The sequence below is a fragment of the Patagioenas fasciata genome, chromosome 1 (genome assembly GCF_037038585.1).
Source record: "Patagioenas fasciata isolate bPatFas1 chromosome 1, bPatFas1.hap1, whole genome shotgun sequence".
Lineage (NCBI taxonomy): Eukaryota > Metazoa > Chordata > Aves > Columbiformes > Columbidae > Patagioenas > Patagioenas fasciata.
The window spans coordinates 63,031,886-63,103,974 of record NC_092520.1 but is presented as its reverse complement, the minus strand read 5'-3'; the positions used below and the strand labels follow the sequence as shown (position 1 = coordinate 63,103,974).

The 72,089-nt window shown below is 39.6% G+C and overlaps 1 protein-coding gene across 2 annotated transcripts; it reads left to right on the top strand.

The window, feature by feature from the left end:
* The first annotated feature begins 17,421 nt into the window (after positions 1 to 17,421).
* Positions 17,422 to 55,286, top strand: ANKRD10 (ankyrin repeat domain 10). Of its 2 annotated transcripts, XM_071807335.1 has the most exons (7): positions 17,422 to 17,825; positions 24,066 to 24,218; positions 30,715 to 30,846; positions 32,356 to 32,447; positions 46,518 to 46,753; positions 50,578 to 50,673; positions 53,585 to 55,286. In XM_071807335.1, exons 1-7 carry the CDS (start codon positions 17,625 to 17,627, stop codon positions 54,052 to 54,054), a joined length of 1,380 nt encoding a protein of 459 aa, XP_071663436.1. In that variant the 5' UTR covers positions 17,422 to 17,624; the 3' UTR covers positions 54,055 to 55,286. The 2 variants fall into 2 exon arrangements, with proteins under 2 accessions (XP_071663436.1, XP_065685712.1); XM_065829640.2 differs by lacking the exon at positions 30,715 to 30,846 and having other exon boundaries at positions 17,423 to 17,825.
* Positions 55,287 to 72,089: the final 16,803 nt, after the last annotated feature.

The window sequence follows — 72,089 nt, the reverse complement described above, 5'->3', positions numbered from 1 at the left end:
CCAGGAGAGAGTGATGAACAAGGGATGGTGAAGAAATCATGGCAGAGGCACAGCCAGGAAACAAGCCCACGTGACGGCAGGACTTCAGGGTGCGTGGCAAATCGCCAACAGGCTCTTGTACAGAAAAAATTAACAGGAACTGGCGTTGGCTTCCATTTTCCCATTCATACCCCGTGCAGGGCTCCATCAGAATAGCAAGCACAATGCCTCAGCTCTAAACCAGTACACAATAGCCCCACGCCAGGCTTGTCGATCTCAGAGAGCCTTTAGCTTCTGCAGTCTCTTGATGAGGTCCTTGATTAAGCCTTTTTCACAGTGCTAACACAAAGCCAAGTTAGGCTATGTCCACCCCTTCCTTACACCCTCAGCATGTGCTCTATATATTATAAAGGTATGGAGCTTTAAGGCACTTCTGAAGCAAGCAACATAACACAACGCTTTCATTATTTAAATAAAATACTATTAATAAGTAAATCTCACATTGCTCATGAGATTGTGCATCAACTTGTATTTAGTCAACGCCATTTTTAGCTGGGCTAAAAGAGAATAGGAAACAGGCCGGTAAATAACAGAAAGCTGCTATTGAGTTCACAGCGCACTTCACCCTAGAACAATACAGAAAGAACTGACAAAAACTATGCTTTTATCCACCAGTTACCGAGGAGTGCTACTGAATGCACACTGCTAGTGAGCTCCCTCAGTGATTGACTTTATAATCATCATCAACTGCAGAACCACGTGTATACAGACAAAGAACACATCTAAGGAGAACCAAGTTACAAAAAAAAATCAGGGCACATGATTTTGATCACTCTGAAAAATGACAATTTAAAATACTTGGGAACTCTAGTGAAAAGTATAAGGGGAATTGATGTGAAAGCAGGATGGAATTGGATCAAAAAAGTATAGGTGAATGACAATGCAATATACGACTTTTCAGCCCTCAGTCACCAAAACAGTCTTGGTAGTGAGGGAAAATTATTACCTGATAGCTGTTTATTACGATTTGTAAGTGAAACATCCCAACAGTCTCTAGCCAAGCCTCCATAGGAAGGTGCATACACTACCAAATTATTGTTGCATTTGGTAGTGTTTCTGCTTGATTTTTAAGTTTAGATGGGTAAGAATTCAACTGATATGAACAAAGGCAGATCATGTGTAAATTACAGACCGTACATTAGGGAGCATTTCTAGCTGTAGGAAAATGTAGGGTAAAAGTCTTGACCTAATTACATATATATCCCTGTTGCAATAAACATTTCCTTGCCCAGCTACACAAGCATCAATCAGCGTGTTTCCCATACAAACCTACTAAGAACTAGTCAGGTTCCTAAGCATGACTACAAAAAGCCACACAAACTGTTCTCATTCATCCATGTGGTAACTTCTGTATTTTGTGAGACGGTTTTGTGACAATAAAAATGTCTCTCATTCTTACAGTTGTTGGCAAATATGACAAAGCCATAGGAAAACAAGTCCAGTTTTCTACTAAAACACACGTGAAATTCTGTTCTAAGGCTACATATGTTTATCTAAGCAACTGTACTGCAGATTTCTCCAACTTGCTGAACTAATTTTGTGAAATTCAGCTGACCCAGAACTGTGGTTTTGGTATCTTATTAAATATTCCCAATAGAAAGAAATAAAAAATGAGGTGACTCTTTTAATATGCTGATTACTTCAGTATCTCCCTCTCCCCAACCCTCCCATAACTATCAGCCGCTCTAAACACCAAAGCAGCCATATGTTGATGCAGAATGCTCCTTTATTAAAAAGCTGTGCTTTGCTTTAGATTGACTGCAGGCACAGAAGTTCAGCCTTGAAAAGCTCGTTCAACATTAGTGTCTAGACATACACTCTCCAACATATTCCACGTCCATAGATGGGCTTTTGGCTCTCTGTGCTTCTGACCATCTGTTGGGAGGGCAGGATGCCCACTGATAAGTTAGTTACCCAGAATCTGTGTCAGTTGCCAAGGGAAGGGGATATATTGTCCTGCAAGTGACATCTGTTTCACCAGAAGCCCTTTTCTCTCTGAACAATGTTTCTGTTTAATCTCAGCCACATTTGTTAAGAATAATGCTTAAAAGACAAACTAATGAAAAATCCTGGAAAGTATTGGAAGGGAAACATAATGATGGCCAGCATAAGTGTACATTTCACAGACCTATGGAGAATCCTTTTAGTTTTAAAATGATGGGAATATTGGAAGAAAATTGTAGGTGCTATGGCTTTACAGGCAATCTCACAGCAGATGAAGTCAACAAGGGATAAAGTGAACCACAGAGACTCACTGTAACTTAGGCTGAGACAACAGCTGTGTTCTTCAAGAGAAGACTGGAGGGAAAGACACAACTGAATGATGAATAAGATAATGCCTTTTCACATGAGTGAAAGATAGGAAAAAAGAGCAAACCTTTATATACTCTTATTGATTCAGTGAGATGATTAACAGTTTGTGTATGGGAGGAAGGACACCAAATTATGCTGGTTGCCTGTCTTCTGCTTATAGTCTAAGTGTCTTGAGCTAAACCAGCACATCTAGAAGTTGAGTCCATAACATAGAGCAAAAACTATTCAGTCCACTAATATTAATGAGATTCCTGCAAGAAAACATGAAGTCTCTGACAGTTACATCCCAAACAGACTCGAGAAGTATTACCAACAAATGGGAAAGAGAATTAACAACAAAGAAAAGAGGCAGAGATCATCAAGCAGTCATTAGTACTTGCAGAAATAGAGATGAGTGTGATTCACTGACTGTTATGCCTGGCACAGTCAATGAAAGGAGAGGGTATAATCCAACAAGATACAAAATTGGTCTCAAAGCACCATTCACTCTGTTCACTGAAACTTTTGCACATTAGGCATATACTTCACATGTAGAAATCTACACTGTAGACATCTAAATTTAGCTCTGAATCTGGAGCTGACTCCCACTCTAAGAGTTCTGACTCACCATCAGAGGTGACTTGTCCTGGATGTGTGTTTCATCTGAACCTGTAGCTAGGTTAAGCTAGAGCATGTACTCACACCGAAGAGCCTAGAAATGCTCCTGAGCTTCTCAGCACAGAATACAATATGATTTTTTTCCCATCCAACATCTTGACCCTTTTGGGCCATTGATAAAAGTCCTGTCTCCCTTTCCCAGAGATTTTTTGTTCTGTTGCAACCATATCTCAATTGGAGAACAGCTGCTGAAATACTACAGTTGGCAGATCAATGTTTTAAGGTAAGCCAAAAATGATTTGGGGTTACCTTAATATGCCTGGCTGCAAATTATAGACATTCAGCAACTGCTACATATGCAGCTGAACCATCTCTGCACTGAGGGTGGAAAACTGCATGTCATGGGGTGGAAAGGACAGCTGGGAGCAGGAATTGGCACAGCCATCACTAGGTAGGCATCACCACTTGTGAGTCAGCAGGCTCAGTGCTCCTATTCTTGACATACGGCTCTTATAAATACATAGTTTGGAGCGACGGGGTTTCCCATTTACATTTCCAGCAGTACATCATCTGTATAACAGTAACTCTAAAGTCCAGGTAATATTATAACACATATATTGTGCAAGAATTATATCAGTATTGCATGAAAAAAATCATAAAGTGTTATACAAACTCTTAACAGTCATGGGTTCTTTCCCATAATATAAGACACGGGGGAAAACTGAGTTACTCTCATTTAAACTGCCTGGCAGTAAAACCATGGAAATCCTGAATAAAACTGAGCTAACACTTCTAGGTAATAGTTAAGTATGTCCCAAATCTAGACTGCTGAATTAAACTTGAATAATGGAACTTATTACACAAGACCTGCCTTGGCAGAGCTCTTTAGAATTTGGCCAGAACAGTCCAAGAGGTGGCAAGAGGTGAGAAGCATAAAGTTAGGCTCAAACAATCACCATTTCCTTCCTGATTCTCATTCCCAGGAGACATTCCTTTCATTTGAGACTCTAGCACTGTGCCCCTTCCCAAACTGTTGGCTAGCTACATCTCCCTTCAGAAGCTCTGCTCCAAAATTCACTATAGGCTTGATCCCTGATTATCGTTACAATTCCTCAGTGAATTTCTGAATTCATACTCCTGTTTTAGCTAATATTTTTCCCCAAACTGAAAAGTTTATATATGCTCTCTTTTCATCCCAAACTCTATACATTTTGGAAAGCATGCACATTCCCAGACAAGGTTCCAAATACAGATGGTACATGCATAACTTTAACTTCTGAGGTCACACACCTCAACACATTTAAGTCTAGAATATTTTAAAACATCAACAGTGCCAGGCATCCTTTTTTCTCCTAGCATTTTTAATGAAAACTGAAGGTTGAACAGACATTGACAATGAACCATAAATATTTTAGCTTTTGGTCACGGCTGAGAGAGACTGGCAGGGCAGTGATTCTCAACACTCTTTTCCTGCTGCTGACTTTGCCATTTCTGTTGCTGTGCAAGGGATGAACTTGATTCCTCAGTCTGGTACCATCAAAAACCTTACACATCAGTTCTACAAACTTATTTGGGGGAGCACTATAACATCTAACCTTGAATGTTTTTAAACCCAAACAGGTACCTTGGCTGCTATACAGTGTAGTTTGGAGTGGAGGGCAAGCCTAAGTCAGAGTGAGCAGTTTAAAACAGCGGATTTTCTCCTCGCCCTCCCCCAAGAGTGGAAATGGACCCACTTGATGCATGGTAGCAGCAGCTGGACAAGATCAAGCTGGATGTAGACCAGAAGAGTGCCACAGTGTAAATCTGTTTAGATTGGAATTCAAAACAGACGGTATGCAGAATTTGGACTGCCTGACCTAGCCAGTAGTGATGCTGGGGGGAAAGAGCATCACATATCTTTACGTCATACCTATGTCTGAAATTGATGGGCCTTAATCTGAGCTCCAATGAGCTGAGTGCTAGTAACTAGTCACCTACATCCTTCCTTCCCTTCAAAAGGCAGCAGAAATACTTTTATAAGAGAAGAAAATGTGACAGTGCCATTTTTCCTTTGGAAAATAGCTGTTACCTGGTGAGAAAGCAGGAATCCACAAGTTCAAGGTCACACATTTAAAAAAAAAAAAAAACATAAATATGATTTTTTAAAGCGAAAAATATTTCTGCTTGATTCTGACAAACATGTGAACAAGTATTAATAATTGTTTAGGTTATGATTTATAAACTTGAATATAAATCATAATTTGCATGAAGCTAAGAAAACCTGTTAATAAATGTTACTTCATATTGCCAAAATTTCACAAAGTGAGTGTTACATTTTTGGAAAGCAAAGAACTATTGTTTTGTATAACTGTATGTATCACAACTGCCTGGAATTCTTTGAATAACACTTTGCTTCTAGTGTCAAATTTTAGGATTCTTTGAGGCAAATGGCTCTTGTCCACACACAATAAATATGGACTTAGGCGCAGACCCACAAAAGTTTTTAAGAAAATAACTACTATTTGAAGTGGGTTTCAGCTGCTAGGAGCTGCTAGGAGCAAGAAGCCTTTGTGGATCTGGACCAGTATGCCTTACCCAGGATAACGTAAGAAATCTGTAACAGAAGATGAACCAAACCTGCTCTACCATTATGCGGGCTGGTATCCCAACTACTTGAATATTCCTCAGCTTCCCAAATGCTTGAAAGTCAAGGCTGATTTGCAAGTTGGGTCATCCATTTCATTACTGTGATAAGCAATTAGTCCCCATGTAGGGAGAAAATTATGTTTCATAAAAGATAACACATTTTAGACATAGTACTATCTGTCATTTTAAAACTTCACATGGCTAAAGATTTCAGCATTAACTTTCATGCCAACATGTGCTATCAGACAGTCTCTCATGTCCTGTCTGATTTCTTAAAATAACATGTTGCCATTCCTTTGGGGTTACTCAATTACTTTATGTTGATATAAATAATGGCTGTGGTTTAAGCTTCCTTGTAAGATGCTTCATAAAACTTGCTAAGTCTAATTTCACAAACTTTTTCAGAACAGATCTTCTTTTCTCCCTAAAATGTCTGTGTATCTGTTAGAGAAAGTCTGCTCAATAAAAAGAACATTTGCATATTAGGATACTAGATTTTCACACAAGAATGTTGCTACTACATCTACTTGAATAAAAAATACTACATGGAGATGTTTCCAGGTTAACATGCTGGTTTGCACTGCCTAGAGCTTTTGCTTTCAGGCCAGCATTTACTCTTGGTACTTTCTGCTCAAAACTGTGTAATTTCAGAAAATATTCTAATATGTATTCTAATAGAGCCACCAAGATGATCAGAGGGCTGGAACAGCTCTCCTGTGAGGACAGGCTGAGAGAGTTGGGGTTGTTCAGCCTGGAGAAGGCTCTGGGGAGACCTCATTGTGGCCTTTCAGTATTTAAAAGGGGCCTTAAAGAAAGATAGCGACAAACTTTTTAGCAGGGCCTGTTGAGACAGGACAAGGGGTAATGGTTTTAAACTAAAAGAGGGGAGATTCATGCTAGACATGAGGAAGAAATTTTTTACAATGAGGCTGGTGAAACACTGGCCCAGGTTGCCCAGAGAGGTGGGAGATGCCCCGTCCCTGGAGACATTCCAGGCCAGGCTGGACGGGGCTCTGAGCAACCTGATCTAGTTGCAGATGTCCCTGCTCATTGCAGGGGCTTGGACTAGGTGACCTTTGAAGGTCCCTTCCAACCCAAACTATTCTATGATTCTATGTCTAGCAGACAAAGAAAACTGTATTGTAGTTGTACATAAGGCAAGGTCTTCACAGTAACAGACTACAGAGCCGAATTTGGGCTGTAACCATTTCTTCAGTCCAAGCATTTGCACAGATTTATCTAGTAAAATTACCCATGTAATTAGCAAAGTTAGTATTTTTTTGTTAAAGCTGTTCTGCTTATTTTGGAGAAGTCGGTGAAAAGTCACCTCATTCCAATTAGATCAGAACTGGACTTAGATAAGTGCAGAAGAGATGGCACTGGTGAGGGACAAGCTGGTGTCTGCAAGAACCGAGGGTGTTCAATAGGCTTTTAGCAGTGTTTAGCTGGTTTAAATGATATCGAGCATCTACTGGACATGGTAAAAAATATGCTATGCTTCTCAAAATTAAATTTAAAGTTCTATAAAAAGGGAACAAGTATTCACTTGTTATACTACCAATGTGAAAGACAAAGAGAGACAGCACTCATCTGGAGGTGAATTCACAGGAAATATCACTGGTTATACCACAATTTTACACTGTCTATTCAGAACCATGCGTATGACATCTCAGCTTTTCAGGATATGAATAGAACTCATATTCCTGCACAGATGCATGAAAAATCTCTGTATTTGTAGCAAACCAGTAGTTTACTATTGAAGCAAAAGGTTTCAATCAAGCAAATTAGACATTCATTCAATATGTTAAAGTGGAAGAAGAAGCAGGGAGACAAAAAGTTTATTGTTTAGCTGAACTTCCAGATGATAGCATTACAACATTCTCTTTGATATTCTGCCATTTAACTATTTCACAATTCAGTTTAAAAATTCTTTCCTTACTATTTGAATAAAACAATTTCTGATTGCAAAGTCAGTGTAATCCTAGTTAATAGAAACAAAAAAAATCTATTAAAAATACAAAGGTACCTTTAAGGTTGTCCTGCTATCAGCTTCCATAAACAGTAGACAGTAGTGATTTATACCTAGGGACAATGTTACCCTAGTTCTTGTTTATTAATATGGAAGTGCTGAGCTAGGTAAAAAAAAAAAAAAAATGGATCTATGACTACAAATTTACCTAACAACAAGAAATTTCTGGAAGTTGAATCCTGGTAATTCTAATAAACTCAGTTCAGTTCCGCTAAGTGATGATACACTGATACTTTTCAACAGTGTTATTAGAGTTTAAACATTAGAGATAATGTAATACTTTAAAAATGTACTCTCTTCCAAGCAGTCAAAAAGTTGGAATTTTCTCAAATTAATTGGTATTTTCTGATTGAAAATTCCAGCAGGTCCAATTCTAGTCCAGTGGCTCAAATAGTTCCCCAAAATAATTTTTTACATTGTGTTCCCAAAACAGTTGTAGTAAAAACTACTACTAATCCTGTCTCTCCTTTTCTTAAAGCCTACCTCCCATTCCAGTACAAATACTTTCACCTCAAACAGCAATTCCAGATTTGCATTTTCCTAGAACAGTCTTTTCTTCAGCTCCAAGGAATACAATAAACCTCAAATGGTACATTCTGAAGTAGGATTTTGCTTATCTGTTAGTCGCAATATGTGACTGAATTTACCAAAAACTATAGATTTTATACACTTTTGCCTTCAATCAATAATCTAGACAGCAATCAAATCAAATGTGCAACATTTTTCTACATTTTCAGTAAATTATGGTGATCCTTGGCCTTGATGTTATATTTAAGTACTATTTTAACAGCTCTAGTAGTTAGATGACTATCCAAGTTGAATCATACATAACCTTATTCATTATTATTAAGGAGATAGCACTAAAAATTAGGACTGAGGCTTGTGTTTATACATAACTTTTCGGTTAACTAAGGCTGGTTTCTTTGTTTTTCAATATACTTAATTAAATTGATAAAAGCATCAGTGAGCTAATCTATGTAAGACAAATTTGCTGACATCTACTCAGGATTGTGTGGGTTAATCAAACCCTAAAACTGCTAAGTGTTCTTGTGTATTAGCAAAGAAGTGAAGAAATCAGACTGATGTATCATCTGAAAGTTATCTCTTCAGTTCAAGTTTGAAGTCCAGAAGCAAAGGATGAGGATGCTTCAGTTTTGTGTCTGGAATGCACAGAGTTCCAAGGGATCATATTTTAATGAAGATTATACTAAAAAAAAAAAAATTTAGCATTCATTTAGAAAGCAGTTCCACTAAGAGTCACATTTCAGAAGACATGCTGTCACAGTTTAAAGCAAAATTTAGAGTGCAGATTAGAGTTCTGAGCAAGAGCTCAGAGGACTAGAAAATATTAGGGTAGACTAAGTAGTAGGGGACACAGACTGTACATACCCAGTTTAATCCTGTATCAATAGAGAGATGTGGTATTTTAACTCTGAAGATTTGGTAGAATCAGTAATCTGATAGGATAAAAAATTTCTCTGAGTGAAAACATGTATAAGGTCAAGTTTTGGTAACACCTCTAAACAAGTAGGAGAAAAATTATCACAGAAGTATAGACATATCTTTAACCTTAGCTTTTCAAAGCCATATTACAGCAACATTTTATTTGCAAAAGAGACAACCACAAGATGGCTCCTTTCATATGAGGCTAGCTAAAATTGAAACCTATTCTGATAACACAGGCTGCTTTTCACTCCCTTTCACAAACAACTGGAACACCAGTGGCTATCCTCTTTGACAAAAATATGGTGCTACAATTGCTTTACTAAATCATGGCTTGGGGACAAGCATGCTCTTTCTCAAATGAGTAAGGACTAACCTCCTCAAATACAAGCATCTCATCTCACTGAACAGTGTGCAGGTTTCAAGAGCACTTGCCAGGCTCAGACAGACATTTCCCACTCTTCACCTTTCTGAAGATTTCTGTTTGTTCTCTTCGTAAGAAGACATGGCATTTTCCCCTTTATTAAATATTTTTCCATGGAAAGATTTCCAGATTTTTGAACTGTAAAATTACTACATGATTCATTAACTCCACATCCATGTAGATGCAATCAAGCTACTGATTTGGCTGCAGTTTCATTTAACATTTGAATAAATATTGCACAAATGTACCACTTCCAAGCTTCCACCCCAGTGCAAAACAAAATAGTATGCAGAGTAATTATAGGTAATACGGTTCTTAGGTCTGGTGTGAAAGGTTTGTTATGCTCAATGACATAGATTCCATACCAGCAGCCATGAGTTCCCAGAGTCCCAATGCGCAGCGCCCCACAGTAGCCTTCCTCGAGGTGCGAGACTGCTGATGTTTTCATGGTATTTGTCGCATTCCTTATATCTCAAAACATGTCAGAGCACAACACAAATGATGTGAAACATGTTGCTTCCCTCATCACTGAATGGCTACAACAGGGCACCTGCTTACCCCTGCACAGCAGTGGAGGAAGATGGTGTCCCTAATGAAATGCCAAGAGGAATTCAAGGAGTCACTGTGTGTATTATTAAAACAGGAACTTGAGCAAGACTCCTCCGCAAATTCATGCACTTTTTCAAATAACAGTTACTTACTGAAAATGCAAGGAGTCAGGAAGCCAAATTAACATTCATCTTAAATGTAAAGCTAAGCGGAGATATCATGAATTTTGGAAGTTCCATGACTTTGCCAAGAACTCCTACTTTTTTTCTTCTTTTTCTTTTTTTACAATCAGAACACAGTTTGAAGATGAGGACATTGAACGACCTTTTTATTGCTGTGGTTCTGGCTCAATATAAATGGAAAATGGAAATGTTTTGGTATTGATTTCTTACAGAACTTTTTACCACAGTGCTGGTATTTCACCTCCCAAGAAACGCTAATTTTCAGTTAAAACTGGTAATGAATGTGGGAAAAAGAAGGGTACTTTGTCAAAAAGCCAACAACTATAATTAACTGCATTACTTTTTGGGCACTAAACCTCTCGGTTAAGCATGGCCCAGGTGACTCATATACATCAGGAAGAGAATAGTTGCGTGGAAGCAGAATTGGCAAAGCCTTACGATGAATAAGGTCACTCTTCCCAGGCTCATGAAAGATGGCAGCTTTACAACTCTAAGTGTAACAAATCTGCTTTTATTTATTAGCCTCAAAATCTCGTAGTTTCCTAAGTAGTGAAGTTTTTGAAAAGGGCTTCTTTATGCATGAGTAAATATTTTTCTAATGAAATCTTGGTTTGTCTTGCAACCCAGCCCTAGCTTATTTAATAGTGAGATAGCTTTCTCCAGGGAAGGCAGTCAGAAAAGGGGGATGGGAAAGGGAGAAGTTGGCTCTGGCTACAGGGCACAGCTGCTCTTTGCTACTAGCCTGCAATAGAGTAATACGTCAGTAATTATTTAAAAGTCAGACAGATTCCCTGCTTTCCTTGCCAGACAAAACTCCGAGAACTGAGGACTGGAAAGGAGGATAAAGGACTTGCAGTTTACTAGTTTTCCACTATTTTTTTTCCCCATGTCAGCAGCTACTGCTGCTATTAATTTTCTGATCTTCATGCCTTCACAGGCCTCACATACTATGCAAACTTAGTTTTAGCACTTGAGCGCTAATACTCTAAAGTTTGTTAAATTATTTTTTACAAAATGTTTTGGCTGTCTCTGCCAATAACTTCCATTTGAAAGAATAATGTTTATTTCCTATTCTGTTTTAGGAGTGCTCACAGCAGAACACTTGGTCTTTGTGGAAAAAACTAAAGACAGCAAAAAATCCAGACAAGAGCAACATACTTCAAGTGGTACACCACTCAGTTCTGGCTTAATTTAACCAAAAATAGGAAGGAAACCTGATCTTTGAACTAGTCCCTGAAAATGATGAGTCAGACTATTTGCACTAGGAAAATGATGGAAAGTTCCCACCATTGCTAAAATAAATTCTTGGCATCTAAATAAATGTTATATTTTATCACAGTTCACTGAGAGTTTCAGGAAAAAAAAAAAAAAAAGTTTGAATAAGATTGTCCTTTTGCAAAATCACCCTTGAATATTTGAGATAGGAAAACAAAACTGAACACAAATAGCTAGCATAATGTCCCCCCAGACCCAGAACCGGATTCGGGCATAATGTAGGAGTCAGCCAGCAACTCTGTGACAACCCCCTCCAAAGACAAGTTGCTTTATAGGATTCAGGACCAGACAAAATGTGAGGAACTCCTGATGTGACTGGGCACATCCATGCAAATGACATTTGCGGAGGATTCTTTCAGAACATAGATATCCGATGCAGCCTCAGAAGCCTTCGGACTCTCGCGATACCTGCCAGCTCTGTGCAGGCACAGCAGAGGACCTGTGCCAACTGACACCTTTCTGCAGCAGCAGCTGCCAACAGGGAAGAAGAATACTTCTGGGCATCTCAAATGGCATGAGACGTGTGTATGGGCAACCAAATAAAGCCTCAAGTGTTAACCAATGCAAGCTTGCCACAGCAAGAATGGAAGGATTTGAATGAATTATGTATTTGATGAAATTCTGGAGTATTAAAAAAACCCACCTTTGTTCAGTACAAGTTATAAAATGCTCCACATTCAACCTGTCTGAAAAGTAAAGTGGGCAAATGTAATTTATTTGTATCACAATGGCACAGAGAAGAAGTAGAGTATGTTACAGTTATGTAAGGAAGCAAATTCTTTTTCACAAAACATCATTTTAAAATAACGTATTTACTTTCTAAATTTATACTTGTTAAGACTCTTGAATATTCAAGAAGTCCTCATTTACAGACCATTTGCTTTCTCAGCCTTTAGCCAAACGACAACATAAAAGCAAACTTAACTAAAATAAAACTAATCTCTTCTTCCACATCACTCTGCCTATAAATTCTTCTTTGTGTTTTTCCGTTTCTTTCTTTGGAGAAAGTTAGTTCTGCTAAATGCCCTGAAAAAACATGAAGTCTACCTCCTTGATCTGACCGAAAGAGAAATAAAGCCCCTCACTTCACTTAAAAGACCAGAAATAGAACTGAGGACAAAAGTAATGCAACTATTCTTTTCAAATATACAAAAATGTGGGCTACTAGATTTAGTGGGTGAAGTCTTCTGAGTTATTAAAAAATCAAGAATATATTTTTTGTATAAATAATACTGTAAGCACACTATTAATTGCATTCCATTAAGAATTTCAGTTTATAAAACACATTAAATGCTAAAATCCTTCTTCATACAAACCAGAAAGTGTGAAGAACCTGAGATGTTATGTATTACTGCTTCCCTTTTATCACCAAAGGTTGTAAATTACAGTTTAACCCATGACTTTCAATTTCCTCACTTACAGTATGTGCAAACAGATCACAGTAGCAGCTACGTTTGTCAGAGAAACCAAATCTATCACCTGGTCAGAAGTTTGAACCTCTTAACAGGTTTATATTATACATATCTGATCTTCTGGACAGAAATATTGCCAAAATTATCTTTAATTTCTGTGTAGAAGCTAACTATGATAATGACAGAGAAGTACAAAAGAATGAATAATAATGTAATGAAATGTTAATGAATGTAATGAGATGTAAAAAAGTTAAACCCACAATTCCCATGTCCCCAGTTTCACAACATATGACAGCAGTTAAAAAATACATTTTTAATTAAAATTTAATTTATATTATAAATCATTAACCTATAAAACCCATTGCTAAAATATACTAAGGAAGTCAATTGAAAAGGAGAATATAAAAACCCACATATTTTCATATCTATCTGGGTAATGATTCACAATTTAAAAAATAGAGATAGATGTGACTCCCCAAGTCATATGCCAACTACAGACTGGTTACAGAATCAGTGTCAAATAGAGAGCACTTGTGCTTGCCTATTTTGGAACTTTTGATGTAGATCACTAGCAAGGAAATAAAAAAAAAAAAAAAAATGTTGACCTCATAACAAGGAATCTAGTCACGGAACTTAAGATCCCAGGATTCAGTTCCACAAGCGGAATTCCTGCACGGCATTGTTAAAGCCTCTTTCCTCCTCTGCATTCTGCTTCCCCCTTTCCAAAAGGAATAACAGCACTTGTTCATCTCACAGGGAGCACCAGAAGGCAAATAAAGACAGTGTCAATAAGGAAAGAAGATAGGACACTGCCTTTACTTGGTATGGCAGTTCCTATATCCCAGCAAGAGAGAAAAACCACATGCAAATCTTGAATATGAATCTTCTCAAGTTCAGGAATATGTAATTCTTGTTCATCTTCACTATAATCCACATGCTTTTAATATTTACTGCTTTTTATGGTAGTTATAAACAACCTGTGAGTGACTGTCAATGCTTATACATACCACGATAAGAAACAGTTTGCCTGTTTTCAACCTATGAAACTGTAATCTTTAACAGCAGGCATTCTGGTAATGATCATTTTTATAACATAATTTGTGGGTTTGGAGGTTTTTGTTTCTGTTAGGTTTGCGTGTGGTTGTTTGTTGTTTTTGTTGGTTTTGGTTTTTTTCTTTAGGCTGTTCTATCATATGGGACCTTCATTCCTTAATCCCAAAACCAGGCATACTGACATAAAGTGTCAGCATCTGTCTAGCTATATGTGGGGAAAAAAATCCACATAACCTGGAAACGGAAGTGCATGCAGGATGATAAACTCTAAGAGCTTGTGAAAACAAAGGCCAGATCCAACGTAAGTCGAACATTCTTGTAAGGCAAAGGATCAGGTACTGCACTGAAAGCTGCTGTAGCTGGAAGCACTCCCTCCCCTGGCCAAAGCATTTAGCTTTCCCGAGCTTCAGTGCCACCATCTATAAAAGGGCTCCTTTGTAATTCATCCTCCTTTAGACGTTATTCATAGATCTATAACTTGGCAGCCTTGTAGAAACTTAAGTATTATTTTGTTTTGGTGAAGACAGAGAAATATCTAGAGGACACAACGATTAGTTGCAGTAACTCCTACCGTTGAAAAACCTCATCTGTGTATTCGTATCATAGTGTTATATTTTAACCTCAAAGCACTTTGATTAATCTAGCTTCTTACCACCACTCAGGACATGCTTTTATTATTCCCATTTTGCAGTTAAAAAAACTAATGAAATAAGCCTCTACAGTTTAAATAAGGCCACAACGAAGAACACAGGGTCAAAGCAAAATTTTTTGAAAGCAATCTGTATTTATATTTTCTGTCTTGATACTGCTATAAAAATATAACCACATATAAGGTTAATTATTTTTACAAATTTATAGTTAAATATGGTAGTTCTTGATACCAGACTTGTGCTGCTTGTCCTAAGTACAGAGAGCCATATGTTATTATCAGATCAAAACAAAACTTTGAGAACAAAAGCAAGGTGTTTTGCTTTCCTAGATTTTTTTACAGTCTAAATCCACTGTTTTTACTTGAAGTAATCACTGTGATGTTTTAAGCAAAATCTTTAGCCAAATCTCCTTTTTGCTGTTTGCAACAGCTCTTTGGAAAGCACCTTCTTTACATGAGAGCAGTACTATCTAACAAAGCACCCACTCAGTATTGGCACCTTTCCACACTGTACCAATTCCTTAATAACCTCCTTAAAGACTGAAAAATTACCTCATCTCCAGTATTTATTTTCCTTTTCCATGGTTTTACATATGTACAACAATACTATTTGCTAGGGGAAGCATATGTCAAGAGGGTGGTTTATAATGGCCTGTATTCCAGGGTGCAGTTCTTTTTGCTTTCAAGTAGGTGTTTTTCTTTCTATTAGTATTTTATCTATGAGGACTGGGTATTGTACATATAGAGTTTTAGCTATGCCAAAATCCACAGAAGCCAAATAAATGTGAGGAACACCTATGGAACCACAATACATATTTGTTGTTAGTAGTATATAAAATCATGATCAGGGACAGTTTCAGCAAAAGCTGAAAGCTAACATTGATATGTCAGTCCAACAGTTCAGAGTTCCTCCTCAAAGAGTATATGGAATAAAAATGCTATTTAAAACCAATCAACCAAACAAAAAAAAAAAAAACAACAACCAAAAAAAACCCCCCACAAAACCAAACCCCACACACACACCAAAACACCCTATCATCTCTACACATTTAATTACTAGTTCAATTAGAAAAGTAATTAAATAACCAGTTTAAACCAAATAATTTGAGATACAAAATACACATTACTCATGCACAGAAACTAATCCAAAGCCAACTACATATATTTTTATTATTTTTCTTAATTAGTATTTTTTGCTTCCAGAAGAGAGAAAAAACACAAACTTTCTCAGAAATCCTAACTCCTGTATTAAGTAAGATATTTCACAATACCTTAATGGGCCATTTAACCTGACCTTAAAGCTTTTGAAATGCCTAGGTCTCTTGGTACTTTCAACAGAAATTACTTTCTACCTTCTTTACCTCAGAACACAATTCCTGGCTTGCATTGCTTAATAGTGTATACTGAAAAAAAAAAATCCTTTTATTTTTGGAGGTAGATGAATGTACTTAGATTTATACAAACAAATTACCATCAATTTAATTTTACCACTGTCAGGAAAGTAGTTGACAAATACTTCGGACAGAAAACAATCAGGTGCAAACAACAGAAGTTTCCTAAAGTTTCTCTGGAGTCATTACTCAAGGATTGGTTTCTAGTTTTAATTAAAAATTTGGCACCGTCATTATAATCAGATACTAATGTTATCCTTTGGTTTGCTATCCATTATACAGCACAAACCCACAGTGACAAGGGACACTGATTTTAGTTTGAAAGCACTTAAATTGTGCATGGGAACACAACTGAGTATTCAAGTCAGGGCCCCAAGCATGGAAACATATTCCACACATGAACAGTCCATTCTGAACTGAAGAGGGCCTGCTCAGGTGAACAAGATTACTTGATGCCTGGAAAAAGGTTTGATGCTTTGTCTCCCTCAAATCTGCTTCCCTGCGTGTTTTCACACAAATGTTCTTCCTCCATCATTACTGCTGCTAATGGCACAGCCACTCTGGAAAGTTAATAATCCAATGGGATAGCGTTAAGATTGAATTGGTATCACAGAATCACAGAATGCTAGGGATTGGAAGGGACCTCAAAAGATCATCTGGTCCAATCCCCCTGGTGGAGCCAGGAACACCTAGATGAGGCTACACAGGAACGTGTCCAGGCGGGCTTTGAATGTCTCCAGAGAAGGAGACTTCACAACCTCCCTGTGCAGCCTGTTCCAGTGCTCTGTCATCCCCACTGTGAAGGAGTTTCTTCTCGTATTTAAGTGGAACCTCCTGTGTTCCAGTTTGTACTCACTGCCCCTTGTCTTACTATTGGTTGTCACTGAGAAGAGCCCGGCTCCATCCTCGTGACACTCACCCTTTACATAAACATTAATGAGGCCACCCCTCAGTCTCCTCCAAACTAAAGAGACCCAGCTCCCTCAGCCTTGCAATGTATGTTGAAAGCCAGCAGCGCATCCTCAAGGAAGGACGATCCCGCTCCCCTCAGCGCAGGCTCAGGAACACCGGCGATGCTCCGTGCTCCGCGGCGGGGGCCTCCCGCCGGCAGATTCTACCTGCCGGGGGGAAGAGAAGCGGAAACACGGGGCCATTCCCCTCGTCCCATGGCGCCGGCAGCCTTTCTCCGGCGAGCCCAGAGACGCTGTCTCTCTCCGCCAGGACCGAGTAGGCCGCTCCCGCCCTGCCCCGGAGGCCGCTGCCAAATCCGCTTCCTCAAACGGCGGCGCCGCTTTACCGCCTCGGGCAACGGCAAAAAAAAAACGGTCCCCGGGCGGCAACGAGGGGGCGGCCGCGCGCTTCCCGCCGCGCCCCGCCCCGGCGTCCCGCGGGGAGCCTGGCCCCGCCCGTGAGGGGCGGAGCGGCGCGCGCGGCCCCTCCCCGCTTCCTTTGTGCTGGGGCAGCTAACGGCAGCCGCAGTCGCCGCCGCTCCCCGCCTGGACAGCGCGCTCCTGCCCGCCTGCCGCTTTTTTCTCTTTCTCCCCACCCCCCCTCTTTCCTATTCCCCCTCCCCTCGCCCCTGCCGCCGCCACCCCTCTCGCCGCTTTCCCCCCCCTCCTCCCCTTGCCCTCCCGCTCACCATGTCGCTGGGAGCCGGCCCCGAGGCGGGTTTCTCCAGCGAAGAGCTGCTGACCCTGCGCTTCCCCCTGCACCGCGCCTGCCGCGATGGGGACTTGCCCGCCTTGTGCGCGCTGCTCCAGAGCTCGCCCCGGTCCGACTTGGCCGCCGAGGACTCCTTCTATGGCTGGACGCCCATCCATTGGGCCGCGCACTTCGGCAAGGTGGGGCCCGGCGCGGCCGGCGGAGCGAGGGCGGCGCGGGGGGTGAAGGGGAAGGAGGGCGCGAGTCCCGCTGGCGCGCAACGCGGCGCCATCTTTGCCCCTTGCGTGCGCTCTGCCGGGAGGCGCCCGCCGCGCCGCTTCTCTTCCCCCCCCCCCCCCCCCCAGCTTCCCGCTTTCTGCCGCTCATTTCTCTTCAGGGAATCGGGCGGGAGGGAGGGGAGAGCCGCGGCGCTTGGCTTCGTTCCTCCTCCCGCGGTCAGTGAGGCGCGGGGTGGGGCAGATCATGGGGTTGGTGGCACCTGCCGTCCCCGAATCATCCACCCCCCCCCCCTCCCCGCGGCCCTTTTTTTTGTTGCCTTGCCGGTGAGGTGTGTGACAAGAGGCGGCCCTGCGTCTGGCAGCCGCGCTTTCAAAAGGCGCCCGGGCCACCGGCACCGGGCGGCGGGAGCCAATGGAGAGGAGGAGGGGCAGGGGGCTCCTCCCACGCTGACCCACTCCGGACCTCCCAGGCGGCCCAGCCGGGGGCAGGAGGGATCGCCGGGGCGGCCACCGCTTCCCGGCTGACCCTCCCTCCCTTCGCGCTTTGTCTGCGGAGTCTGGTCATGGCCCTTATCATCCATGGGCCCCACACCTAGAGACTGTTTGTTGTGGTGGCTGTGTTATGACTACCGGCTTGTTAGGATTTCGGGAAGAAGATGCTTGTGCTTGCGATGCGCTCCTCCGTCTTATGCATGCACGGATACGGAATTAACTGCGTTAGCGTTGACGTCGTTGCAATGCAGAAGAGATCAAAACATACGAAATAGCAACACTATACGTGTTTCTCCATTCTATGGGTAGAGCTTTGTATTTAGGTGAAAAGTAGAATTTGCCTGTGTTCCCAAAACCTCTGAATTCGATTCCTTCTGAACCTTGATGATTAAAAAAGACAATGATCTTTCAAAGCTGACAGGCAGTGTTTGAAGCCATGTTATAGGAGAATCCTAGTACTGTTTTCAACGTGAATGTGTTTGTAATCTTCTTTGTTGGATTGACAAACACAAAAATGGGAATTAACTGCTATTTAGGAGATAGGCGAATGGAAAAATATTACCCAAATATTTCTAAAGCACCTTTCTTCTCTGGCTTATCTCTAACTTCAAGTCTTAACATGAGTAGTATCTTAATTTCTTGGGCCTTTTTTGTTTCTAATGGGGTGGGTGTTCCAGCCTATGCAATATGCCAGCCTAGAGGGCTGGGTTTTGGTTTTGTTTTTTTTTTTCCCCACATTGATTTGTCTGGTTTTAGATTTTGAGCAGCTTTTGTTCCTGTTTTCCTTCCCGTTTCCAGTATATTTTTGTTTATTGATTGCGTGCCGGAGAAAGAAGATGAATGTACTTAGGCAGTTGTCATGGTTTATAAAAGTACATTAAGAGATGGTTTCTATGTGTTAAGTAATCTCATCTGCAGTGCTTGTTTGAGAAACGCTTTAGAAACACACCAAAGTAGTCCTTTAGTCTTAAAAAAATTGAAAGACAACCACCAAAATCTGAGGCAGCCTTCTATCTGTTCAGAAAGAAGCTAGGAATCATCTACACTCCAAAAAAAAAAGTGCAGTGCCTTGAATTTTATCATAAAGTATACTCATAGAAAATATGAATATATTAATTTGCCATTACAGTCTTCTATTTTTGTTTTTCTTCTCATAAAAATTTGTCTTCAGTATGTGCTTGTGGCAGTCTTGCTTTTGTCTTTTGAGTGTGTATGTTGTTTTGTTTTTTCCTTTGAGCAACTTCAGCTTTCTACTAACCATGCTAGGTGATGTGAGTTTTTGGGTATGTTTTTAGTTTCTGTTGAGCAGACTCTTTCAGAAATGGCTAACAAATGGAACAAGTCAGTCTGCAAAATACTATGTTTATATTTGCCACGTTGTTTCTTGACTATCAGCAAAATTTGATACGTGGTATTGTTGCATATAAGAGGGGAAAAAATCTGGCAAATGAAATGAGACTTGCAAAGATGACATAAGCTATAAATGGGGTTCATATACCTTTGCATATATGTGCTTTCCTAAAACCTTGTGACAGGCAACTTCAATTTATGGAAATTAGCTCCATATTTTATAGTCTTGTTAGGTAATGTTCCTTTCTCAAAGCCAGACACACTACAACACACTTGAAAAGATTACAGTAATGGAATTGGATCCCAAACTTGGCTGACTTTGTGTTTGTGTGGCATAGTTATACTTGTACCTTTTCCTACTTAATAGATGGTTGCCAGCAGTGAAACAACAGCTGCTTTTAGGGGGCATTCATATGCATGTCTTATGTTTTTTTACACGTTCAGATTAATCCATATTTCAAATGGAGAGTTCTTCTGTTTCTCAAACTATCAGAGTTTTAAACCAGTAATTTTTTTTAATGTTCATTATTAGTTACTGAATAAGACGTGTTTTTTTTCTTCACTTGTGGGTTTGTGGGTTTTTTTTGGTTGTTTGGTTTTGTGTTTTTGTTTTTTGGTTGGTTGGTTTTAGATTTCGTGGAATTTTCACTCATTTGATTTTCTTTTCCTGAAGGAAATTAAATGGTGACAGAACTTCACAGCTGTGCTGATATAGGGGTGTTTAGCAGTATGGTCTGCTAGACATGTTTTGGTCCTAAGTGCAGCTCTGTAGGAGGCTGAAATTACAAAACTGATGTAGTTCCTTTCCAGAAGTCATTGTGGAGTAACTTGTCATAAGCAGTGAGATCTGAAACACCTGTGTGTGCATGGACACACAGCATTGGTCTAGGGTTGATGAACTTGAGCAGTATAGAGGTATATTTTTCCTTTAACCTTTTGCACAATTTGAACATAGAAGAAAGCCCTTGTATCGTAGGACAGCTATGATATTCTTACACGCACTTGTACTGCAGTAAGGCAGTAGCATCAACAATCAAGTTTTGTTAGAAATGAATATATAAATGAGAAAAGATAGCTTTTTGGGGGCAATACTGATAAAAATGGACTATCTTAAGACTAAAAGTGAAAACACAATATTTTTTAATAGCTTACTTTGAAACATACTTGTACAGCTTGGAAGTAATAAAATACAAGCAAAGTCAACTGAGGATGGTAGATACTACAACCAGTGTTGTTGATTGTAACATCTGGAGTTGTAGTATCTGGAGTTTTAAAGACAGTGTGGACCTCCTTTTAGAGTTAGTAGCAAGTCCAAATGTACTCGCTGTGTTGAGTTTGCATTTTTGGGATACTCCCTGGCTGCAGAGAAGTGCTCATATCCTGAGATGTAAATTAATTCCCATTATGGTTGCTGTATTCAAATTAGAGTTAATTATATAGTGCTCTAAATTATACCAGCATCCTGTAGATTTATGAGAAAATGGGTCACAATGTGAGATTGTTAATGATCTAAAAAGCTAGCAGAGAGATAGAAAATACAGGGCTTGCATAAAAACATAGTCACTGTTAATTCACTTTGTCTTATACTAACCTTAATTTCATTTCTGTTTTTTAACCACGTGCACGTGTATTTTCATTTTCTCTGACCCCATCTATTTGCTTGTACTCCTCTCCTAGTTTTATTTTTGCCGCTTGACTGTTTACATTGTAGGAAGCAAAAGAGCCTTAAGTACATTCTGTTTCTTTTGAAACAGAAGTAGTACAGATAAAAAGCCTGTCTCTTCCTCGGTATTTTGCCAGTGTTGTGGCCTGTGCAGAGCCCTGTCTTTCTTCTTCATTAAATCAGTTTAACCTCTACTTTAGGTATAACAATACAGTGGAAAATATCTTCTAAAAGGTTATTTACAGAAGTGGACTTGTGTATCCTAATTTCAAGCATAAGTAATCAAATGAAGTTTTTCATTATGTTGACGTTTCCTATCCATGGAAGTAATTTACTTCATTCTGCTATAATTTTGAAAGAAACAGGTTTCTCTGACAGCCATGATGCAGAAGACCCACACTTCATCTTTGATGGGATGAAATGTTACCTTCATTGTTTAAGACCCTGTAAGAGACAATGAAAAAAAAAAACACGGTACACAAGAGAAAAGAAAAAAACCCACCACATTTAAAGAAGTATGGGTAATTATGACATGTAGCCATCTTATAAAATGGATTTAAACAGTGCAAGATCATGCTGATGAACCAGTCCAGTATTTTTCTCCTTTCAGTTGATGGACTATAATGCCTGTCTAATTGTGGAAATACTTTCACTCTGGTTTCTGTGCAGGAAATATTCTACTCTAGAGTTCTAATGCTTGTCTGAAAGTGTTTTCTAACTAATTCTATTACAAGTGTGTTGTTTTAAACTGGCTGAACTTTGTTTGCAGTTATACTATAGGGACCTCTTGTTGTAAATGGATCTTATTCCGTCGTGTCACTTATTAATAATTTTCGTGTTACAATTATTAATAATTATTGAGGCTTAACAGCCATGTTAGGTGTGCTAGCATGTGAACAAGGAAAGTCTAAGATCAGCAAATACAAAATGTGTTTAGGCAGTCTAGCGCTAGAATTATAGATTTTTCTTACACCATTTTTAATGTATTTTTTTCGTTGCAGTAGAAGAACTTGTTTGCTTTTGAAAATGTACTGTCTTTGATAATGTTGAGGTTTATGGAACTAGATTCATTAATACTGTAACTTACCCTCACCCTTGCATGTTTACATCATGCAATCAGTGAGTTAAGGGTACATCTGTGTGTAGTATCAGGTCCATTGCAGTCTAAAAAAGTACTGTATATCATAAAGGATTTCGTTCATAAGTGTTTGTTTGAATTATATGGGGGGAGGAAACAATTAAGTTCACAATATCTTTGCAAAACTAATACAAAATACTTCACTACAGTGCTTGGTACTTCTATGTCATGTATGTAATTCATCAAAAAGGAATTTACAGGTTAAAAAAAAGAGACTGACAGCAGTAGAGAAGAATGTTGGAATTGTGATGTTTATGCATCTATCTGTAATCAAGCTGACAGCTGACTTTCTGATGCCTTTTTTTTAAATTGCTCCTTTATGAAAAGATTAGCCATAACCACAGCTATGGAATAACAAACATCATCTTTAACTGGAAGGGACTGACCTCTAGAAATTTGTTTTATATGAACCAATGCCTTGAGTCAATGTGATGGCTTTTTGTTTTGCTGTTGCATCTGTGCAGTGGTGTTTGTTTTCCAACCACAATAAATGGAAGCCTAGACTAAACTGTTTATTTTAGCGTAGTGTATTCCTTATCCTATCAACAAAAAGACAATGTTACTGTGTGACAGGAAAGGAGCATTTTTTGGACTGTTTTTGAAAGTTGAGGTCATCATAGCTGCGGTTTGCCTAGCTTCTACAAATGTCATGTTTTGAACATGTAAAAATAGTAGCTGGATATCTGACACTTCTGTTTAGTATGAGGGGAAAATAGAAGTCAGAAAATAGTGTGGCAAAATAATGCAGTTTATTAAAGCAGAGAGGTTTTCTTTGCTATTGCCACAAACATGTAACCTATTTTGCTTTTAACAGTTCTTCAGCTGTAATAAAAAGAAAATGGTGAAAATAATTTATTCCTTTTATAGATTTAGCATAGTATTCAGTGTTTGTTTTCATTAGTAATCTGCTTCTGTCACGCTAAGAAAACATTAAAGAAATTTAATATATTTCTTGTGTTTTCCTGATTTACCTTCTTCTGAACCAGAAGTGTCAAACTCACTTTTGCTGGGGGGCTACATCAGCCTCACGGTTGCCTTCAAGGGGCCAAATGTAATTTTAGGAGGCTGATGTGGCCCCTGGCGAAAATGAGTTTGACATCCCTGCTCTAAACTCTCTTGAGAATACATCCATGTATCTCCTAACAACACTCTTGTTTTGGCAAACATCTAGTAATGTCTGTTTAGTATCACACTTGCAGCTTTTCTGGATTGGAACACTTTTTTTTTTTTTAATTTCTCCATAAAGAAAGTGAACCAAATACCTCAGAGCTGACTATGAGAGCTATTTATGCCCTCTTTTCTGCCATCCTGAAAATAAATATTGGAATTTGGTTTTGGGGGTGAGAATTAAGTACTTTTTAGGTGCAGTCTATGACCAAAGGAGCAGGGAGTATAGGGAGAAGGGGGAAAATCTAATATTCTCTCTTGCTTTCCATCCATGTAGTTTCACTGGTAAGTTTAGTTTTTTAGATTTTATGTATTTATTTATTTAGCATGTGCTAATTGTCATAACACATCTGTGTAACATCTTTGGTTTTATTCCCTCATGTCTTTAAAGCTGGAGTGCCTAATGCAGTTAGTAAGAGCTGGAGCTTCTGTAAATGCCAGTACAACACGTTTTGCTCAAACACCAGCCCACATTGCTGCTTTTGGAGGACATCCACAGTGCCTGAATTGGTTGATTCAAGTGGGGGCCAACATAAACAAACAGGTATGGATTCACACATATTTCATCTCTTCATATAGTTTTGGAAGGAGTGTCTTGGTCCCTTTTTACTACATGTATGATCCTTACATTCACAAACAGATAAATTAACATCAACTGAAGTGAAATGGTTTAATTATCAGTTATAGACCATTTTTATTATAGAAGAGATAGGGCTAATTAATGTTCTTTAAGCCATTAAAGGTTTGGAGAACATTTGTTTTAGAAAGTGACATCTTCCTGCTTCTTGAAGAAAATGGTATGCTGCTCTGGTGTTGGCAGCATTAGAAAATACTGTGATATTGTAATGCCTCCTTAGGGGAAAGAAAAAAGAGTAGTGAGGAACACCTTGCTTATTGCATATGCTAAGAATGGAACGATTCACCATTACCTACAGAACCATGAGACCTTTGTGGTACTTCATGATTTAGTTGTACATCTAACTTGTAAGGTCTGCCATGGTTTATTTTAAGGTACATCTGGTTTCATACTCTTCTTTTTAGATTAATTCTAAAGCTTTTTCAGTAACTTCATGCAAATAGATTAGAAACATGTATTTTACTAACAAAGAATGAAGGCATGGGGGTTTTTTTTAAATAATTTTCCATTACTTTTACTGTAAGTATGTATAACAATTATTTAACAGAGAATGCATTCCTGTAAAGGACTGTTGTACTCTGGTACAGTAACAGAATCGAGCGCTTAAAACTATTATGCATTTGGAGGAGTGTTTGCATTACTGAATGGACTTGTTATGTGTGCCTTTATAACAGTACACTATTGTTTATAATAATCTAGGAGAGTAATTAGTACTACAGAATATGCATTTACTAAAAGCTGTAGTATAGCACAGCATCCATAAAATGTCTGGTCTGTTAAATCTTGCATCATATTTTTCTTAAAATATTTAACAGTCAGACTATTTTATATGTGGTAGAGTTAAACTAAGTCTGCTAAAGAACTTGAACATTTGCATTTTTAGAGTTTGGTTCTTTTTTTTTTTTTTTAATCCATGCAAAAATAAGAAATGGGGAAGTTTGTGTTGAGTTTTCAGAAAAGACGGCTGGTGCATTGAGAACAGCTGTGAGACACCAGGAGAATTGTAGAAACAATGAAGGTGACTGGATGCAGAGGCTATAGATGGCATCTTCTCCTTGATACCTGAGAAAACTAACTTGTGCAATAAGTTATTGCTGCATAGTAGTAGAATCTTCAGACAAGAAAATACAAGAACTATATATGCATCTGGAGACCAGGTAAGAATATAAAGAAACAGTGATTAGAGAGGAAACATGGCATGCACAGAATAAAGACTTACAATCTGCTGTATCTGCTAAATGAGAAGAGAAGAATGAATGAAAATGAATGAATGAGAAGAATGAAAGTTTCCAACTATGAGGATAAAGAGAAGAAGTGACCAGTGAGATTGAAATGGAGTAGAAGAACAAGCTTGCTGTCCCGGAATGTGATGGGGGGAAAGAAAAATTGCATCTAGTGAGTGAGGTTGTAGCAAAGACGACAGTAGCAGCTAGCCTCCAAAAGAAGACAAGAATGCAGAGAGATCTCTCCGTGGGCTGAGGGCAACATGCAGATGGCTCTAAATGAAGGGAGAAGGCAGTATAATATGCAGTTAAAAGTAGGCAGCAAACTTGTTCCAGCTTAAAGAAGTCACCAAGACTATCCAGTGACTCAGGAGTCTTTAAAAATTGGTGTTTTTTCACTAGTGCAAATCCAAATAATAGATCTGTGGTCCTCTATGGGAGGAACAGTACTGTGGTTCTCAAGCTTTTAAATGAGATAGTGGTGATAGTATCCTGTAGATTTTGAAGGGCAGATTAAGGTATTGACAGGCAAAGGACACTAATACAGAAAGTACTAAGAGCTGACACTGTGGAAGCCTGTTGTTAACAGCAGGCTCAAGTTACACTGGAATGTAATAACTTTTTTTTTTTGACCCCACAAAATATTAGTTGAACATACAAGAAGAGGTATTTTAGATTTGTTTTGATTATGAAGTAAGAAGATAGCTGTGGTTAATTAAAATGGTAATAGAAACAAAAAATGTCAGTTCTTTGTTAAGATGCAACTGATCAGTCACACTAGTTTCACATCCATGAGCACTGAAAGCTAGACAGTGTACCATGGTGATCCCTGCAGCAGCAAACTCATCCCACAAATGCCTGTGATGTTTCATACGTGGCTGTGTAAAGCATAGTGCACGCTTTGCTCTCCCCAATTCCTTCCAGCTGTTTATTGAATTGCAGTCAAAATCTAGTATTCTTGTTTGATTTGAACTGCTTAATAAATGGTCATGTTTCCTTATTTAACTTCCAGGCACTTTCAGGTGATCATCTAGGGCTTCCACCCACACTTTTGAGCTTTTGGAGCACTATTTCCTGATGTGTATTTTGTTTATTCCTTCCAGCTCGCTGACTGATGCTGTGCTTCAAACAGACATAGTCACTGGCTAATGCTTGTATGAGGACAAGTGTTCCATGGACACTGGATACAAAACACATGCTGAGAAAGATCTGGGAATACTTGATATTTAAACTAGTAAAACTTTCCTTCCAAACTGACTTCTGGTCATTGGCTACAGACTAACCCATCATCTCTGGAAAAAGAAAAGGATAGCTTCTGAAAAGGAATCCACTCGAGTCTCAGTCTTAACGTAAACCTCCGGTACTCAGTAGAATTTGCATGCATGCTTTGTCATATCTGCCCTGAGGTATTGTATTGTAGCCCATGCTGTAGGTTAGGAAAACTTGAAAATGCACATCTCGGTGCTGGTGACAGTTGCCCGGGACATTTCTCAGGCAGCAGAAGCAGTGAAGGACAAATGCTGAAAACTGCTTGTCCCAGCTGTACCTTGCTGTCCTCAAATAAGTTCTGTGAGTATATATTGTGATGGACAGCCCCCTTATTTAACTGTATGTACTGGCTAAAAACAACTGTCTCTCTGATCAGTGGGCAGTTCTTGTCCATCAGGATCACCATAAAAATTCACAGGAGGAAGCTGAAGAGTCAAGTAATGACCTGCCTATTTCTGCCCAGCAGTGGACTCGAGAAAGTCCTGTGCATTGTGTTTTGTTTTGTTTGTTTGTTTTAAGTGGGCAGTGCCTACTAATAGTTCTTAACAATAGGATTCAAGACCTCCACTCATCTACTGCCTGCTGTAGTTCACTGTAACAGTGCAAAGTACTTTTTGATCAAAAAGTCTGTTATTCATTTAAATATGTTTTCCCTCTAGCCTCAGCCTATTAAACATTATATTGTATGTTGCCTGCATTGATTGGCCAAAAGTTTTATGTGACCTGTCTTTAAGAGAAGGGGTAAGAAATACTGCATCCTTACAGGTGATTCTAACTTTTCATCCAGCCAGTTACCATCATGTGGCAGTGATGGCAGATAGATTTAGGAGGGTTAGACGACTTACACTAGCACGAGCTGAACACACTGATACCTTTGGTGGGGAAGAAGAAAACACTAATTACTTTGGTATATTACAGTTTTGTATTTTAAACAACAATTTGGACTAAATCCAGGTAAAAAAAAATTCCATTTGTTCTCATCTGTACTCAAAATTCAGAAGGCGAAACCATCGTGAATTCAAAGCATCTTTAGCAAAGAATGAGGCAAAATACTCAGCATTCTCCAGCTTCTACTTCTTGCCTTGAGAAAGGGTAGGGTGCTCGGTCTAAGAAATCTGAAGAGCTTTTGGAAATGGGATCAGCTGATAGAACTTGAAATTCAGTCACCCGAGTTAAGGAATGGGGTTATTTTATATTTCTTGTCAGGTAAAATAGTGCTTTTGTGTCTTAGTCAGATAGCTATACTAGAAATATTTTCTGAGTGCATAGTGTTGTGGTTTAACCCCAGGAGGCATCTAAGCACTACACAGCTGCTTGCTCATTCCCCAGCAGCGGACTGAGGGAGAGAATCGGAAAAGTAGCAAAACTTGTGGGTTGACATAAAGACAGCTTAATAGGTAAAGGAAACAGAGAAAAACAAAACCAAGAAAATCAAATGATGATTTAAAAAAAAAAAAAAAAAAAAAAACACAACAACAACCAAAAAAATCCTTTAGTTGCTCACTACTAGCTGACTGATGCCCAGCCAGTCCCCAGGCAATGACAGCCCTGGCGAACTCCACCCCCTCCTCCCTCTAGCTTTTCTTGCTGAGCGTGATGTCATATGGTATGGAGTATTGATGTATTATCAACACTCTTTTGATCACAAATCCAAAACATAGCACTATACCAGCTACTATGAAAAAAATAAATTCTATCTCAGCCAAAACCAGTACATGTAGTTGAAAGCCTTCAATGTAAATTTGCATGGGGGCTTTTTGTTTTAAAAAGAAACATTTACAGGTAAGTATTTTTATTTTTTTTTTTTTATTTTTTTTTTTTTAATGACAGGGTTGTAAAGGTAACAGTGAGTGAAATTATCTGAATCCTTTCCAGGGACTTGGAGAACAAAATGGGGAATTTGTTCGAAGTTTAACTGGAAGATCCTAAAGCCAACAGAAATTTGAATCTCCAAAAGAAAAAGGGGAAAATAGAGTAAAAAATTTGTTAATTTGTTTAGATAACTGAAAAAACAACAGATCTAAAAGAGACCTGGGAATTGGCAGGAAGTTTGAGGAAATAAATAATCAGTAGAGGAAATGTCTTTTGAGGTTGAGCAGTATAGTGAGTAAATGCAAACTGGTCAGCCTCTACTGAGAAGATTTAAGCCAAAAAAGCAAGTCTCTTCAGCCACATAAATAAAAATAGGGTAAGGAAGGAAGCTAGATACTTCTCATTAAAATGAAATAGAAGTCAAAGGTAATTAGTCATGGCCACAAGCTAGAGAAGACTGCCCTTGTCTTTGCAAAAGGTTAGTTGTGCTCCTCCAAGGAAGGGAGGTTTTTGACAGTGACAGTGAATTGCAAAAATTAAATGTGCCTATGATGCCCTGTGGCTTTTTTTTTGTCATCTCTTCAGGAGCACTGTGCACTAAATCCTTGGTCTCCACAGAAGCAACAAACTTGTGTTACTTTGAATGCTGATTTTATAAAACTTCATTGTTCTTGCTGCTTGTTTATTTGCAATGTGATTTCTGGATTGTGAGAGAAGTTTGAGTTCTTTGTGCAGTGTTACATCAGGAGGGTAAATGGGACCCTGAAAAGTTTTGCCCTAGATGTGAAAGGCCAGTACAAGTTATTGATGTTTTCCTTCCTGGAATATTACTGCAGAAGGGATTATGTCAAACTGAAGCACATATGGGAACCATGAACCGTTAGAAGGGCTATGAGATATTACCAAAGATACTTAGGAATTTGTAGAGCACCCTCAAAATAACTTTGTGTTCCACGTGACCAAAAAGAGATGGGGAAGAGGTGTCTTATGCATGAAAATGTGCTAGCATAGGACTCCAGACAGTTTTGGGAAACTTCTTGGAAAACCCTCTCGCGTTATTGCTTTTTCTCTTTCGTGCCATCCAATCAAACTGTTGAATCAAAATAGAATTGTTCTGAGGCTCACAGAGTATTTCATTTTTCTCTATTTGCATGATTTTGGATGTGTTGAAAAATGCATTTTAAATCCATTTTTCATTGGGAGATATTTTTCTTTTCAATCTTGTTTATAGCCCAGAAGATAATTTATTCTTTCTAGAGCTAGGAGACGATTTCAGAAGCTATTTCAGTGCAAATAGATTTGGTCTCATAGGAGGACTTCAACAGAAGATAACATTAGTGATGACTGAAGCTTAGGTTCTGTAATTAAAACAAATACTATAGAAAGCTGAATCTGTATATTCTGTCATTCTTGTAAGTACTTTCTCAATTCCTTAGCTTTAGAGAAGAGGCACTTTCTCTGGGCCAGTGATTTAAATAAACCCTTCTCAAGTATCTCTTCTGAGATACTAATGTTTTCCTGGTTCTTGGTGGCAGGATTGTTAGCTCCTGTAAGCTTGGCTTGTTCTTGTAATGCAGTACTGAGGAGTCCTTTTGCAAAGGTCTTTTTTCATCCTTCTAGCATTTTCACCCCCCAGCAATACTTCGTAATTAAATTATCTAGATTTATTGTGGGCAGCATGCTAGGTTTATGGGACTAGTAAAGATTTTTGTCATCTTTATCAAACATATGGCTAGTTAAGCTAACTTTCTGTGAACTGAACTTTATATTGAATTATTATCTTTTAAATTAGCTTGGGTCTGTAAATACTGATGCTGAGCAAAAGAGACATATTTCTACACTTTCACCTCATTAATAAAAGGCTTGGGGAAAGGAAACAGTAACAAAATGATGAATTGAAGACAGCTTCCATGATGGGAATATGTATTACACTCTGCAGAGAATCTTCTGGATAAATTAGTGCCAAATGAATTTCTGTTTTGATGGTTAATAAAATTATGTGCTCTGTTAAAAACCTCTGTCTTCTTGTAACTTCAAGAATAGTTATAAATATGAGAAATTATATAAACTTCATTGGAAAACAGTCTTCTATTCATCAGCTACAGACAGCCATTTTGGAAGAAGAGCTGTATAGCCATTTTCTAATCACTAAGGACTCTGAGGAGTTTTCTGCTCTTTTCTGTCTCCAAACTTTGTGTCAGCCTCAGCGATTTTCCTTGGTTCATGAGAAGGTAAAATTTGTCAGATACCATTATTGTATTAGGTGGTTCACTGGCTGAGTGTATGTCTTAAACACTGGTAAACTGGCTTACTCTCAGTGAATTTGTAACTTGTTATAAAAATATTTTACCATGAAATAAAATTGACAAGTAGAAAATTGAGAGTATATAACACATAATCCAAAATTCATCTTCAAGTTTTATTTCCACTGTCTAAAATATGTGATTTAATTTCTCAGAAGCTTGGCAGGCAATTGAAAACACTTCTTACCTCCTATCTATCAAGATGGTAGTATGGTCATATTTTGAATATATTCACATTTCAAATAGAGTTAGTGTAACCAGTACTGCAGAGTTAGGTGCCAATGCCATTATGTATGAAGACTGGCGACTCAGTAAAGGTGCTGTGGTTACTTCAAGAACCAGTGTTGATATTTTAATAAAAGTCATGAGGAAGCAAAAATGAGGCACATACAGGTAGAGCGTGTTTAATATCAGTGGAGCATGCAAGTGAAGTCTGTCAAAAATTTGGAGAGAAAGAGGATGGAGAAGAAAGGGGAAAAAAAAAAACTTGCCATGCATTGAAAATGTTGAGGACTGTGACAATTAAATCATAATAAACAAGTATCTGAACATTTACTTGGCTACTTGAAAGCTGTATGTCATTACAGATTCTCCTCTGTGGTTCTTAGTACTGATGGTTAATTGCAAGTCCTGAGTTTCATCTGCAGCCTGTAGGTGATGATGCATGGCATTTACCTGCTACTTGCCAGTTGCATCTGTGAAATTGCTCTAGATTCTCCCTGTTGTCTGTGAAGATAGCTTGTAGAGAGGAGTTGCCTGAATAATATGCTACTCCCAGTGTGTTCACACATAATACAGAAAGATTAAATGATTGGATGTGCTGGTTAACAATAATGGAATGTAAATGGATAAAGTTAGTCAGAAAAGTGTATAGGACCTGAGTCAATGTGTATGTCTCGGGAGAGATCTGGCTTGTCCTGTGAACTCTGGGTGTACTGCTGTTACAGTACAGTAGAGTTACACGCACATACTGCTCACCTGGTATTTCTGGTGCGATATAGCAACATCTGTCAGCAAGGTCTGAAAACAGTGTGGTCTCACAGACTTGGCCAACTGCTTCTGAACTCATGGCTTGCTCAGGCCAACATATTGGGAAACAAAAGTGCTGGGAAATAAGAGTGTTAGAGTAACTCATTGCAGTTGTATGACTTGTGGGGTTTTCTTAACAAGTTTTGCTGAATATGACTGTTGATTGCCTAGGTATTGTATAAGGCTTACCTCCTGAGTTAGATGCCCTTAGCATTATTTTTTGCTAAATATCTAATGTACGTGACAGCCTACTGCAGATGTTAAAGTAGTAATAAAGTACCTGATGCATTTGCTAGCTAATAAATGCTGCTTTTATATTTCTGCTTTCTTAATTAAGTGACTAATATAAGAATAAGATTTTGATTTTTTTAAAGATTATGCTTGACAAAATGTAGTTTGTCTTTACAGGATTATGTTGGTGAAACTCCTATTCATAAAGCAGCACGGTCTGGTAGTATGGATTCCATAAGTGCCCTTGTGGCTCATGGTGCGCAAATAGAGTAAGTGAGGTATTTTTTTTGTTGTTGATTGTTGTGTGTTTGACTAACTAACTTAGACCAGTAAACATAGATACTAATGTCAGAAGGAAAAGTCAAAACAGCAGACACCTGATTAAAAGACAGCTAGACATGTTCAGCTGTAATGAAGCCCAAGAGGTTTGGCATGTCTAGTAATAAAATTTATTTTATTTAAGTAATACCAGTGTGCTACATTAGTATTACATTTGTATCTGATGTATTAAAATATTTATCACACTTCTGTCAAATGACCCCAAATTGTACACTTTATTTAGCATATAGTTATTTTTGTACAACAAATTTACACCTTGCACTGGTGAATAAATATAGACAACAATGCAAAAGCAACATTATGTGCAAAAGAGCATCTCGCACACTCTTCACAGTGAACTTATTACTGTTTGTTAGTATATCGTGTATTTGCCCTGTTAACTTTTTTCTTTAAAGGTTTATGTACTGCAAAAAACATTCAGAAAATCTCACAAACTTTTGCAACTTACAGCATGGACAAAATGGATGCAGTTTTCACCTAGAAATGTTGAGTATAAGCTCTATGGCTTATAATAATGTAAATACTTTAGCAATTTGTTTTAATTAGAACTAGCCTTATTATCTTAAATGGTAACTAGTTACTGTATTTTAATCTGCAATATGAAACTTTGAAGTTGTAAATGAAATAAGAGTGATGTAGTTAATTTCTTGTTTTACCCTTTGGTTTCCATCTTACTGTTTTTGTAATGCTGCCCTGATAAATCTACCATAAAATTTAACTCTTTTCAATGGTATCATATTCAGGAAATATAGTACCTTTTAAGTTAATAGTAGTAGAACAGATTGCTTTGTGTGAAGAGGTTACTTCATAGAAAAATGACACTAAAATAATTTTTGCAGCTGTCTCAGTCAGTTACTGACAAGTTCATTAAATCAGTCTTAAATTTATAAATTCCCATTCTGCACTCACTTTCAGATTTTAAGATAAACTTGGATTTAAATTTACTGTGGAATTGAGCAAACCTTAATTATCATCATCAATTAGTATGTAATCTTGTGATTTTTACAAAGTATCCAATCAAAATCGAAGTTGCAGATCTGCATAAACCATGTGAAGTAAGAGTCAGATGTAAAGAACAGGATGTGTTTACATCCATAGGACTTCAAAAATAAATGGTAGAGTAGCTGAGATTCAAGATGTGGTTGCAACTTTACTTGCAGAACTAAAATTATGCTTTTTAAACATTGTCTTTGCAAGACATAGGCAAAACATTTCTATAAAACTGGGAGAGTGGTATCTGCCTTTGACCAAAGCTATTTGCAGCAGAAGTAGCACAGGTTTGTAGCAGTTTCAGTCAACGGGAAATAATTTGAACTGTCGGTTTTCTAACTTAGAATTCCACCTGTCTTTCAGTAGGATAGACTTGTCACAAGTTCTATAGGTAATTAAATATTGGATGCTATCCAGGAAGTGGTAAAATCAGGGACACAAATGCAATAGTCTGGCTGGTGGAGCAACCCATCTTTAATCATGTAGAGTATTAGGACTTGGCCCTATCACCTGAGAGACCGAGCTATTAACCGATGGAAGTGAAGGGTGTTTTTTCTGTAGAATCTAGTCTCCTGGCTCATTAGGTTAACTTAGGCCAAATCCGTGTATATGCTTTTGACATCGATTAATTTTGAGATATCTGGCTTTGAAAGCTGGCCCCATATCTCTAATGTTGTTTTCCTGATTTTTCTAACATCTTGAAAAACTAGAAGCTCCAGAAATTTTGACTCCTTTATTTTATGGCTTCAGTTAGAACAAAAGGAGACAGATTTTATCCATATATTTGAATTCTAATTTGTATATGTTAACTGAAATTATAATTGACTATATATGACCAAGGCAATAATTTATTAAATACAGAACTAAGCACTAACTAGAACTAAAGTGCTGATCTGTACTGGTGACGAATATGGCCCTTTTTATGGAGATCTTCTAATCCAATTTTTTCTTCTTCATACAGTTATGGTATCAAAATCTAGTTGCGCAAAGATGCAGAGAGTATCCCTTGTGACTGCAAATAGTGAAATATGCTGCTTATACCCGATATTTATAATATGCATCAAGTATTGCACCATCCCTATTTTTAACAGTAGAACAGGGATGTGAAGATTTCATTATTACACAAACACTAGTAATCAGTAGTGTAATATTGCAATAAATGTATTTTTTATTAATGAGTGATTATGGAAATATTGTTGTTAAAATGAAGTAACTTCAATTAGTATAATCTTTGATATCAGCATTTACAGTATTTCTACTTGATTCACTCCTTTGGTTATATTGGAAGCCAAAGCACATTAACAGTAGTCCAGTAGAATAAAAGTAAGAATTTTAGTTGGAATAAAATTGCCTCACTTGAATTGTTGTAGTTTACTTTATTTCAGGCTTGTTAGTGTATTGTTTTTTACAGAGAAATACAGCATGTTGCATTCTCTAAATTTCATGTAGTTGTTGCATTGTTTTCCTAATTGATGAGAGAGAATTTGGGTCTCTATTCCTGTGTAAATTTTTAATAATATTAAAAAATAATTATTGTACCCTAGTGAAAATATTTTGATTTTTTTTGTGGTATTTACCTTCTCATTTTAGCTGAAGCATATTCTGTGCACTGTATGTCCTACAGCCATAAAAATGGTTGCTCCACTAACTATGGTATTCATGGACCCTTGAAGAGGGGGAAGCAGGTGGTCACAATGTCCTCATATGGGTGAAAAGGTTTGCTGTGTAACTGACTTTTTAATGTGGATAGTACCTTTTTAAAGTATCCATAATAACTGCTGGATTTTCACTAAAAAAGCATAAGTATGCAATTTCTGTATGGTTAATTGTGTATTATTTATCATGATGACAAACAAGTGTCCACAGCTCTTTCTGGAGGAAAAGCCTTCTTGGTGCCATGTTTTGTTTTGCTCTTTTACACTATTTTGTGAAATGCTGGGTATTAATATAGTTACATAGATTGCATCACAGCATATATATAAATATAAAATTCAGCTACAAACACAAGACACTTGAATTAAAAGAAAAATAATGAGCGGATGCAGCTGTTAATTATACTGATTTGAACTTCTTCCAGCTTCGTACCTGGTTTTTTTTGCAGTTCACCTGAATATTATATCTGCTTACTTCTGAATAAAAAAATTCTTCCTGCAACTGTCACTTGAACAGTTGTGTGTTCCTTAGTGACTTAATTTAAAGCTAGGAGAGAATTTTCAAACACTATTGTCCTGGGATAAAGAGAAGTGAAACATGTGAGATGAACGTGGCTTGGTAACGCATCCATCCAGTTGAACGCAAGTCCTTGTTTGCTTCAGAGTTTCATCATCAACATGCTTGAATAGTAGCCCAGGAAAGCTTTTTATTTCCCTGCCAGAGATCTTAAGGCTTTTTGAAAAACTGGTTTATATGCTGTGGTGGGACATGCAAGACCCCAAAGAGATACTTTCCTTTCTGGTTTCTTGTGCTCTGATCTCCAGGTTTGGGGAGAATAACAGACATGCTGGGATAAATACACCAGTGCATCTGTTTCTGCCAGGTGACAGAGTCGTATAGTGATGTTGGTCTTGTTTAGGCAGACTCTTCAGCCACTTTCTCATTAAAGCTGTCTTGCATACATTTGTACGCGTAAATTCATTTCATCCTGTAATACCAGAAATGTCCTATCTCTGGTATATAGTTTTTCAATAAAAACTTTGTTCTCATTCTTTGGCAGTGGCTTAATTTTAATTCTTCTTTGCATCATTAATTTCTTCTTTACAACTGTTCTCCATCTTCCATAATGTAAATCTGTTCAATGTGAAGTTTTTTAATACTGCTGGGTTAGCCCTTTGTGAAATGCATGGCAATATGTTTCTGTTTGAAGTCTGTTTCATGTTTTAATTCTGACCACTCCTGTGATATTTCAGCTTTTGTTCTTCTCATTTGTACTTTTCAGACTTCTTGACTTTGTGAAATTCAGTCACCTTTAATGAAGAGGCAGAAGAACGATGTGTAGTTTTAACAACGATAACACAGAAATCAGCCATTGCTTTGTGTCCTAAGCCTTCTATTCCTTTTTGGTCTGGAGAGGAAACTGATATGTCCTGTTCTGTTGATGGTCTCAGGGTTCAGAGATCTCCATTAGTTTCTGGATTTCTCCCTGCCTTCTTAAACTCTTAGCAGATTCTTGTAGATTTTTAACATCTGCTTGTTTTTCTTACCTAGCTAACTTTAACTACCGAACTTCTAATATTGAGTGCAGTCCATTTCTGGTGTTAATCTACTTGTGAAGTGCCATTACTATGTCATCTTTTTGCTTTAGAGGCTGTAGTGCTCCATTGATCCAGTGAAAAATAACCAACATCCTACTTCCTTATGGTCATTAACCTCATCTTGAGAATATTGCTTTAGGTTCTTACTGATGATTTGTTTAGGAATAGGATTTAGGTGCTTGTTCAACAGTGTGCTTCTTATCTGTTAATTAGTATATTAGTAATCTGTTTAGTACTTTTCAAACTCAGACCACTTCATACATGATTCTTTTTGCAAACCTGCTTGTCTGCTCTCCAAATAGCAGTTAAAGTGCTGGATTAATTACTGTTGTTGCATAATTAGTTGCAGTATAGTTGAGGAAAAGATGTGGCTGTTCTTTCATTGTATGTAGCAAGCATTTTCAAGGGCTGTCACTGTAGTCTCATAGTGCCATTCTGCAGTCTGGAGGCCATGGGTGCTGCAGTTGATTCTTCCTTTCCTGCCTTATGTAAGTTCTTATGGAAGGGCAAAGTGTTTTGTACATTTCAGTGGTGAAACTAATTATCCTGCAAAACGATTACAAGTAAAGCTTGCTAATTTCTTCCATGTTTGGTTTCACACTTGATTCCCATCCTTGTAGAATAACTTAACATGGTTTGTAGGAGGCTGTGACCATGTAGCGAGGAAGTAATTTGGATTTAGTCTCAAGGAAAGGTTTGAAAATACTGAAGCAGAACACAAATGCACGGATAATGGATAAATCAAAACGTGGAAGAGAAAGGCTCAGTCTTATAGTAAATCAGGATGGAAAAGGATGGTTTTCTGTTCCAACCGTTCTGAATAGCTGGAGGAAGCTGAGGCAAACTCCTACCACTGAGCTCCAGTTCAGTTTGAGGGTAGATTATTCTTAGTGGGGATGGAATAACAACGGTAGTTACTGACATCAGTTCAGAAATAGAGAACAATGTGAGAGGTTGTACTTTTTTATGAATAAAGTTAAATCTTTTAATAAAACAATGATATTTTGTGACTGTTTTGGGACATAAAGGAAGTTCACAGGATATGGGTCAGCTTCATAGGGGACCTTAGTCATTAGTGACAAGCCCTTGTGATCTGTAGCACTGGTTTCTCAGCTTTTTGTGAGTCCAAAAGAGCTGGATAAAGAACATGGAAATATTACCAAGACTTTTAAATGAAGATAGCTCAGATTTCTGACAGGAATGTTGGGAATTTGTTTTGTTTTGGTGTTTTGGTTTTTTGTTGTTTTTTTGTTGTTGTTGTTGTTGGGAGTGATCTGCCTTCACGTAACCTCTTACCCTTAAAACAAACCCTAGTATGATTTTTTCAGGATTTTTAGGGATACTTGAAATATAAGCCCTACTCCAAAAATAAGCCCTAGTTACAATTCATTTTAAAAGTCAATTTAAATAGTGCCCAGGCAGCTATACATGTAAAAAAGTAATAAGTTTTGGAGCGAAAAATAATATAAGACCCTGTCCTACTTTGGGGGAAACAGACTATGATACTGTGCTAATGTTCGCTGTGCAGCTTTCTGTCACGTTATTTTTTTTCTGTAAGAAGCTATTACTGGCAATGAAAACCTAGATATGGCTAAGTCAGGTGGAGAACCCGAGTGTTACGAAGTGAAACTTGGCCAGAGCACAAGTTAGATAAAGTGGAAGAAACAAGGGTGCAGTATGCTCCCAAATACAATAGTCTGATTAGTTCCGATAGTCCAGACATCGATGGTGGTGGTGGTGATCTGTATGGGTGCTGTGCTTCATCTGCTGATACTTTTTGACTGGATATGTGATGAAAGAATTGCTAATTGCAGTGTATTTGCTTTAACTTTTGCTGTGTTGATTTGGATTTCATATGCTCTTCTAGTTTGTGTCTTTTCAGTATAGTTGATCATAGTTCAGCTAGTACCTTTGAACTTGGACAAAAGCTGCTGGGCAGTTGTGGAATGGCCTAGAACATGTTCAGGTTGGTCAGAGAACTTTTCTAATATCTGTCAAATGCTTCAGGTGCCAAGATGTATCTCTTTGCACAGAGACTTAACAAACCCTGGAGGATCTTTGCCAGGTGTATCTTAGGGAAAATGTTACTCTTCTGTTTCAGCTTCTTTTCTTGGTATTTTGCTTGATATTGCTCATACATGGCAGATATTTTTTTTCTTTTAAATGAAGGAAAATCTCAGTTGAAAAAACTCTCTTGTGAAGCTCATTTAAATTGGTTTTGTGCACTTCAGCAGTTTCTTAATCCAAAAGATCCTCCGTCTGCTTGAGTGAGAGCATCAAGTTATTTTTGTCACAAAAAACAATTTTCTGTAGTTTGACAGTCTCCCTTTCCATGCCTATCACAGGAAAATAATGATTTCATCTAATACCTTTAGTCCTTGATGTTTTTTTTCTCCTTTTCACAAAAAAAAAAATTACTTTAAAAGGCATTTACCTCTTTAGTTTTATTCCTACGCTCTATGTCCATGCTTTCTGTTCTAAATCTCGAAGTTTCTTCCATGTTTGGCACATTTGAGAGAAGCTTCCTGTCTTTTTTTTTCCTATTCTAGTCTATAATTGGTTTTCAGTTGGCATGTTGAGGAGAAATAATGTAATTTTGTTTGTTACTAGAGGCATCTTGGCAGAATCTGCGTTGTAAGATTGTTTAACTTTTCAAGAGTTTTCACTGAAACTTTCCTATTAAGCCTTCCGTAAAGCTTTCCTCATGGTAAGCAACTTTATCTACAATTCCTGGTCTGTTTCTAGAAACTTGATAGCAGCAACAATGATAATTCTCATTTTCATGAAGTCTACTGGCTAAGTAACTCTTATATTGTCTTTGGACTTAAAGTGACTGTAATGCTAAAAAGATGCTTATTTGGAGTTCATTTTTGCTAGTGATCTGGGAAATATTTATTTTCATTGTAATAGGAAAGGTCTTTTGCGTTTTGCTGTATTGTAATCAGACTGTTGCTTTAAGAGTTACCGTAGTCTTTCTTACCTTCCTTTTATGAGTTGTGTTTAGGAATCACTTCTTACATAATGGGATATGAATTTTAAAATATTGTTGATTGCTGATACCAGGAAAAGTCAGATAGGCCTATATTATTCACACAGAAGTTTACTTGAAAATGTGAATTGTTTTTACAAGAGATATTAAAAATCAGTCCACTGTTTGAGGTCTTCTTAAAGCACATAAATTGGAATGCAGATACAGCAATAAATCACGACCTAATAGTGATGCTTTTAGTAATTCTAATGTTGCCTACCATGGTTAATGAGTTCTGCTAGCATTTGCTCAGTCCTGAGTTGAAGTATGTAGGAGCTGATTAGAGCTGCATAATTTGTAGTGAACCTTGATTTTGATGTGGAAAAAAGTGGCTTCACCGAGAAGAGCTTCCTTCTTTCCAGGATATTCACCTTGTTACGATTTTGGAGAATGTTCTGAGAAACTTTACCATTGTTTTTAAAAGTCTAAGATTATTTCAGCTGCCATATGTTTTGCTGTGAAATAAAAACGTGGCACCAACTTGTGCTTTTGTAGATGCCCAGTATGTAATTCTAGTATGAATTTTTCTAGCCGTCTCCAGCAGTGACACACGTCTGTTTAGTTAAGAACATTTTTCTCTTGGTATCTGAAAAAAAAGTTTGAAACTATTTTACAGCTTCTGTATTTGGACACCAAAGGGTTAAAACACTTAAAGTCTAGTATTTGAAAATCATTTTGCTTTAGAAATTTTAGACTAGTATACTGATGTTTATATAGGCAACGTTTTTTTCTTACTGTGGGCATTTTAGTGTTCTGATCTTTTTTTCTCTTTCTTCTTTTGTTTTGTTTTAATCCTTGTATCTGCTAATTTTTGTATAGGAATAGTTACTAATTCTTTCGAGGTACAGCCTACCAAATTTAAAGTAATTGAAGCCATGAGTTGACCGGTAATTTTAATCCGTTCTATATAAATTTCAGTGAAGAACTGACAGATTCGTTTCAGGATGAAAGTAATAATGCTTTAAAAGCATAAAAGGCTTAGTTTCTTGTTGTTAAGGTGGTCACATGATAATGGCTTACATATTGAATAATGTGCTACAGCACTTTATGTATGTTAATGTAACTTTGAATCTTAATGTTGCCTGCAAATATGTGATCCCTTATGATATAAGTTTCCTGTTTATGCACCATTGCCCGTTTAAATCAAACAGAAGATTCTGAAACTGTAAAAACTACACATGTCAATGTTTTACAGCTACGTAATTCGAATTGACTTGATTTTTTCAAGTAATCCTAGAAAGGGGGAGCATTCCATATAGAAACTGCTGAAACTGCCACAGGTGCTTCTCCGAAAACCTTACAGTTGTGGCATTGAATGTTCAGTATCGCTTCCTTTCTGCACACAAGGCATACTGTTGAGGTATTTGTTGCGGTGATTGGTTTTAATGCTAATCTAGGAATTCAGATATAGAATCTATAGATTTGCATGCTTTGCTTACCCTAATTTACATGTATCTACATTTTTATTTGTAAACTAACAATAGATAAGTTGAGATCAGTATTTTTTAACAGATATTACATTGATATACGAAAACTGTGGTTTATTTTCTTAGATTGTCGCATGGCATTAACAAAAACACAGTAAGCTGTAGGTGATGTAATCACTATTTAAAATTAAACATTTAGGGAATTTTTTGCGTATATGAATGTTTTTTTCAAAAAGATTTACTGTGTCTTTTTGTGGCAAACATTTGTTTTGTTTTTCAAGGTATGTGACATTATAAGTGAAAAATAGCGTATTTCAAATGTATTTCTATGTTAAAGACACACAGAAATGTACTTGCTTTTTCCTCCAATAAGTATAAAAATATGAACAATTGAAACAACTTCACTGTAAGAAGCACAAGTCATTATCTTTTCTTTCTACAGATCCTTCTAAGAGTAAATTTTGTAAGTTATCTTGAAGTAAATCTTTCTTTCACAAAGGTAGCTATATTTAAACAGTTCTATGTTTTGTTTTATTTGTGGGTTTTTGTTATTTTTTTTCTTTCTGTAACTTAATAAAGGTGGTAATGTCTTGCATATTTTTTGAGAGCTTGCCTCAGATTTTCCTTCCTTTTGTGAACTTCTTGAAGCAACAAATTGTGGTTAGCTTGAAATAGTAAAAACAACCTCCTAAACTAAAGCTAAACTGGAAGTTAACTTCATGTTTCTGTACACCAATCCTGTTTGGTCTTATATTTATGTCTTTTGTTTTTAAACAAGAATTTAATTAAACTCAGAGACAGCATTTTTAAAGCCTTTCAGAAGGAAATGTAAACATCTGCTTCATCAGTCTTCTTTATAGTTGCTTTCATTTGGTACCAGGACTCTCAGATGATCCGAGCTTTTAAAATCGAGTTCAAATGATGTCAACCAAAGGGAGGAAAACAGATTTTTAAAAAGTCCTCTTCATGATGAGATCAGTCAGTTCTGAAGACTGCTGGTGGACATCACTTGATGGAAGAAGAAAAGTGTGTTATAAGAATGCTGCTTTAAGCACTATAGAAGTTGTGTGGATAAAGGTACATAAAAAGTCAGAGATTTAACTCTTAATATAATAGTGTACGTTTGGAGTTTATCTAAAAAACACCTGTCACTACAGAACAATTCAACTGTGAAATATCATCAGTCAAGGAACTTCAAGATTGCTTATCGGTGTCCGGACTTTCCTCAACTTTTCTCATGGATTTTTTTCTATTTAGAATAACTTTAAAATACAAAAATAGGTCTTTCCTTCATGTGTGTTCCTGGGTGGAGTAGGTGTCAAAAAGGGAATTATATTTTTGAGCTTTAGTTTTGATTTTCTTTAATACAGCTCTCTTACATCCTTCCACACCTTCCTTGCTGGTAGCTTCTTACTTCCTAAGGTCATATTTGAAAAATACCAGTCTTGTTCTTTGCCTAGTCCTGTTTCAGTTAGGTAGCCTAGCTTAGAGAAAAACTCTGAAAAAGAGCATAAGGTTGTCCTTAAGTTCTGCATCTTTATTGAGGGAAAGAAAAAAAAGGAGAGAAGGAAAAAACACTCACAAAACCAGCAGGAAATTTCCTTTATGTAGGCAGCTATGAGAAATGAAGATAAATACCTCTCAGGGTACATCTCTGACAGTGGAAATAATTGAAAAATTACTTTAAAATAGTGATTACCTCTTTGAGTTCTTTGCCTGTTGATTTTGCAGTCCATGCCATATGTAGTCTACTTAATAGCCAAATGAATCTTCAGTTACTGCTCCTTCTTTTCCCTTGATAATCGTTTTACATATAATTGCAGCTCATGACCAAGGACTGTCATAGGGATTACTCTTAAGAGATGGAACTCCTCTTACGTGTAGTTGGGCCAGTGAATCCTTTCTGCTTTCATTCCTATAAGGGAGTCTGTTTACAGTAGTGGCTTTTATATTCTTGACTCATGGGCTAAGCTGAGGTTGCTGCTTCATGTTCAGACATTGGCAGCATTTGAGGTGGGCCATGCATTGTAGATGCAGTTACAGATGTGTTCCCTGTTCCTTGTCACTGCTGCTGTGACAGGGTAATGCCACTCCAAGTCTGGATTGATGCTTTTAAAGAATGGTCTAGTAGATGCCCTGGCTTTTTAGTTCATTCAAGTACACCACTTTAGGGTTTCTAGAAGGACTGTATAAGACAGCATTTTTCTGTTAGGCACTCAGAATTGTCACCATGATGACAGTATTTCTACATGTTTGGAAATACATAAAACTATTCCAGTCTGGTAAAACACTGTCATACCTATTAAAAACATTTTCTTTCCTACTTTGTGCATGTTGCTAATTGAATTATTTGGTTTTTTACTTGGATTAGTTGCATTTTGTTACAATAAGCTAGTATAGCACTTCTAGCTCTTGCTGCCTTTTGTGTTCCCACTGGTGAATTTTCCCTGTAGAGAAGGCTAGAATAATCAGCTAAAGAAAACTGGTATTCCCAATGGGAGGGAACAGGGAGAACTTAAACAGTTGTGTTCTCTTCTGTAGCAGTTGGCCAGCCAGTTTCTAGAGTCATCCGGATCCTGTAATGTCCTTTAATTTTTTTCCCCCGTCTTTTGTCATTACTAACTTCTGAACACTGGAAGTTCAGTTGAAATTGGTAGGCTAAGTTCAGACTAGGTATTAAAGAGAGATGTTTCTAAACTCTCAGAAGCAAGCATGTTACACCCAGTGTGCTTGAGTCCCTTGAAAAACTCTTCAGTACTTCCAAAATACTCCTGTAGAACAAGTACATCTTTGTCTACTTGTTAATAGTAAGCTGTTCAGGAAGAGGTGCTAAGGGGACAGATCTAAAAATATCAAAGGTGATTACATTTTAAAATCTGGCAAACACTAATTTCATTTATTTTTGTTTCTGGGAAACTTTTCTTTCCCATAGTTTGATCATGTAGCCTTACACACTTGCCTCTTAGTTTGTAGATCTCAAAATGCCTCTGGCAAATTACATTGCCGTTCCTCTGAGAAATGCTGACTTAACTATAGTCTTTCTTGTTGTCCATTTTTCAAAGAAAAGGTATTGTTCAATAGTATTATTTGGTAAGTGATAGAATTACTTATTCTTTGGAGTTTTATTAAATTAGGTAATCAGTCAACACCATATTGTTTTGGTCGTTTTTATCTTTCTGTAATTTTAATTTGGTCATGTTGAGATTTCTTTTAGTGTCCTTTTGCTGCTTTCAAATTCAAAATAGATTTCAGAGAGCTGAGCAGTTCTTTTTGCCCAGAGCGTATGTGTTGAAATTTCTGTTCCTTAAATTCTGGTTGCCTTGTGTTACGTCCACATGCTACTACACAGGTAAACGAGAACTACCAAAGAGTATTGAATGTTGATTAGCAGGGACCTCAACAAGCTGTCTAAGTCAGCATGAGAAGAGATTGACTGTATTTTGCAGAACTTCTGAAATCATAACTGCTCTTAAGAGGAGATAGAGAACCCTCTACAGATCAGAAACCTTTTTACTCCAAAACTTTCCCCTAATTGTCTAACTCTTAAGACCTGTCTGTCTCTGAAGCAACAAGCCTCGCAGAAGGGATTGTCAAGCATTGAAACAGGCTGCCCAGGGAAGTAGTTGAATCACCGTCCCTGAAGGTCTTGAAGAGATTTAGGCTCTTAGAGGCATGGTTTAGCGGTAGGCTTGACAGTGCCTGGTTAATGGTTGGAGTCGATGATGTTGAAGGTCTTCTCCAACCAAAATGATTCTATGATTCAAATATCCTTTGTTCATGTTAATTCCGTTCATATGCTGCCTGCACTGGAAACACAGAACAGATTATTCTCTTTGCAGCTGTCTTCCAGGTATTCAGAACTAATAGCTCCACCCTGAGATTTCATTTCTTTTGACTATGTTTTTCAGTCTTCTAAAGTCTTATTTTCTAGACCACTCTTGGCTGCTGTTCTCTGGATTTTCACTAGTAATTCAAGTAAATGTTGACTGTAGTATGGGATGAAATTACCTGATCTAGCCTAATGATTTTTCTGATTCTGTAGTATTTTGACCAAATTTTTCCAAATTGTATGTAATCCAGCTGTATCCATTTATTGAATTAATCTCTCTATAATAGTTTCTAAAGATATTTTAGTCTAATTTTTATAGCAAACAAGTTGCAATGATCTAGAAAGCAAAGCTGTGCTTTTCTCTTTGTTTTCTTTGCATGACTGGAGTGAGTTGTTTTCTACTTGGTATGAGTTTCAACAGAATCAAATCTATTAATCTTCCAAATTCTCATTTTGTTGGCTGCTCTGTTTCTGGATTTTTAAGTAATGGGCTTGTCTAAACGACTGAAACAAAGAAACAAAAATTCAATTTTCTGACATGTTACATCTGTCTGGAAGGGCGGAAAAAAGCTTAGCAAAGATTTATTGCCGTCTTCCGCTTCACAATCTAGTTTTGTCATTTCTGACCCTCTTGTCTCCACTTTTATGCACTTACTTATGAAGTTACCGTATTTCTAAGCACAGACATACTGTATGTTTGTGTAAATGCATGCGATACAGCACTCCTTCAAATTAAACCTCTGTATCTCTACATGTCCTACCTGATTTTGTTTATAATCTCCTTGATTCATTAGAATACTCAAAATCCAGTGCTATTCTCTCCTGCATGGAAAGGTCTTGGTTCAAATAATAAAGCAAGTCCCAGCACTTATGATGTCACATACTTTGAAATGAGAAACAAACCAGGAAAGAAGTATAAGCAAAGCATAACTAAGTATATCATCTTTATCTATATTTTTCTATATATGTATATATTTTATTATTAGGAAGAACAGTGATGTTGTTGTTGTTACCTTAGAAACCAGAATGCCATGAACAATTGCCAAGTCATGTTAAGTTTGTTTTGAGTATTTGATCTTTTGCTCAAGTTAAAGCAATAAACTGCAGAATAAACTGCAGAAGATATTAAAAATCTAGGCTTAAATTAGTCTGAAGTTTATGTAAAGATCAGATACTTCAGACTGTTTTAGAATAAAGCATTTTGAGAAGTTTAAATAGGATTTTTTTTTTTTAAGGCACATAGTATATTGATTTTATTTAAAAGTGTATTGTCTCCCAAATTTTGCTTAGAAGCCAGCTATATGTGCGAGAAGTTAAGTTAGTTATAAAACTAAGATTGATAACTAATTTCTTAATAGAAATTTGCTAAGTGTATGTTTTCTCTCATCACCAACAGATAGATAGTCAGTAAGGGCAGCAGCAGCAGCAAGCTGGCTTGATGAATGAGTGTAATTCAGTTTCTTTGTATTGTACAGCTTGAGAAATGCCAGTGGCCTGACAGCAGCAGACCTTGCACATACCCAGGGCTTCCAAGAATGTGCCCAGTTTCTCTTGAACCTCCAGAACTGTCACCTGAATCGTTTCTATAGCAATGGCACCTTAAATGGGGTTAATCAAAATGCAGGTCCCAATCTGTTTAGTGGTGGGACAAGTCGAAAGAGATCCTTTGAAGACATGGAGTCTGCTGGAGTAAAGAAGGCTAGAACAGAAGGTGAGACCCTAGAGGTAAAAGGGATGGGATGATGCTGTTGTTGAGAAAGGAAAATAAACCTTTTAAAGCCTTTCAGAGTGGATGTTGAGTATTATTGACAAACTCATGCACATATCTAAATTACATATTTAATGCAAGAAGCAGATAAATACAATTATTCCATGCCACAAGATCTTGATTCTCCCTGTTGTCATCTTGGTGTGTTCAGAAATTCTGTTTACAGAGAATGCTGAAGTTACATGATGCCAAGAATAGTATGTGGAAGACTAGGAGCTGAAATTAGCTTCTACTCCTTCCTCAATTTTTTCTCCTTCAGGAGAGCCAAATGTTGCATTAATTCACGAAGATGCCTGGATGTTCTGATGATGGTAATAGTTCCACTTCAGGAGTCATTCACAATTCAAAACCCGTGTACTAGTTGAGATGGATGAGAAAAAAATAAATGCAAAAAGATTTCTCAAATCAAGATTGATTATGTCCGTGACGTTTTAAGTGAACATACCTTAAGTTTCCAGGATCATGTTCCAAGTGCAACTGATAAATTCAGGAGGATGTAAGACTAGTGTGCACCTTAAGGATTCCTATTCAACCTTGTGCATTGAGGATACTGCTGATTCCTCTACCAGCAATGATGCAATAGTACCACCTCAAAAGATACTTTTTGATGGCTATCTGACAAAATCTTTCTTACATCTTATAAACACCATTAATAACATGAGAGAGAATATCCTCTGCTTCTTTTCGTCAGCCCATTAAATTCTTACTAAAAAGAATGCAGCATTCTGCACTCAGTGTTCCTTTTTCCTGTGTCTAGCATCAGGAAAGGGACTTCATGCGTCTTCTTTGAAGACACTTTATTCAGTTAAAGTTTATGTTCTAACATATGTGACTTGCAGTGAGCCAAATAAAATGGGCTCATAGAGTGCTTAATTCCAGATAACAAGAAGGGAACTGAGACTAAAGCAGTGTTTCCAAATACGGCATGGACAACATCAATTCAATATTGACACTCCGTAATATTTGCTTTAGTACTTGCTATCGAGCCACCATTTCAACTGTACCAGGATCGGAGACCTTAACAGAGGACTTCATAGCTGATCATAAACAGAATGTGTTACTTCATGTAGTTGGACTAAAGTATAATTTCGTGACTGGGAAGAGTGCCTACACAATTAAATGCAAGACTGCCTCTTGGAAATAAAGTGCTTAAGTAGCTACACAAAAAGAGAAATCTTAGGCAGTACACCGGTGCCCTTAACAGCTACAGAAATATGTCAGCGCATTCATATTCTGTTACTGGAAGGTGCTGTTTGAAGTCAAAGATAGCTAATTTTTGTTTTGATGAGCTATTCCTTCTGGATGTTCATAACCAGTAATCTCTTTTAGTTTCAGATATGACTCCAGTCTAGTCAATAGGTAGCAGTTTCCACAGTCTCTGGGGGTGGCACTGGCTGACCTAATTTTATTCAATATGCCATGATGAAATAGTATTTACATGATCTTTCAGCATAAACAGTTGGTCCAGTGCATGCTAGATTGAGCAAACAAAAAGACAATGCATTTAAGTGAATGAGATCTCCTAAGCAATTGCAGAGATGTTAGAGAAGCAATCAGAGTAGTTAATTTTTGAAGTTTTAACCAGTATGACTTTTTAAGACCATTGCAAACAAAGGCAAAAGCTTTGCTGTGTTTGCCTGAAGGTTTTGATAGTAATTAAGAGATGCATCCCAACTGCGGAAACTGAAATTTCTAATCTGAGGTATCTGCCCTCAAAGACACTGGCATCAATAATACCTGTCATGTCAATGTAAAAGGTTTGTTGGAGTGGGAATGAATCACTGGTTTTGAGGTGCTTTGTAAATAACAGAGCTGAGTAGTGAGAAGTCATTGATACGTATTTGTGCTTAATGAGCCTTTTTACAAAACAGGCACAATTTTGTGGTCATTTTATCCTTACCAAAATCACACTGGCCTGTTGTGTTTTAAAGACTACTTGCAGAGGAGATTCCAGGTGTTCAGGGAGAGTGCAGGCAACCTGTATTTGCAGAGAAGAGTCTGATTTTGATGGCCATACCACAGGTTAGAACAATCACTGCTTGAAAAAGCCTACTTGTGGTGAGCAGGCACAGTAGATGCCCCGACGAGAACCTGTAAGCAGCAGAGTTGGAAGAAAATGAAGACTTAAGCTGCACTTCACCCTTTGTCCTGGAATAGCTAGATTGGGTAGTGGGTGGGGGTTACTTACGGGTAATTTGGTTTGTATGCACGCACGTATCTGCCATTGGGTGCATAACATTAAAAAAGTTCCACCTCAAAATACGCAGCACTGATATACGATATACTGTGATACAAATTAATTACTCTCTTTAAATGTAATACAAGAATGAGTTCCAAAGGCTGCAACTGAACTTAAAACTACTTACCTTGCCGCTTTCAGAATGTATACCAAATAGTTTTTATATTTTTACTTAGAAACATTAGCTGGATTTTATGTCCATTCTTCTGAAGTCAATTCAATAAATTTCACCCTGTTTCCTGGGGTGGTTGATGTTGCACACCAGGCTAACCAATCACAGGGGTGTGTTAGTGGCAGTCCTGGTCCTTGCCCCTCTGGCCTGGCGGAGAGAAGGCTCCGGGAAGACCTTATTGTGGCCTTTCAGCACTTTAAAGGTGCCTGTAAGAAGGAGGGGGACAGACTTTAGCAGGACCTGTTACAACAGTATAAGGGGTAATGGTTTTAAACTGAAAGAGGGGAGATTCAGGCTGGACATGAAGAAGAAATTTTTTATAGTGGGAGTGGTGAAGCGCTGGCCCAGGCTGCCCAGAGAGGTGGTAGATGCCCCATCCCTGGAGACATTCCAGGCCAGGCTGGACAGGGCTCTGAGCAACTTGATCTAGTTGCAGATGTCCCTGCTCATTGCAGGGGTGTTGGACGAGATGACCTTTGAAGGTCCCTTTCAACCCAAACCATTCTATGGTTCATGGCCCTTGGTGCATTGGATTTTGCACTGTGCTCTATGTGCTACACTCTCCTAACTTGCTGCACACAGCTGGTGACTGACTGTATCAGCATCATGCTGGTTTTAGGTGTTTTTTGAGAGGTGGGGATAGAAGGCATTACCAGGTGTACCCTGGAACTGGCTAATATGAAAGAGCACTTCCGTGGTCCTTTAGATATCTAGGAAAAATACCTTTCCTGGTTTAGGTTAATTTGAAGCCCACTGATCCACAGGTCCTGGTCTCCTCTGAGCTGTTACTTAAGGTTCTTTAAAAATGAGTAGTTCATGAAAATTTGTGTTGTGCACAACGTAATGAGAGCTGACTTGCAGTGTACTGAAGTGGCCCTTCACAACATAACGTTAGGAGTGTGTGCAGTGTATATAGGAAGGTGTGTTGATGTCTGAGCAAGAAGCAGCGCAGAGTCTCCTGAGATAGTACTGGAGCAGTGCCTTGTGTGGGAGGTGTAAGAGGCGATGAAGTCAAGCCCACCTTGCTTATTAAAGCATGCTTTTTCTCTACCAGGCACACTAGCTGTATGAATAACTTCAATTGCTCTTTATTCAGTCTATTCGTAGATCAAGACTAATGATTGCTTGATTTGTATGTACAAAGTCTGATACGTACACTGGTAACTCCATTTTGAGAGATTAATATGGATGGGCAAGTACTTGGCATGTACTTATTCTGCATTTGGAATCTCAAACATGTCAGACGCTTTCAGACGAGAAAAATGTACATTTCTTTGCAAAAAGCTTTTGTTTCATCTGTTTGCTGGGTGAGATTTCAGGTGTGCACCAGTGACTAAATGTGACTTTTTTTATCAGCCTACAGCTTTGATGGCTTAATACCAATGATGAACGGAGGAGTTGAGGACGATGCTGACAATATGCACGTTGATAGAGAGTTTGCTGTTGTATCAGGTGGGAGTGGACAGTTTCCTGTTAACTACAACAACATTCAAACGGTTGAAGACACCAAACAACAGGAGAATACTTCTGTTGGACCAAAAGAAATTGAAATATACACTGTTTCTGCAATGCAAACTCCTTGTCGTTGCAAGAACCAATACGCATTTTATTTTTAAGTATAGAACTTAGTCCTTTATTTTTGCACACTGTTGTCTAGAGTTTTGAATACTACTGTATTGCTGTAACACCCATTATATTGGGAGTTTAGTAACTATCTAAAATTAGCTGTTTCATGCGATATATTGTAATGGGGAAAGAGAAAGTTTATTAGTAGTTTATTACTATTTCAGATAAACAAAAATCCACAATGGCTGTTTCACTTTTAACGTGAGGCTTGTATTACCTTGTGCCTTGCTTTTGGTTGCTATAATTTCAGACTAAGGAAATCCAGGAATAATTTCCTTTCATTTCCGTTAAATCTGTTTAATTGCTAATAAAAGGACTTGATGTGGAAACATAATGTACTGCTTATATAGCTTTGAAAATAACTTGTTACAACTGAACTATATTTAAAATAGTTGAATACTTTAAAGGATAGTCTAGACATATACCATGTGCTCAGAAGTTGTTCTGACACTGATATAAGTACAGGATCCTGCTACGGGTTTTTTTAATGTAAATAAAAGACTGAACATCACAGGTCTTAAACTAGTATTTGGAACTAACATACCTTGGAAAACAGTTTTTGTGGTTTGTACTGGTATTAATGAAACAGTCAAAGTGTTACTAGGATTAGTGAATATTAATGAATATTAATGCTCTTAAGTTTTTTAAGGGCTGCTTAATCAAGGTGCTTTTAGTAAGCCCAGGATGTGTATAGAGTTTTGAGTAAAACTGTCTTGGGTCAGCTTTTTCCGTGCACTTTGTAGGTAAAGGCATGGAGTTACTATAATAGTGCATTATTATATTCAGTACATGATTTCTGACTTTAATTTGTTCTGTGATAAATGTGTTTATGCTTTGTGCCACAGATCAGATTCACCAAAGGGAATGATAATTAATAGATATTTTAATATAGTAGGAAGAAATATATATATATACACACACATATATATAATCAGTACTTTAAAAGTAGATTATGATATATTCCAGTGATAATTACTAAGTGTTCTTATTTATGGAAAAATGATTGTCTTTCATAAGTATACTCTATTACTATAGGTGCTACTTTTTAGCAAATAATAAGATTCTATAATTATCACTAGAACTATCCGTTATCTACTTCTGCATATTACCTAACAGTAGTGCCATTTTTATTAAATTTGATTTGGCAAAGCCAATAAGGATTTCTTTTTAAACAGTTAAAATTTTGCACTTTTCAGTTAATAAACACTGTATGAAATTCTTTCTGTGCGTTTTCGTCACTGAAATATTACCTCTGACCTCTTGATGGGTTTGTTTGGGGTTTTTTTCAGCTTTCAGTAAGAACTTGTGGTTAGTGAGTTTAGCCGATGTGGTTATTTTAACTCATATAGGGACTGAACGAGAAACTCTTGTTAGTACATCCAGTGAGATACAAATCGAACACGTTTCTTGGCATTAGGTACTGCTGTATGTGAAGAATCAGCAGCATTATCCATATTTCAGAGAATACCCATGCGAAGGACTAATAGAGACCCAAAACTTCAGATTCTTCCTTGTCAAACAGTGGTACTCGACGTGTCACTTAAACAGGAACTCAACGTTTTATGAATGTGGGAAGTTACTGATAGACTTACTGGCTGGAATTGGAAATACACAGTAAATGCAATCCTCTTCTGCACATGGGTTTATGCATTAATGTATACATAAACATATGTGCATGTATCTAACGATAATAACAGAACGTAAAATCTTTAAATGTCACCAGATAGGTCTGTAATTTCTACATTTGCCTTGTTCATGTTTACCAATATAGATGTAAATTTTAGAAGTCCTTTACCAGTAGGCATTTTTAAGGTAGAAAATATCACCCGATTTTTGTGCTAATACTTTGAGTACCACTGCAAAAGCATACATTTCAGACATATTGAAGAAATCTGTTTATGGAAATAAAAACTGTTGTACTAATTACTGAATTCAGAGAAGAATGTGCTTTAAACAGTCGTCGGTGGTTTTTGCATGCACATTTTTAGAATTTTGTTTCCTGCTACTGCTCTTTTTTAGTCTTCTGTGCACTCTGCTGTTGCTATTGTAAGGCATTTTGCATGTGGATTGTACAGATGTTACCACAGACTTTCCATTAAATACAAACCTGTCTGGTACATTACCTAGCAGGCTGCTGGATAAATTGAAGTACTTTCTGAATAAAGGAACTTGGAAACATTTTATATTAGCACCCCAACGTAACATTTCTTTATTTGACCTATTCCAATGGATACTGTACTGTGAGAGTTACCACTAAAAATAAAAAAGAGCCACGGCTAAATTACAGCTGAAAAAACAAAACACCTTCACCCTCTCACAGATACTCAGATATTCAGTTCTTGTATGTACATAATCTTTTATCCCAAAGTAAAGCTGGAAAGATACCTTTTATTCCACCTTACAAAACACTGCCCAGAATGTTGTCTACTACACTTACTTCATACGGTTGACTGAGAATAAAAATTGAGAAATTCACACTGTCTTTGCAAAGATCAATACAGGCATATTTACACATTGAATGTAGATAGATAGTTGCAATTTCAACATAAGAATCCATGGTACAAGCTTACTGGTCAGCTCTTATTACTTTGAACTACATTGTTATAAAGGAAGGGCAGATTTATTTTCGAAGCTGTGTACAGAAACTTCTTTTTAAATAAGTGGAGTATAGTGGAGACATTTTGCTGTATTTCGATTTATTCTTAATTGTTGGTGACGGGTGTATTTCTTAATGCAGATATGAATAGCAGTAGCTCCATATTGAATGCCCTGACTAATGGATGTGCCATCAATGGGCATTTGGATTTCACCGCCGCGCAGCAGCTCAACAGCAGGATGGACACCCGGCGCGAGGAGTGTTTAACATTAACACCTAACGGGATAATCCCCGGCATAACTTCTCCCAGCAGGCACCGAATTCACGCCAGTAACGGCGCCGAGGAACCAGAAAAAGCCATGAATAATTCCACCGACATGTGCGGGTCTCTCCACCTGAACGGCAGCCCGAGCAGCTGCGTTTCTAACCGGCCCTCATGGGTGGAAGACCCTGGAGATACTTTGCACTATGGACACTACCACGGGTTTGGGGATACCGCCGAGAGCATCCCCGAGCTTAGTAGCGTTGTTGAGCATTCCAACTCTGTCAAGGTGGAACAGAGGTACGACAACACTGTCCTAGGCACAATGTATTTGTATCACGGTTCCTAGGTGAATCACCTTTGTGTCAAGCGCGTACTGAAATTGCTACCAAATGAAACGGGGGTGGAGGGGATGGAATCCCCGCAATAGCATTAAATTTGAAGACTGCAACTTATGGCTATTTTTACACTTTGTTTATATGAAAAAGTAAACCTTTAATTTGACAGCCTTATGCAATAGTTGTAGTTCGTTGCATGTATGGGGCTTATTTAGTGATAAAGTAGGTGCTGTTATGATGGAATGTTGATTTTTTTCCCTGTTTTTTATTATGGAATGTTCTGGTTTTGTATTTTTTTATTTCTAAGCTTGTGAACACTATCTCTCCCTTTTTAGAGCTGTTTTCCCTTTTATTAATACAATGTTTAACTGAATTTTGTGAAGAAAATGTTACATATGTGCATCACTTAGAAGTGAAGATGTTTCCTTTCCATATCTTCTGCTGAAGCTATGGTAGCAATATCAATGCCAGCTATCACTATGCAAGGTTGAAAGTGGCAATCTTCTGGAGCTTCTCTGACTCTATAGTTTGTAACGTTTGTTTGCTATAGTTAGATGTTCATCTTTACAGTTTTTGAACAAGCTGTTTTAAAAAACGCAGAGACAAAATTGGACGGAGTTACCGTTTTCACTTTTCTGTGGCGTGGAAGTGCTTTTTCCTTGTCGTTGGGCTCTTTGCATTGTAGGGTGGGAAACTGGGCTACCTTCGTTCAGTTGCGGTGGGGCGTTCCCTCAGGTTAGCTCTGGATTTGTGACGGTTTTCTTTGGCTTCTCTCCTTTCTATGTACGCTTGATATTTTACCATAGCTCACGGACCGGAGGCATGTTGGCACTGTTCTGCTTTGTACGCAGTTTAAAATTGCTGTTACTTGTTAGAGAATTTGCCAAGTCGAAATATTTGAGTTTGACTGTCTTGGATATACATTTATTGTCCTGTTATTTTTTTTCAACATATGCTTCGAAAATGTAACATTGTGTAGCCTTTGGGCTATGCTCACGAGAAATACATTGTATTTAAAGCTTAATACACAAGTCAAAAATTCATATAAGTGCACTATATGAGCACTAATAATATAAGTTGCTGCTTTGTGTTACGATAAGTGAAGAGTGGGGAAGAATATGGTAAATGAGATAAGCCCTCTGAATTGTGCTGATTTTTTTGTTCTTGTTTTGTTTAAAAAGGGACCTTTCCATATTGGATTAAAAAAAAAAAGAATAAAGAAACGTATTACATTGTATCTGAATATTTTGTTCAGACATTATTATTTTATTGGCAATTTGAGCAAGTCTTTAATAGTTTTTAAATCACATTTCTCAATAGTCTTTCTCAGTGCAGCTGTGGAGTTTCTTGATTTTGTCAGTGTATGGAAGCAAGTTCAAACAGCTCGATAAGTTGCTCTCGATTGAATTACAGAAACACATCCTGGATATTCTGTGTATGAAGGTTATATTGGCCTAGAACTCCTAAAATGGGTTAAAATACCGGCCATCTGATTTTCATGGAAATTATAGTCTCCTTTTGATCATTTTTAGGCAAAATTCTACAGATGACAGAGAAGTCAGTGTTTTAAAGAGACGTTACACTCTGCGTTGTTCACTATCCACACAGGATACCCGCGGTGTATTCACATTGAGTAGCACTGATAGGAAAATTGACCGGCCTTTTGCAAATGGTTGACCAGACCAGCAAAACTCCCCAGGGCCTTCTGGAGACAAACAAGACCATCAAGGAAAACCAAATCTCACCCAAATTTAATTTGCTGGTGTAGTACCCAGAGGCGCGTGTGCTATTCTAACATTAGATACTAACTTAAATTTGTTGTAGCGCTTGGTTTGGGGTTCTTTTAGTATTTTCCAAGCTTTCTGCATGTGCGTTCTTGTGTTGCTTCAAATAAATCAAAGCAACTCTTAACTTTCAATAAGCACTGCCATCTTAGGTATATGGCTATAAACTGATTCCTAAAGGATTTTCCTTGGGTAACAACTAAGTTTGCATGTGTCTGTGCTGATGGTAAAATTTTAGGTACATAATTTTAGCACAGCAATATTCATACTGTATTCATAAGGCCAGGGTTGGTTTTTTTAAGTGTATTTTTGGTTTTTATTCACACGAGTTTTACATCTTTTCACCTAAAAATATCTTGGAAGACACCATGTTTCAAGTTCAAAGAGAGAACTTACAGCTTTATTTTGAAAAGCACTTCTATGTGTGTATGTTCAGCCGCACGCTAACAGAGGGACAGATGCCAAGGTCTGTGTCAGTTGTCACGTCCCATGGAAGCTAGATATTAAATTCTAATTAAATGTAGAAGACCAGTGAAGGCCATATGATGTAGACACACCGTGTGGGTTTGCAGGGTTGTTTCCTTTACAACTAATGCTGCAAAAGATAGAGGCGTGTGATGGAGGGTACCTCAGCCAAGAGTGTAATTTTTAAAGCATTAAATACCCATTTTATAAGAATTCTGAGACTGCCTTTTTACAGGTGTTTTTTTGAGACAACGTGTACTTATCCCATAAATCTTAGATAGAACGTGAAATAGGGAGCCAAAGAATCACAGCATGGTTGAGGTTGGTGGATGCACATCCACGCATGTGGTACCCATACCACCCTCACGGGAAAAAGTTTTCTTAAGTTTCATTGGAATTTCCTGTTTTTCAGGTTGTCTTCTAATTTCAGATACATGCAAGCAATAAAATGATAAAAAGTAATGAACCAAACAGATCCAACTGCACTTCTGGTGGGGAAGGTGCTGAGTTAGGTGAAGAACTTATATTGTGAAACATGGGATGAGTTCTACTGTTCTACCAGTTGTCTTTACGTGTGTAACCACTGATGACACATTGTTTTAAAATACCTTACAATGAAAATAACTGAGGACTTGCCTGTTTCACTGTGTTAGACCAGCTGACGTAGTTTAAGAAGCTTCATAAGGCTCATAAATCCTCTTCAGTCCAGCGTTAACGAAGTTTCAGCTTCTGATGATCACCAGCAGTGCTGAGCCATTTTACTTATGCTGTGCCCTGCAATTCCTGAAAAGATTGCTGTTTTTTTGTAGTTAAATTCTCACAAGTGTTACGTTTAGCAAGGGCAATAGTATTGTAGGACTGTTAGTTCTCGGGCCTTTTGTCCAAATCTAGAATTTTCGTGGCTTTTATCAACCAAACATTACTTTAGGTGATGTTCTGTCTTCCTGTCATCTTGGTTCTGGGAATGGTTCTCCAAAACTGCAGCTTACATCTGCCTAGACTTACTCAACAGCACCACCATGAATTTCATATGGAATACACTAAACACTTGCTCTCAATCATCCTCCTGGTTGTGTCTTCGGTTGAGACTCAATTTCCACACATTTTTGTGTGAAATTTCAGTTGATTTTCTGACTTATGTAGATGGTTTTGCCCTATTTCTCCCAAATCTAGCTTCCTGTTTTGTTTTTCAAAACCATCTGCCAATTTTGGCAGAAACATGAATAAGTACAAATTCAGGCAGTATTTTGATATCGAATATTTCTGACCAAGCAGTTGAAGTTCAGCAATGCTGGAAGAGGGAAAACGGAAGAGTTACACAACTTCATCATGGTTAATATATTTGATTATTTTTTTTAATCGATCCCCTAATTCCAGATAAAATATTAGTCTAAACTTCTAACAGCTGCAAAAGAAAGCTATCATTTGAGATACGCATTAGATGAAGATGAGATGCTGCTCAGCTTCAAGACGTCTTGCAAATGCTTTCTGACCCTGCAAACTTTTCTGAATGCGATCAAATCCTGATCCTTGTTCAGACTCGCGTTCCATCAGCTGGCAAAAGGCTCTCTGTAAGTCTGTTTTACCAAACTTCTTTGACAAGCCATCGTCCTTCTGCAATCTGAAATTGAACCCCAGCTTAACATTTATAGCCAAGTTATAAATCACTAACGAGCTTCTGCCATTCTGATTACAAATGTAATACATCCAAGAAGAGCTGCCTCATAAAACATCAAAGTAAATTCTGAGTGCAAAACAAACCCAGAATTGAAAAGGAATCCTTGCTGTCCTGTCTACCAGATCCAACCTATGGCAGAAGCTTTTATCAGCAGTGCACACTTTCTGACCTATGGCCTTGCACACTTCTCTACTTATTCTGTGGCCAACCAATTTCTTCCAGTCAGTGGAAAACTTAGGGGGAAATAAAGAGAGGGGGGGGGAGGTGGGAAATACAACCACAACCCCACCAAAAAAACACCCCCAACCCTTTTCTAGCACTCTTTCAGTATCATGGTGCTGCTCACCCTACCTTCCCATGCCAGCAGAGCTGATGTAGTGCAACCTTGAACCTCCTGGGCATGTGGGGATGGGACATCTGGACCCTTCCTCGCTTGCTCGTAATGCTATGTGGAAGGGACCTTCAAAGGTCATCTAGTCCACCCCCCTGCAATGAGCAGGGACATCTGCAACCAGATCAGGTTGCTCAGAGCCCTGTCCAGCCTGGCCTGGAATGTCTCCAGGAATGGGGCATCTACCACTTCTCTTGGCAACCTGGGCCAGTGTTTCACTGCCCTCACTGTAAAAAATTCCTTCCTCCTGTCTAGCCTGAATCTCCCCTCCTTTAGTTTAAAACCATTACTCCTTGTCCTATTGTAACAGGCCCTGCTGAAAAGTCTGTCCCCATCTTTCTTATAGGCCTCTTTGAAGTACTGAAAGGCCGCAATAAGGTCTCCCTGGTACCTTCTCTTCTCCAGGCTGAAAAAACAGAAGTAGTGCTGGTGGAAGATGGCACCTGGCAGCATCCCCACCTCACTGCTGCCACTGACTGGGGAGACACAGGTCCACAGGGCAAGAAATCTTTGAGACTCACTTAAACCAAGAAAAAAAATATTTTTTTTTTAAAAAAAGAGTCTTGTGTAAGCATGTTTGCTATTCCTGGCACTTGGTAACTACATTTCTGCCACACAGCTTAATGACTCCCAGATATTTCACACCTCTCCTTCTGCTCCTGGAGTTTCCTGTCTCAAAGTGGTGACTGTTTACAGGCCAAGATCAAAGGAACTCTGGTTTAAAGCAGATGGTTTATTTTAAATGCGTATCTGGCTGCAATATTTTTTTTTTAAATACACTACAATGATACCATACACTTGGAGTATCCAAATTAAAAGCTTTGCCACACTCAAAATTGTAATTTTTCTATGAATGGCACCCCCCAAAAAGCATAATGAATGTTACTTGTGGTACAAGAATAAAAGTTAGGCACACTCTCTCCCTCCAAAAAGCACAGCAAGTTCTAATGAGTAAATTCTTTTTGCTTCTGTGTGACTCAGCTGCACACGCAGGACTTGATAACCATTCCCAGATCAGCAGGAACCAGCCTCAGACAGCTGAAGTTCAAGCAGGAGAGACACGTGTTTTACACTGAAACCAAGTCCATGGCTCAATCACTGGTGGAGCAGTGTTCCACCAAGAAGACTCCTGAATATCTACAGCTGAACGGCCAATCAAGCTGCACAGTATTCATTATATTTCTTCTTGCCAGGCTAGAAACACAAGTATTATTCAGTATATTTGTCAATGACTTGGATGAGGGAACAGAGTCCACTGTCATCAAGTTTGCTGATGACACCAAGCTGGGAGGAGTGACTGACACGCCAGAAGGCTGTGCTGCCATCCAGCGAGACCTGGACAGACTGGAGAGTTGGGCGGGGAAAGATTTAATGAAATATAACAAGGGCAAGTGTAGAGTCTTGCATCTGGGCAGGAACAGCCCCAGGTTCCAGTATAAGTTGGGGAATGACCTGTTAGAGAGCAGTGTAGGGGAAAGGGACCTGGGGGTCCTGGTGGACAGCAGGATGACCATGAGCCAGCACTGTGCCCTTGTGGCCAGGAAGGCCAATGACACCCTGGGGTGTATTAGAAAAGGCGTGGTAAGTAGGTTGAGAGAGGTTCTCCTCCCCCTCTACTCCACCCTGGTGAGACCACACCTGGAATATTGTGTCCAGTTCTGGTCCCCTCAGTTCAAGAAGGACAGGGAACTGCTGGAGAGAGTCCAGCGCAGAAAAACTAAGATGATAAGAGAGTGGAGCATCTCCCTTATGAGGAAAGGCTGAGGGAGCTGGGTCTCTTTAGCTTGGAGAAGAGGAGACTGAGGGGTGACCTCATTAATGTTTATAAATATGTAAAAAGGGTGAGTGTCATGAGGATGTAGCCAGGCTCTTCTCAGTGACAACCATTGATAAGACAAGGGTCAATGGGTATAAACTGAAACACAGGAGGTTCCACTTAAATTTGGGAAGAAACTTCTTCACGGTGAGGGTGCCAGAGCACTGGAACAGGCTGCCTGGGGAGGTTGCAGATTCTCCTTCTCTGGAGACATTCAAAACCAGCCTGGACACCTTCCTGTGTAACCTCATCTAGGTGTTCCTGCTCCGGCAGGAGCATTGGACCAGATGATCTTTTGAGCTCCCTTCCAATCCCTAACATTCTGTGATTCTGGGATTCTGTGATAAGGATCTTGTCTACAGTGGCAGCACCCACCTTCATGTTTTCAAGGTGTCTGCAAAGCCACCTCTTCCTAACGTGGGTGATGCCTGCCCATCAGCAGGATGTGCTAGACCTGCAGTGCAATCTGCAGGAGGAACCAGGTAGAGGAGCTTGTGTCAGTTTTATAATTCAGTGTAATTTGGGCTTTATCTACTGAATCTTTTCAGAACTTAGAAGTTTAGGAACAAAAGGAATCTTGTTACCCTTACTGGAAAGCAGCCTTTGGGATGGGAGCTATGGGAAATTAATAACGGTGATCTGTGAAAAAGATATGTTGAACAGATCTACTTGCAATTGCCACAGCTACAGAGCAGGACAGGTGACCTCCATACACATTTAGGTGTGCAGCATGCCCTCCTGGAGCTGCTTACATTCCTTCAATTACTGCACATAATTTTGGATAGCTGCATCTACAAAATGACTACTACAGCACTCAGTAGGAGTTGGTCTTTTCACGTCATGCTCAACATGTGCTCCCTGCTTCCACCTGCACTCCTGTATTCCTGATCTCTCAGCTGAGGACTTGCTGGACTGTGTTGTGCAGCGCTAGCTTCCCAAAGACAGAGAAGGCGGAGGGGAACTGATGGACCAGCAGTTGGAACACCACCAGGGAATCACAGAATCATTCTGGTTGGAAGAGACCATCAAGATCATTGAGTCTAAACATTAACCTAACTCTGGCACTACACCATGTCCCTAAGAACCTCATCCATGCATCTTCTAAACACCTCCAGGGATGGTGACTCAGCCACTTCCCTGGGCAGCCTGTTCCAATGCCTGACAACACTTTCTGGGAAGAATTTTTTCCTAATATCCAATCTAAACCTCCCCTGGTACAACTTGAGGCCATTTCCTCTTGTAGCATCGCTTGTTCCCTGGGAGAAGAGACCAAGCCCCTCCATGCTACAACCTCCTTTCAGATGGTTGCAGAGAGAATGTGAGAATGTGTGTGTAAACTGTAGAATCATAGAATCATCTTGTTTGGAAGAGACCCTCAGGATCACTGAGTCCAACCATAACCTAACTCTAGCACTAAACCATGTCCTTAAGATCCTCGTCTAAATGCCTTTTAAACCCCTCCAGGGCTGGTGACTTCACCACTTCCCTGAGCAGCCTGTTCCAGTGCTTCACAACCCTCTTAATGAAGAAATTTTTCCTAATATCCAATCTAAACCTCCCCTGGTGCAACTTGAGGCCATTTCTTCTCGTCCTATCACTTGCTACTTGGGAGAAGAGACCAACCCCCTCCATGCTACAACCTCCTTTCAGGTGGTTGCAGAGAGCGATAAGGTCTCCCCTCAGCCTCCTTTTCTCCAGGCTAAACAGCCCCAGTTCCCTCAGCTGCTCCTCATCAGACTTGTGCTCCAGACCCCTCACCAGCTTCATTGCCCTTCTCAACTCTCTCCAGGCACATGTTGAAACCAAAGAGCTAAGAAACACTCCTGGGAGCCACTGTGCAGGGTGAGTTTTGCTTTGAAAGACTAATTTCAAACCGGAGGTCACATCCTGTGCTGTTCAGTATCAGATGCAATGAAAGGGGCAGTGGCCAACAACCATTGCCCCCAGCAGACCCCTCTGTGCTCTGGGACCAGCAGCTCCTCCCAGTCCCTGTAGCTGTGCCTGGCTTGCTGGGGATGATCCAGTCTCGGTGGGCACATTGACTGCAACAGCCCTGTGTTTCTCAAGGTCTTGAGACGCTGCTCAGATCAGCACTGCACAGCCCCCAGCCAAACGTGTGCCAGCTCTAAGCTCTGTAACCAGGTTAGTGTGGCACCAAGCTCAAAATAATAAGCCCTGTTTATTAGGTCTTTGGTACTCTGCCTGAGGTTAAGCCTGCCATGGCCCCGGTAGTAAAAGGCAGAACAACTGAGGGAATAATCCTGCTGTACCCGAAGACAGGAGAATAAGATCATCCCTCAGACTCAATTTGCACAGTGAACAAATTGAGATATGCAGAGGTGACCTCCTGCGTCGGGCAGCTGGGTAGTGTGAGGCTGAGGAGACCGAATAGGAACATGACTGCCTCATCCCCAAAGAACTTCAGAAAATGACCAACAAACTAGCCGTGCAGCAAGGCAGAAGGAGCAGAAAGGTTGTATCCTCAGTATAGGCAGCTCTTTGAGATGGAGATTCGCAAGGATTTACAGGAGCTTTTCCAGTGTAGAAAGTTGCATCAAAAAATCCAGTGAAAGACAAGATGAGACCCAGTGATGAGAAATCCAGAGATTTCAGGGACTAGAAGAGGAACAGAGGCCAAGCAGGAAAATGAGGTGATGAAAATATTCAGCCTGAGAATAAAGTGGTAACCTCTTTGCCACAAATGGCACCAATAATTTTGTGTTATACTACTGAGTTTTTAAATTATTATGAATAAAGTGAGCTGCTGTCCTATGTCTGCTGTAGAGACCTTACTTTGCAAAACACTGAATTATTTCAGTATAGATGTGCTCCTAAGCTGTGTAAATGCAGATGCAGGACTCAAAATTTATTTGTATGAAATGTCTGAATTTATCCAGGCACTGGATAAATTCAGACATATCATTACCCTGGTTCTGACAGGATAACCACTGAAATCTGCATACAGCAAAACTGTTTCTGAATGAACACAAATATTCCCAGAAATTATATTGAATTTAACAGCATTCCAGGACAATACTTGGCAGCAATTTATGCACATGGTCTCAGACCTGTAGCTTCAGGCATGTTACTTCTGAGAGCAGAAGAAGGAGTAGCAATGGGAAAAAAAAAGGCAGATGCAAGGGCCAAAGTCTTCTATGGCCAGCAAGATAAAACCTTTCCGGAATTAGAGTTGCTGTCATGGTTTAACCCCAACTGAGAACTCAGCACCACGCAGCCACTTGCTTTTCCCTGGTGTGATGGGGGAGAAAATTGGAAGGGTATAAGTGAGGAAACTTATGGGTTGAAATAAAGACAGTTTATTAAGTAAAGTAAAAGCTGTGCCGCAAGCAAAGCGAAACAGAGAATTCATTCACCACTTCTGATGGGCAGGCAAGTGTTCAGCCATCTCCAGGAAAGCCGGGCTCCATCACGTGTCACAGTTACTTGGGAAGACAAACACCATCACTCCAAACATCCCCCTTTCCTTCTTCTTCCCCCAAAATATATACTGAGCGTGATGCCATATGGCATGGAATATGCCTTTGCTAGTTTGAGTCAGCTGTCCCAGCTGTGTCCCCTCCCAACTCCTTGTGCACCTTCAGCCCTCTGTCTGAAAACTCCTTGACTTGGTATAGACATTGCTTGGTAACAACCAAACCATCAGTGTATTATCAACATTCTTCTCATACTAAATCCAAAACACAATCCTATGTCAGCTGCTAGGAAGAAAATTAACTCTATTAACTCTGTCTTAGACAAAACCAATTACATATTTCACAGAAATTTATTTTCAAAAGGCAGAAGTCTGCCCCCGGTGCAAATGACTCACAGTGCCTGTTTCACCTGATATAGATGTTGGGTTTCTCTCTTATCGAAGCAGCAAAGAAATTTGCCTAATCTAAGCACAACATGGGCTTGAGGAATTCATTGTAAATGGGGTTTCCTGCTGTCTAGGAGCAGAGGTCCATGCAGGAGTGGCAGGTGTCAGAAGGTCTCCAAACCTCCAAGTGATCCGCCACTATGTTTGATGCACCAGTAAAAAGCCTGAAACATACACAAATTACTGTATATGCAGGGAGTCCAAATCTTGTGAGGAGGTCAGAGCAGGAATGTCCTCACCTGAAAACGCAATGGGAAGTTGAGTCTCTCGCTGCCTGGCCTGGCCCTCATGCTGGGGTGCCCTGTGCTGGCTTGGGGGTGTCAAGGCAGGTTGGGCTTCTCTTAGGTGCCCTCCTGCATCTCCACCTCTTTGTCTGTGTACGTACCCCTGCTAGCAGTGAGAGGAAAATACTCAGTGTCCTACCCAGCTGGATACTTGCTGCTATCCAAATTTTCTCCAGGCATTGCCTTCCAGCACTGCAGTATCTTCTTTGGCCCTCACGAGCTGTACAACACTGAGGCCATGCTCCCACACAGGTGAGAGCTGCCTGGCTTGTCCTCATGGGTGGGTCCATGGGTAAGATCAGTGAAATTTGTGAAACAAAAATTTACATGTGCCATATGCCTCTCGGTTGCCCCCAGGGACCTGCAGGTCTAGGAGTCCAGTTCTGCTCTCATCCTCCTCCAGACTCTCTGTTCTGCCGCTCCACAAGAGTGTGCAGAGCATGTGCGATACCCTAAAACTGAAGGGGAAGAGGCACTGGCAAAGAGAGGGAAAGAAACCAAAACAGATTATTCCAAATCTATTGGGGAAAACCAAACCAAACAAACCAACCCTCCCCACTCCCAAAAAAAACCACAAACAAACAAACAAAAGCAACCAACCAAACAAACAAAAACACAGCAAGGAAAACCAAACAGGACCAGGCAGGTCCTGTTTAATCAATCTGACCTCCTTGTATGACAAGATGATCCACCTAGGAGATGAGGGAAAGGCTGTAGGTGTTGTGTACTTAGAGTTCAGTAATGCCTTTGACACCATATTCCACAGCTTTCTCCTGGGGAAGCTGCAGCTCATGTCCTGGATGGGTGCACTCTGTGATGGATAAAGAACTGGCCGAAGGGCCGGACCCAAAGAGTTGTGGTGAATGGAGCCAAATTCAGTTGGTGGCCGGTCACGAGTGGTGTTCTCCAGGGCTCAGTATTGGGACCAATTCTGTTTAATCTCTGGATGAGAGGATTGAGTGTACCCTCAGTAAGGTGGCATATGACACCAAGCTGGGTGGGAGTGTTGATCTGCTGGAGGGTAGGAAGGCTCTGCAGAGGAACCTGGACAGGCTGGATTGATGGACTGAGGCCAATTTTATGAGGTTTAACAAGGCCAAGTGCCGGGTCGTGCACGTGGGTCACAACAACCCCAGGAAGTGCTGCAGGCTCAGGGAAGAGTGGTGGAAAGCTGCCTGGTGGAAAAGGATCTGGGGCTGTTGATTGACAGTCAACTGAATGTGAGCCAGCAATGTACCCAGGTGGCCAAAAAGGCCAACAGCATCCTGGCTTTTATCAGGAATAGTGTGGCCAGCAGGGCTATGGAAGTGATTGTGCCACTGTACTCAGTGCTGGTGAGGCCCTGCCTTGAATCCTGTGTTCAGTTTTGGGCCCCTCATCATAAGAAAGACACTGAGGTGCTGGAGCGAGTTCAGAGAAGGGCAATGAGGCTGGTGAGGGGTCTGGAGCACAAGTCTGATGAGGAGCGGCTGAGGGAAATGTCCTCAAGTTGTGCCAGGGGAGGCTTAGAATATCAGAAAAAAACTCTTCATGGAAAGGGTTGTCAGGCATTGGAACAGACTGCTCAGGGAAGCAGTGGAGCCACCATCCCTGAAGGTGTTTAAAAGGTGTTTAGACGAGGTTCTTAGGGACATGGTTTAGTGCTAGAGTTGGGTTAGGTTATGGCTGGACTCAATGATCCTGAGGGTCTCTTCCAACTGAAATGATTCTATGATTAAGAAATGAATCCCAAATTGTGCAGTAAAGGAGGTGCAGGGCCCCAGGAGGCCAGCTGTTGGGAAGGAGGTCCCAGCCCCAGCAAGCACTTTTTTGTGGGAGCCTGAACTCTGCAGGAAGATTCTGGAGCGAGAAGCACACTCCACCTCCAGTTCCCCAGCTGAAAAGGGTTAACTGGATCAAACAGGACTGAAACAGAGGATAACCAGCCAAGACTTTGCAATAACCCTTTCAGCAGCTACTTTGTCCCTTTGTAGTGCCTGAGCCCAAAGGGGAGCTGAGCCACCTGGCTCTTCTGAGAAGATGCAGCATATCTGCTTCCTCACAGGTGCCTGGGGCAAGCAAGAGCCCGCCCTTGGGCTGCTGACAAGGAACAGTTCCCCTGCTCAGCAGAAGACACGGGCTACCTGTGGAGAGTATGTGGGTTTTTTGTAGCAGATCAGAAGTGAGCTCCAGTCACTCCCATGATTTCCACTCCCAAGGCTTTCAGGGGGCTGTCCTGGTACACTGAAATCAAAGCGCCTGCTCACATGGTGACAGGGGCAAATTGGGAGAGGGTTGTGAGAACAGGTATTTGACACAGAAGAAAAATGTGGAAGGACAAAAGGCAAGGGGGTAAGGCATTTAATAAGTCCCCAGCAAACACTTTGCTTGAGCAGAAAGCCCTGTGCACTCCCACACAACCCCTTGCTGGTTCCAAATCACTAGAGGTAGGTTTTGGTGTACTTAGGGATTGCTGAAGGATTTTAGTCATTGCAGATCATGGGTAGGGGAGCTCAGCATGTGCCTTGTGTAGCATTTAAAACGTGGGATGTTTTTGTCTTGCAGAATACTACGTGTTGAGCGCAGTGATTGAGTTGGTGTCTAGTTGCACCTACATTTCCACTGTGCACATCATCTCTGGTGCCCTCTTGAGAACCTTCTCCCTGAGACTACATTGCACTGTAAAATGGGAATGGCATCATGCCAAGGAGCATGCTTCGGCTTGCACAGGGGACTACAGAGTGCTTTTTCTAGATAGTAATTTGCTATGCTTTAGAGCACATGGACTATGGGAACATACAGGCCTCTCCGCACAATTTGGATGTTAAGAAAACAAAGTCTTTGTGAGGAAAGAAATAGTATTGTATCGGCAAAGAGACTGATTGAGTGCTGTGCCAGATCCCGGAACAGAGCTATCAAATTAGGGAGATACTGAGTGAGCTGCAACTACAGTAAAATGGGGAGAAAAAAAAAAAAAAAAGGAAAAGGCAGAATCTCATCAAATACAGAATCAAAAATAATGGGTGTCAGTTGGGGTGCACATAAAAGCCAAATCCAGAGAGAAATGAATCACAGTTAGCTGGGGAGACTGAAGACAGAAATGTGCTTTCTATTTTAATGTCCAAAATGAGGGTGATTGTGGGAGCCTGCATCCTTGGCAATCTGCCGGGGGCTTGGGGATGGGCAAGAATGGCAAAAATACCACAGCACCTCAGTCCCCAGGTGCAAGCTGCAGTGATCAGATCACACCGGCTCAGGACAGCTGGCTGAGGAAGTCTCTTTCGCTTTCATACCTCTTATGCATCTCTTGTGAAAGGCTGAATCATCTTTTCTCACTGCTGTGATTAAACAAAGGCAGAAGAAAGCTCCTTGGGGATCTCTGTGGATTACTGACTGCTCTACCCATCCTCTGACAGGTGGCTGTAGTAAAGCATCAGAGAAATATTTTTGCCTGTTCAGCAAACTACCGACACAACTGGCTGAATTTACTTATCTGCCAGAGTCCAACCATGCAGCTCTTTGCTGTACTAAGTGAGGACCATACATTGCCCCACTGCCTGAACCCCTTTATTGTTACGTGGGCAGTTTAGGTCAGCCCCTATTGTAATGAATTCATGTGCATTTTCCCACACGTTTCACTTTTTGGATATTTAGTATTGCACATGTGGAAGGTATCCAAATGGTCACTTGAGTCCTGCATTTAGTTGCAGGAGGGATAGACTACATGTACTGGCAGACTGCTTTCAGTCTTCCATGATACACTTTTAGTCCAGTGATGTCAAACTCATTTTCACTGGGGGCCACATCAGCCTCGCAGTTGCCTTCAAAGGGCCAAATGTAATTTTAGGATTTGGCCGGTGGGCCTTGTGTTTGCCGTTCGGTTATGTGCATTGTACTCCTTTTGTTACCAACACTGTCTCATAACACAAAAGACATACTGGTTTTTCTCCTTGAAACACAAACATGTATTTGCTTTCCCATCTGTCGAGGGTTAAGATTGTGGGGTGACAATCAAACCCTGGCAGATGTATTGTTAACCTCCTCTCCCCCCCACTTCCCCCTTTTGCCCCTCCCTCTCCCCCCTTTCCCACTCAGGACAGGCGATTGGGAGGGAAAGAAGGACAGAGAGAAGAGAGCTGGAAAAATTAAAGATATTTTACTAATGCTACGAATAAGAATAGAGAAAATAATACAAAATATACAAAACCAATCTGGAAAATCTCAGCAACTGCAGAGCCAGCACCCAAAGTCCTGGATTGGACTCTGCAGCCAACCGGAGCTGGATTCAGTCTCTCACTAGGCCTCAGTTCGCAGGGACGACCAGCAAGGTCCTCTCCTAATGTCGGCCATGAGGAAAAAAAAAGGACAGAAAAGGGAAAAAGCAAAAGGCACAAGATTCTCGTGATCTCCCACTTTTATATGAAGTATTCACGTGAATGGAATGTTATACACCATTGGTCAGTCTCTTGGTCATCAGTTTCTTGTTGCCCCTCTCGCGAGATGTCCATCCGTATTTATCAATAAGTTTGCATTCCATTGCTAGGTTTACCAAAACATGTGTCTGGTTCTCCAGGAAAATGCAGCTAATATGAAGGCTTTAGCTGACAGGCAAATTCACTAAAAGAGAAACTTGTTTTTTAACAAAACCACGACACCAGCTATCATTAAATCGCCTTCTTTCTGCGCCAGACTTCCTCTTACTGGACATTTTTGAATTCATGAATGGGACCCTGGCTGCTGGTTACAAAATATCTTTTTACAGGTGCTTTTTAAAAATAACATGTAGTTCCTAAAGTTCACGTATCTGGCTAATTTATCATAAAATTAAATGAAACGCTTGCCCAGTTGAGAGAACCCCTTTAAGCACTCCACCCCCACCCCCCACCGCACAATTCTTGTCTGTCTTGTCTTTCAATGCCCCAAGGCAGTCACTAGTGCCCCCCATTAGTCTCACCTATTACTCTTACAGAGGATCACAGCTCTCCTGTAACTATGGCCGCAGCTCCTGCAGCGCAACGCGTGTCTCACACGCTGCACGCGTGACCAGCGCTGGCAGGAGCCTGGGGACATGGACCTTGGCACTAACGCCAGGTAGGAACAAAGTGCCAGGAAGGAAAGAACAAGGTGGAGGGCTGGATTTGGCCCACGGGCCGTGTGTTTGACACCTGTGCTCTAGTGGGTCCTAGAGCGACCAGAGACTGTACAGATTGTCCCAGCCTCATCCCCAAGGCAGACCTTCACCTCCAGTTCCTTCAGCCCCAACATCCATCCCTCATGTGCATGTAAAGCCCTATCCTTCTCCATGTCTTCTAATGCTCTGTGAATATAGGAGGGAGATAAATATCAGCCTGCAACAAGCAATGGTGGAGCCTTTGTGGGGTTTCAATTTCACTTCAGCTATTGCTGTGAGTTTGAAAGAATATATTTCTCTCAAAACAGAGCTGGAACTCTGACACTCAGTGCTCCCATCAGTCATGCAGCTGGATTAGGACAGCTGCAGGAGTCTAAGGAGATAGCCCAGACAAAAGCCCTCTTGTACAGTTCTCATGTGCTGTTTGATCTGCATAGTTCTTGGTGATCTGTAAAGGGATTTTAGTCAATTCAGAGGTAATGGAGACAAGACCCACCTTCTAAAACCTAATACAAACACAGAGCCTGGGATGTATTTCTGCTACCTGATGTATACATTTGTTGGAGAGAAAATTAGATGTGAATTGAAATCTTGAAAGAAATTAAATTACTTGAGAGTGTACCGTAACTGAAAAGAAGAGAAACGTGTGTGCGTGAAATGTATTTATTTACTACCATGGGAGAACTGTAATTGAAAAGAAGAGAAACTTGTAGAGCGAAGCATTTGGAATTGACTTGAGAGGGAGAGAAAGTTTGGGGCTCCTGTGCTCTGAAATGAATTTCTTGCTTGAGTTGTAGGATCAAACTTTGGAAACATCTATACCAATTAATTGGAAAGTGCAGTGCTTTGCCCTAGGGAGTCAAGCATTGCCATGTAGGGATAGAAAAATCAGATGCTTTAAGATTGTTCCTCAGCTCTTACAAAAAGTGGAACAAGATGTTGACTAAGATATAAGATAACCGATGGCAGCGCTAGGTCTAGATTTCAGGTGCAATGTCACCGAGGTTTTCTTCTCTGCAAGTGAAAGCCCAGTTGTGCCTAAAATCTACCTGAGGTAAAGCTGGATATGCATCATCCTAAAATGTTTCATGAAAACAGAACAATCTCAGAGAGCCCTATTACATGAGCAGACGACGCTGCTTGCCAGCATCTGGCTAGTACCTGATAGAGAAGGTGGTTTGTCCTTCTTATAACAGAAGAAAATAAAAAGAGGGGCGTTGCTGAGCACCATAGGGACTTCTCTGAGTTGGGAATGTTTCTCACACCCTTCAAACATGTAGTTCCAAATAACAACTGCTCTGCACCAGAAGGTGTGGAAGGCTGAAAACAGGTGAAAGATGTCTTTGCCAGATCTATGCTTGCTGTGCTACAGATCCAGTAGCTTGAGTCACTCCGGAAAACATCTGTGCTAAGTCTTCTGAGCTGCAAACACTACAAACTCAGCCTAAGAGCACGCACCTGAGCTTGGCTTTTTTATGCCTCACACATCACCATGTTCATTCAGCACATGGAGGGCACTGAAGGCTTTCATTGACACCTCTGCAGCCACAGGGCAGGTGTGATTGATTTGTCATGTAATAGGAATTTGTGAAAGGAGCCAGCTGAGGATGCAGAAGACCAAGTGGATGCCTTAAACTACATTATCTTCCTTGCAGTAGGTCTGTAGGGTACCTGTGAGCCAAGTGCAGTTATAGTTTCATTTTGTCACAAGGCTCAGGTTGCTCTCAGGCTTCAGGGCTTCTTCTCATGGAATTATGCTCCAGAATCCTGTTTCTCTTTAAATTTACATGGCGTTTTTTTGTTGTTGTTTTTACTTGGTTGTTTTTTTGCTGTTTTTGTTGTTTTTACTGTATGTATTTATTTATTTTTAAGAACACAGAAAAAATTAACAGATGCATTGAATCTAACTCAGGGACAGTCTTACCCAATATCGTGTTTTCCCTGATACAGCTTTCTGACCTCTGATAATTTCTAGATAAAGGAATTAAGATCATAAGATGGGATCACTGGGTGATTTCTGTTGGGACCTCAGGAGGTCCCTCGTGCACCCCAGCACCAAGTACGCACAGCTGCGGGATCAGACCAAGCTGCTCAGGGCTTTGCTGAGCTGGGTCCAGAAACCCCCCCAAGGCTGGAGCCTGCCCAACCTCCCTGGGCAGCCTGTCCCCCTGCCTGTCCCCAGCCGGCCTGTCCTCATGGGGAGAGGTTCCAGCACCAGCCTGAACCCCTCTGGTTCAGTTCCTGCTGCCGTACCTTGTTCCCCAGCCATGCACAGCTGTGACGGGCCCGCCTGACCCTCTGCAATGGGCTGGCTGTGAGTGTCCCCGAAGCCGTCTCTGCCCCAGGCTGGACAAGCCCCACTGCCCCGGCCTCTGCTCAGGGACACCCTCCAGCCCTGGGTGTCATGGGGCTGAACTCACTCCAGGTTTTCAGTGTCTCTCCTGCATTTGGGGCACCAAATTGGCCACAGTACCCACTTGTGGTCTGACAAGGAGTGTTGGGCAGAGGGGACAACCCCTGCCCCAAGCTCCTGGCTGTGCTCCTGCTGATGTAGCCCCAGATGCCGCTGGTCATCTCTACTGCCAGGGCTCACTGCCGGCTCCTGCCCAGCCTGTTGTCCCACATCTGCTCCCTAGAC

Bases quoted from the DNA above. Each gene is read 5' to 3' on its own strand.
- ANKRD10 (XM_071807335.1), top strand. From the start codon at position 17,625: ATGTCGCTGGGAGCCGGCCCCGAGGCGGGTTTCTCCAGCGAAGAGCTG. The intron at 24,219-30,714 runs GTATGGATTCAC...TCTATTCATCAG, and splicing joins GGGCCAACATAAACAAACAG to CTACAGACAGCCATTTTGGA. The intron at 46,754-50,577 runs GTGAGACCCTAG...TTTTTTTATCAG, and splicing joins AAAGAAGGCTAGAACAGAAG to CCTACAGCTTTGATGGCTTA.